This window comes from Zalophus californianus, chromosome 11 (assembly GCF_009762305.2).
Source record: "Zalophus californianus isolate mZalCal1 chromosome 11, mZalCal1.pri.v2, whole genome shotgun sequence".
Lineage (NCBI taxonomy): Eukaryota > Metazoa > Chordata > Mammalia > Carnivora > Otariidae > Zalophus > Zalophus californianus.
In genome coordinates this window covers 73,770,364-73,842,215 of record NC_045605.1, presented here as the reverse complement: position 1 = coordinate 73,842,215, position 71,852 = coordinate 73,770,364, and the positions used below count along the sequence as shown (strand labels likewise).

The window sequence follows — 71,852 nt, the reverse complement described above, 5'->3', positions numbered from 1 at the left end:
GTTTCACGCCGCAAGTGTACATGCTGGCAGGGGCTGGGAGCCCGCTGTGTCTGCTCAGCGAGGGCTTTGCTGGTCACGGTGAGGAGTGTGTCCTTCTGCCAAGAGGCTTAACTCCCTGATCGCTGTGTGGAACGGGTTAGAAGAGGGTGAGAGTAGAAGCAGAGAGACCAGCTAAGAGGTCACTGCAATACTCCAGACAAACGATGATGGTCACCTGGACTAGCCTTGTGGCAGGAGAGGTGGCCCAAGCAGGGTGGATTTGAGATTCATTTGTAGGTAGAAGCGAGGGGCTTGCTGATGGGTTGAATGTTGCAAGGAAGGGGACTGGAGAAAGCTGTCATCAGTCCACTTTACAAAGTCAAACCACCTGCACTCAGACATCCCAGGGCTGGGACAGACCTTTGAGATCCCTTGTCACCCAGACTTTAAATGGACCCCTGGCCCACCAGGAGGTCATCAGCACCTGCTTGTTTGGGATGGTGAGCGGACAAGCTACAGGGCCCATCTACCCATGGCCTGATAGACAGCAGTGATCCCAGGAGAGCTGTCCTTTGGGTGTGCTGAACCCGTCAGTGCCACAATGTCCCTCCACAGGGGCAACACCTGGGTGTGGGTCTTGGACTTCAACACAACCAGGTTTAGAGAATCCCCAAAGGACCAAAAGCCAATATGTCCTCTTTCTTGAGCCCTATATTTGTATCCCGTAGCTCACAACCCAGCCACTTGGCTCAGAAAACGGGGCTGGCTAAAGCCTCTCTCTGTTCTCTTAGGCCTAGGGGATGGGGTAACAGCATCTAAAACTGTGTTTCCCAAAGTAGGCCCTGAAATAATGGTCCCATAAGGTACTGCATAACAAGAGATCTTCAAGCGAGTAAGTCTGGGCAATGCTGTGTATTATAAAGTACAGTATTACATATATGTTATTTGTATTTATATATAGACGCACACACTACAGATACTTCGATAATACGTGTGTGTGTATTATAACACTATACTACAGTCTTCTCTTGGAGTTTCACAATGCACGTGCACAGGCTCTGACAAGTCCTGCAGTAAAGATACCCACTCAACTTTGTTGACCAGTACATTACCTAAACTTATTGACCAAAGCAACCTTTCTTCCCAGAACACCTACTATTAATAGCTCCGCTTCAGGAAATACCATTCCAGATGACCGAGTTATGAGATGGAATTTGTTAAATGGGTAACTTCAGCTCCAAGACCCACTTTGCTCTGAACCATTTAGATTTTTTAAAGCCCAAATGGTGGTTTTTAATTCAATACCTGCTTGGTGGGTTCTGTCTTTTTTGTCAGCACTTCTAAACCTGGCTCCATTTACATATACACACTGATTTTGATGAACAAGCAGGAGGCCTTTAGTTACCTTTCCTCCTTCCTCTCATCCCTGCTGAATTCAGATAAGTCATCCCATGGCTGACAAGCAGGTCTTAGATGGAATTGAATGTCTACACTCTGTTGCCCGTTCCTAGGAGGGATCCCATGGTTGGGCCCTTCCTCCACGTTTCCCCACTTCCTACTCCGCCGTCCTGAGCACACACAAGGCTGGTTGGTCAGGGCTGGGTCCCCTGGTTCCACTGGACAGGTAGAGATGGGCAGCAGTGGGGGAACACGGTGCCCAGCTCTGCAGCCGGACCTCACTCTGCCATGGGCTGCCCATGAGAGACCCAGAAAATCTCTTTCCTCTGGGCCTCCATGTCCTCCTCTGAGAAGGAAGTAGGAGACCATGAAGGCCTCTATCAGCAATGGGTTTCTTTCTGCTACATTGACATCAGTGGGCCTCTGGTGCTCAGTTTCCCAGAGAAGCAACCTAAAAATACAGCAATGGAAAGTGTCCTCCCCAAGCACAACCTTATTAAAAACCGGAAAACCTCTTGAAATAAATACTTCCTTTGTGGATAAAATATCTAGAAATATTTTGCCATTTTACATAGGATGCCAGTCCTAAAGTACAATTATCAGAGGAGTAAAAATAGTCATGGTGATGGCGGTGGAAGGGCTCCAGGGGCCTCTGCTGTGCGGACTGTGCTCTCCCTGTGGGGCTGCTCACAGACGGTCTGTTCCATACACGCTGCTGGAGGCCAAACCCTCTCCAAAGCAATGCATCTACTTCATCCTCTCCTTCATGCAAGAGAACCGACATAGAGATGTGTCAGGGGTCCTCAAGCAAAAGCCACGTTGTTTGCACAAATGTTTTAGGCATGGTGAGCCAACTTCCCTTTTCAAGAAATAGCGGGAGCCCTCCAGAAATCCACCAGACAAGGACCAACTTTGTAAGGATGGCAGTCTCAGCCTGCTAATGTTAGGTCTTTTCTGCGCAAGGGCCAGTACTCTCTCTCTATTTCCAGATGGGTAGGTTAAGGCTCAAGAGATGCAATCAATCACCTGTGTACATTCAGGTATATTGATAACTATGCTGGGCCTTTGTGTCCTCATGGGTAAAGTGTCCTTGCGGGATAATAATAGAAACCACCTTATGTTGTTGTCAGGACACATGTATAGTGTATGTAAGTCTGCATACAAGGCATTTGAAACAATGCCTGGTACGTAGCAAGGACTCAGTAAGTGTTAGATAATAGTAGGATTAGTGTCGTTGGTCCAAACCACATGGTTAGTAACTGGCAAAGAGAGGCTTCAAAGCCTGGTCTGTCTCACTCCACCACATCTATCTTACTCTACCACATTATTGCTTCCAGAAAGTTCTGCTTTCTCAAGCCCAAGGCTTGTTTTTTTGGTTTATGTGGTAGAAAGCATGGCTATTGAAGGTCCCTGTGTTTTACTCATTACTGTTCAGACACTGAGAGAGAAACTGCTCTCCTTCCTTCAGTCCCAGTACCAAACTTCTCAGGGAAGGAAACAATTGGCTCCACCTTTGTCAAGTGCTCACCCTGAGATCACTCATGTGGGCCCAAGGTGGGGGGGTGATCCCACAGAAACTGGGTAGCTCCTGCTGAAACTGTACAAATTTACAGAAGGGGCTCCTGGAAAAGGGGGCTTAAAGCACACAATCCTATAAGTGTCCCTTACAAGTGGGTAACAATATGTATCCCCAGGATTACTGTGAGGACTTCATAAAATAACATATATAGAATGTTCAGTAAATAATAGCTATGCTTATTTCATCAGAAATCTGTAACTGAAATAAAAGCCAATTTGCTAGTCTAGCCTATGAAGTCTCCTGGAAATGAAGACAACAAAACCCCCACTAGTTACAAAGGAACCCCGATCACCTTACATGTGTCAGCACTGGCAGGCTGGGCTGGGAAAGGGAACAGTGTCAGGGGTCATGAGCGCAGAGGTAAGCTGGGACTAATGCAGAGACTGAAGGCAGATGCAAGGCCAGTAGCCAGGGAACACAGAGGCTAGAAGTCATGGCCCTTCATGTAGCCAGGAGACCAAACCCCAACTCCTAGCTGGACAGAAACAAGGAGGCTTGGAAGTCCTTTCCCCTGCCACCTCAAAGAAGCCTTATCTGGGAACGGATGAGCTGTGCTGGGACTATATTTGGCCCATTTGAGTATTTTCAACTTCCCGTGCCGAAGCTCCCTTTTCTCAAGAGGAAATTCATTGTCACATTTCACAGGGTATGGGTCTATACCACATGGATCTGGACCGACCAGGTCTCGTATCTTAATCTGGAAGGTGTGGGACAAGCTGAAATTCCAGCATCCTTCATAATAAGTGAAAGGCTCAAAGACTTCAAGAAAATAACTGCTTGCAGGGACTTGGATCTCTTCTTTTTCCCAGCATGAAGCAAACAGGTAGCCTCCTGGGCTCAAGAATTGTGGGCAACAGGGCCCCTTCTTGGTGATGTGCCCCTGAGATATAGGGGGCCTTCTGGAGAACAGAGAGCCATGGATCCAGAGCCCCTCTCCAAGGGCAAGCAAATCTCCATCTTCCCACTGATCCTCAGGGGCAAGTCCTTGCTTCTCTTGAGGGAGACAAAGGTATTGAGAAACTGGCCTGGAGAACAGAGCCTGACCCAGATAGAAAGACACAGATGTTCAGAAAACAACACAAACATGTTTGATTCCTTCAAAAGCTAGCATATGTGTTGTCCACATCTATTGACCACATCCCTAATAGATGAGATCCAGGCTGGTGGAAACAGCACTCAAACAAGCTGTTCTGTATTGACTATAATTTCATGAGCATGAGGTTCAATGAGCCATTGAACTAGATATGGACCCGAAAGCCATTTGAAGCTTTACAGTGATGCAGATGCCAATCGATGACCCAGACTACCTCTTAGGATGCCTTCTGATCCCCAGGCTTCCTGCCAACACCCACCTGCCTGCTATTCCTAAGGTAAGACGGCCTGGATCACCAGACTACCTTTCTCACCAGTTCCACCGCCCCCAGTCTCTCTCCTCCACACTGCAGCTGGAGTAATTAGTCTAAAAAGCAAATCTGATCATGTCACTCCCCTGCTTAAACATTTCTGATGACTCTGCACTAGGCTCAGGATTAAATCCGGACCCCTTAGCTTGGCTTATCTCACCTGCACGCTCTGGTCTTGCCTCCCGGTACAACCATATCTCTTGCCCCTTCATTGCATAACTTGTTCCAACTTTCCCCAACTCTTGGAAATTTTTCACACAGGTTGATGGAGATACTACTCTGTACTCACTAAAAGGCAACTTCATCTTCCTCCTGGGGTCATGGCTAGCAGTGATGGGTTCTGAGGCTCTAAAGGATGGCAGAGTCATAAAGAGAAGGTGCCTGGGTCCCTGAATCATTGTATGGAAGACAATATCTAGAACCACCCAGCCGGGAACACCAGTGCTGGACCTTTCGCAATAGCAAGAAACAAAGTTCTATTGTGTGACACCACTGACACTTGGGGATGTTTGTTATGGTATTTGGCAATTTCTAACTAATACATGTGCATGTTCTCTTAGCCCATAGGCCTGTGTGTATGTGCGCTCTCTCCCTACAACATCTTTCTCTTTATTTTCTGCCTAGAAAATACCTAATTATCCCTTAATGCCCGGGCCTCACCTCTTCTGGGAAGCCCTTGGTTCTCCAGGGTGAGTTAGGAGCCTCGTCTCTGAAGTAGCCCATAATTCTATACTTTTCTTCTACCAATGTCCCTCACCCATGGACTCTTATCTCTTCACTTGTGCATCTACTCCAGTAACTAGATTCTGGGCAGGGACTGTGTCTTGTTCATGTCTGTATTCCTGGGGTCCCTTCCCACGGTAGAAGTGAGCAAATGTTTGATGAATGAATGGATAGATGGATGGAGTAGGTTAATACATAGATTTGTGAGTGGGCTGTTTCTTGGTAAGAACCTATGCATTCACACAATGCCACCTCCCTCACTTGTGTGTGTTGAGGACAATGTGGGCACAATGAGGTGCAGTAGCCCAGACGGCGGGGAAGCCTACATAGCAAACTTGCTGGACCATGGTTGGTGTAGAAGCCCGAGCTCTGTGCTCTCTGCATGTTGTGGACACAGGTGAGAGGCAAGAGAAAGTCAGGAAGCATTGGCATGGTGGGCAAAGAGAAAGGAGTGTACCTTTATTAAGCATCTACTATGTGCCAAGCAATTTAAACGTATCATTTCAGTGTCTGTCCTCACAACAACCCTGTAAGTCTGCTGTTATTATCCCCATCTGGCAAGTAAAGAAGCAGGCTCAGAGAAGTTACATGACTTGCCCAAGGCCACACAGCTGGTAAGTGTCAGAGCTGGAATCCAAGCCAGGCCTGCTGTCTTCTGAGCAGGAGCACCTCCCAATGCATCTCAGCGGACAAAGGCAGAAGCCAGACATGCCTAGTTTCTCCGGGACACCCAGGGCCTGGGCCCCGCACAGATATGAGGCCAGCACATCAGTCCTGGTCTGAGCAAAACACTCAGAAGTCTTCCCTGGTCCCAGGCTGTTGAACATGGGCCGAAGGAGAGAGTAAAGAAACAGGGTGCTTTTCCCCAGGCGCAGGCTCTGTCAGGCAGGCCTGGTTTGTATGGCTGTTCCAGACATTGCAGAAACAAACACTGGGCTGTTGGGTCAGGTTCCCCTGTTTCTCAGATGAAGGAGCCAGACTGGAGCCAGCACATTTCTCAACCCCCAGGCAACCGCTGACCAGGCCCTCCTGGGCTCGCTCTGTCTCCACTGGCCGCTGTGAGTGGCGCAGACTCTTGGCGGGCTAAGCAGCCCCGGCCCTGCTGGCAGGTAAGGGCCCAGCATCCTGCATGCCAGGGACCTCCCCCTCTGTCTGGGAGGATAGATCCAGGAGCTCGGCCAGGAGCCCCGGGCCCCAGTCAAGCCTTCGCTTGCCTCAACAGCCTGGCAGCTGAGCAGAGGCCCCTGAATTGCTTGCTGGCAGGCAGATCGGGAAGGCAGAAGTCCTTCTGGGATGTGACTAGGAGGGGAGGAGAGTGGGGAGAGACTGGGAGGAGTCTGGGCCCCAGAATGAACTATCTCAGTGGTCAGCATCTGCCAGGCACTCTGATGAGAAGACAGGGCTCCTGCCCAGAGGAGCTCAGAGTCTGGAGGGGGAGATGGACACAGGGCAGACCATCTCAGTGCCGTGCCAAAGGGAAGCAGCAAACTCAGACTGCACCACTTACCAGCTACGTGGCCTCAGTTTTCTTGTATGTGAAGTGGGACTAATAATATCCACTTAAAAGATTCAGATGAGAAGCATAGGAGGGTAAGTGCTTTGCCCGTAAAGGACTTTGCTCATGAAAATGGTGCTTGCTACAGGATCTCTGCCCTCCCAATTAGAGGGATTCTGTGGAAGTCAGGGACCTCCGCTTATATTTCTTTTATAGCACCCATAGAGGTTGAATGTGTATCCCACTGGGAGAGAAACAATTGCCATTAATAATAACCTCAGGATGTGCGTCTCTCCCTCCTGAGCTTGCTCCAAGGAATCTGCCTCTTTGAACTGCCCAAGATGAAAACCACAAGACAGGCAACAGCAGGTGGGAAGGGCTTGGCCAGTCTAATAATCTCATAATAATGAGTCTGGGTAACCTAAACTTGATAAAACCTCCTTGAATAATCGAGGACAGACGGCAATTGTGAGAATAACTCCTATTGAGACAGCACTCTCGGTTTGCAAAGCTCTACCGTGAACATCCTTTCATCCGGGGGAACCCAGTGAGTATGTGTTGAAGGACAGAGCTTTGCAACAATCTCTTGATGCAAGGTACTAGGATCCTGGTTTAACCGAGAAGGAAGCGGAGGCTCCGAGAGGTGAAGGAAATTGCTAGACAAAGATGGGTCCGGTTTGATGCCGAGGCCAGTGTCCTTCACACACCACACCTTCCCTGCAAATAGACTGGTAAATGGGGGTATGCAGTCGCTGGCCCTCCCCTGAGCCAGACAGGAAATCCAACCAGCACAGCTGCTGTCAGTGTGCTGGTCTTGGAGATGGGTCTTTGAAGCCCCATGTCAGAGTTATTCCCTGCCTGCCAGCAAGCAAGTTCCCTGGTGGGTGGGAACGGTGGAAAGATGAGAAGGGGGCCATTGGCACAGCTGGAATGCAAACAAACAATGAGGCTGGTGAAAGATTGGCCCGGGTCTCTTTTGCTGATGGAGGGTGTATAAAATATGGAAATAAAAATTACACAACTGAGCTGTCTCCTGGGAAGACGATGGCTAATTAGATGTCTCACGGCACACTGGCTCCTAATCACGCAGCAATCTTTACCTTCGGGTTGCAACCCCTAGCCACGAGCCAGGCATGATGCCCAGAGAGGCCCCTGGGACTCCAGGGGTCACCGAAGCCACCACTCAAAGCACACTTTCCATGCTCTGTCCTGGGGAGGATTTGCCTTCGTCACTCACTGAATACCAGTCTCCTTAGAAACCCTAAGAGTGAAGTGCTCAAGCGTCCTCATTTGCTACATGAGCAAGTCGAGGCAAGGGGAGGTTATAGGAACACCCTAGTCTTGGTGGGGAGGTGAAAGGTGGTCACTGACTCCAGAAACAAAAAGAAAGATAGCCCTAAATCCATAAGGAAAGAATTGCTTTTGCTTTCTCGTTACATGGGCATTTTATGGGGTGACAGAGATGACAAATCCTGGCTTATCTGAGCCGGAAAGGCCCTTCTCACAGCGTCGAGGCCAGCATTTTGCAAAGTTTTCTTTTTCCTTTTTTAGCAATGGGACCCTGGGTCAGACTGTAATCTTGTGTGGAACTGCAGTAGATAAAACAGAGCAAGGAGGAGCCACCCTGGCAGCCCACAGGCCTGATCCAGCGACCATCGCCTCCTCCCTTCTGGCCTTGCTCTCTCCATCGCCTATCTTTCTGGAACCTTAGGGTTCCTTAGAATCCAGTCTGAAAACCGCTGTCGTTGTTCAACTCCTGTCTCCCCTTGTTCCGCATGAGAAAATAGAGATCTGGAGAAGTTAAATGGTCTGTCCGGTGTCAAAAAGCCAGTAAGTGGTAGAGGCAGAACCAGAAATCGGGCTTCCTGTTGTTCAGGTCAAGGACTTTCGGCTGGACCAGGCAGCTTTATTGCTGTAAACTACTATGCGGAGGGGTATGTATAGATGATATAGAGAGATGACCGAGATATTTATCATATACAGACCCAGAGAAATGAAGATAAAGATATGTCATTTTTTGAGTGTTCTTTGTGCCAGGCTATGTGGCTCTACTAGGGGCTTGAAGTTGGGGGAACATGGGCCCTATTCCTCAGGAGCTCACAACAGAGTTGGGGAGACAGACAGGGGCTCCCACACCAGCCCCACAAACCAGAAGGTGGAGGAAATCTTATCCAAAGTGCCCATGACAGCCCATGAGGAGTACAGAGTGGGAGACAGTCCTTGTGGACTGACAGGGGTGAGAGCTTTTGAAAAGGCAGTACTTGGACCAGCAGAGCTGGGAGCGCTGATGGGCCCATAACAGGGGAGGCACTGAGAGCAGAGGCCGAGAGGCAGGGAAGTGCGAGGTGTGATGGCAAATACCCTGGAACCATCCAAAACAGATCAGCTTAGCCTCTGCCCTGTCCCCTTTGCTACCAAGATTTGTCCTTCCCACCCGAGCCCACCTTGCCTTGCTGGGATCTATTTGGAGGTTCAGCCTCTTCCTTTCTGAGAGAGAGAAGAGGGCGAGAACAGGAAAAAGAAAATTAGTTCTCCAAGCCTGCTGTGTGTGAGTGCGTGAGTGCACGTGAGCATGTGTGAGTGCATGAGTGTGCGTGTGTGTGTGTGTGAGTGTGCGTGAGTGTGTGTGTGTGTGTGTGTGTGTACACATAAGGAAAAAATACCACTGATACCAAACACTACCTGCAGCTACTTCTCCCTACTTTTAGAGAAAGGCACAATTAACCTCGGGGGAGTTGCTCTAACAGAGCTTTATCATTAACATTACTATTCTTATCATTATCATTCTAGGAAAATGCCTTGATGGCCTCTCTAGTCCCTGGCCTGGCAGGGGAAGGAGAAACATGAGAAAAGGGTACATTGCCCTGCCTAAAATGCATTTGAGCTTTACTCCCTGGAAGGCCCAGAGGCCGGAAGGATGAAGACTGGGCAGTGGCATTGGGAGTGAGGGCTCAGAAACGGTGGGAGAGAGGAGGCTGACAAGGGAAAGGAAGACAGAGCCCGGACACCAGGCAGGAGGCACCCATGGACAGGGAGACAGGGAATGGCCACCTGGTTTCTGAGAAGATGGAGCTGATTTTGCCTACTGCTGTACTTCCAGCAGAAGTCTGGGGCCACGAGAACTTCATGTGGGTGGCCCTGTGGAATGAGGATGGGTGATGGGGCGGGAGAGGGCGCGCTGAGAGCAATGTCAGGAGATCGATGCACCGGGATGGAGCAGGTGCACACCTGGGAGTGCTGGGGAAAGGCTGCTTCTCAGCGTAGTGGGGACAGGGCATGAGCTGTTTTATTTAGAGAGTATAGTGACAGAAGCTGCCAGAAGCCTAGAAGGCCAGGGAGTTTGGTGTGCCTGGTTATGTGTGTGCATGTTTATGTTACACACATTTATGTAAGTGTGCTCCGGAGTGCCAATCCCTGTGTGATTGGGTGGGTGAAGGCATGTGTGTTTGTGGGTACGGGTAAGCATTTGGGAGTGAAGAAATGCACGTGTGCGCATGTGTGTATGGGGCCCGGACTTCAGGACCTGTGAGCTCTGTGTGTACTCATGAATGCAGATGCGCATGTGGCTGTGTGGGTGTGGATGTGTGTCACCGGGTGGGTGCAGGACCGTGGGGCTATCTGTAAATGCGTGTGTGTGTGTGTGTGCACAGATGTGCCAGGGGCCTGAGGCAGGCCTGGCCGCCTCTGTGACGCGCCTCCCTCCCCACGGGGCCCAGCACAGCCAGCAGGGCTCAGGGCAGCAGGGGAGAGGGGGGTGGATGTTCCCGGGCGAGCTTGCCCCAGAGCCCTGCTGCTCGCCCAGGAACATTCCCACTTTCCCATTCCTGGGAAGGAACATAATGTCCACTGGCTCCTCTCCTGCCTGGTGAGTCCAACTCCCTTGTCTTGGGCTGCAAGGCACTTCCTGACCAGGACAGGGAGCATGCAGGGAGCCAAACCCCGGGGGCAGAGTGGGAGCGAGACACACCGGCTCCAAGAGTGTCAGCAACAGGAGGTCTTCCCGGGATGATTAAAGGAGCCATCATTTATTGGGTGTTTGCCATGCGCCAGCCCCGTGCAGAACATTTCACAGGAATAAACTCCTTTAGGCCTCCCTAATGCCATGGTTGCTAGGGATTACCATGGTCTCGTTTGGGCAGATGATGGAAACTGAGGCCCGGGTTAAAGAACTTGTACAAAAAGGCACAGGCAGAGCTGGGATTGGACCCGGGGTTCCCCGACTCTGGAGCCCCAGTGCTTGATCCTGTAGGCAGGACAAAGACCTCCCATCCAGCCCTGCCCCTCAGGGCACAGATAGGGAGACTGAAGCCCAGGAGGGGACCTGCTCTCCTACCAGACTTCCTTCTATGCTGGGCTGTCCACTAGGAAGTCTGGGAGATGGGTGGGCTGGAACTTGGCAAGGGACCTTAGAGATAATGGTGATAACCTCTCTGCTTGGGAAAAGGCCACATGTAAAAGGCCAGGGCACACTGGCCTCTGCACAAACTGCTCCCCTTTGCTGGGACTGCCCAGGTCGGAAGCTCAGCTCCTGTGGCTTGTGGCCAGGGGACCGCACCACAGAAAGCCTTCCACTCCCATGGCCAGCGCAGCCTCCGGGCCCAAGAAGCCCTAGCCCAGCACAGTAGGCAGGTGAGTCTCTTGGCCCCCAACTGATCCTATACATCTCAGCCAGCCTCGCCTTTTTCAAATATGCTTTTAGCACCTGAGTGCCTACTATGCACCAGGCCCTACTATGTGCTGAGCCCTTTCATATCATAAATGACAGCTATTACACTTTCCATTTATTATCTCATCTCATCTCCATAACTATATTATAAGGTTGATGTGATTCCCATTTACAATGAAAAAAAAAAACTGAGAAACAGAGAGGTTAAGTCACTTTCCCAAGGACACACAGCTTGTAAAAGTTGGAAACAGCATTTGAACTTGAGCCTGATTCCAAAGCCTGTTTTTATAATTAGATTATCACATTTTAGCCTTACGATACTCTCATGAAGTAGGGAATATTTAGCCCAGGATCAGAAACAGGGCACAGAACTGTTAGGTAACTTGCTCAAGGATACATATTGAGTAAGGAGCAGAGACAGGATATGAACTCAGGTCTATGGGAACATCAATATGCTTCTACAGCCAGACATCTGAGACTGCATTTTAAGAATGTGTGGTCAGGCATGTTTGTGTGTGTGTGTGTGTGTGTGTGTGTGTGTGCGCGCACGCGCGCGCCTGTACGTGTGGGTGGTGGATCTTTCCATCTTCTTCTTGCCATCCAACTCCTCGGCTCTAGTCAAGACGGATCTCTCTCCTCTGGGTCCCAGGGAGGCCGCCCTCCTCCTCACTCTGCTTGTTTCTGTCCCTCTCCCACCCTAACCCCCTTCTCAGGTTTCTCATGGTCCTCGGACCATGTAACTCCCCTCAGAGCCCTGTTCTCTTCAGCCTGACTCGAGGTTTTTCAGCTGATTTTCCTTTGTCCAGTCCAACTCCATGTCAGATCTGGGGCTCCCCATTGCCACAGCTTAGCACAGGGATAGGCCCACGGTAGAGACTCAGACAGTACTCACTGCTTCTTCTGATGATAAAGGTGAGCCTTGAGTCACCAGAGACCCATCCATCCATCCATCCAACAAATACTTATTAAGTAACTACTATATCCCAGGCACAGTTCTAGGTACTTGTTTACATCAAAGAATAAAACCCAACAAAATACCTGCCCTTATGAGTCTTATTATCTAGGAGGGAGAGAAAGACAATAAATGATAAATAAGTTAATTAATGTTGGAAGATGATGCCTAAGAGAAAAAAAATAGCACAGTGTAAGGGAGAATCCAGAGCCCAGGGAGAAGGTGATCTTTAAGCAAGACTTGAAAGATGGAGTGAATTAGCCAGGTGGCTATCCATGAGAATATGCTCTGGGTAGAATAGACAGCAAGTACAAAGGCCCTGAGGTAGATGTGTGCCAGGATGGCTGGAGTGGAATGACCTGGGGGAGAGGAATAGAGAAGCAAGTCAGACTGTGCAGGGACTTGACAGACACTGTAAGGACTTGGACTTGGACTTTGAAGAAGAGGAGGGCTTTAGAAGCTCCTCTTCCTCCCCACCTCCACCCCAGGCCTTTGTTTTGCTGCCTTTAATCATTCAGGTCTGAACCAAAGCTATCTCCTCAGGACTTTTCCGAGGACCACTTCATCTAAGTGGCACCCTGCATCTCACCATTAACACTTTATCACAACCACCATATTTAATCTTTTTCATTGCACTTGCTGCTCTGGAAACTAGCTGATATGGGTTTTCTTGGTTCCTGTGTTTCTTTTGTGTTTTCGTCCACCAGGGTGGAAGTGGTTGGAGGGCAGGGCTTGTTTAGTGTAGAATGCCCACTGCCTAGAACAGTGCCTCACCGCACCAGAGCATTGTACAGCGATGCAGCAGGTAGCCTGTCGCCCCGACCACCAGCCCAGGAACAGCCTGCTGATCGCCCGTGGGCTGGTTACCAGCTCATAAACCTTGCTCCTGTTGTGAAGGCAGGTGCGTGTCTTCTGCAGAAATTCCTGCCCCTCCTCCAGCTGCCACCATCCTCCTAAAATGCCCTCCTAACACCCACTAAAATTGAATATCAGGGCTTAAACTCAAGTTACAACAAATCAAAAGAAGCCACTGGCCAAGCTGAGCCTTCTTTTCTGTCCCTTAACTAGGTCACCAGAAATAAATAGCTCTTTTACTAGAAATTCATGGCATTGCCCTGCTGGTCCAGTCATAAAGCTGTTACCCGGAGAATTCCACAAAGCAAAGGGGGACAAGAAGTAATAGAGAACCTACTAAGTGCTTGACGTAGATCTCATCACGTACGCTCCTGAACAAGCCTGCAACATAATGTTTTTACACCTATTTTACCAACAAGGAAACCGAGGCTCAGAAGTTTAGTAACCGTCCGCATCTCAATATGATGTGATTGGTTTATGACAAAGCCAACGCTGTCTTAGTTCTTAGTTCTCAGTCTTAGTTCTGCCAGACCCCAGACTTCATGCCCTTGGTCCATGCCGATGCTAACCCAGCTTCAATCCAGCACAAAAATCTATTCTTCGGAGGACTGAAAAGAATCAAGGAAAGGAAAATAAGAAAAGTAAGGAACCTGTCTCAATGGGACTGGGGTTGGCTAAGAGCCGGCTTGGTACTCATGCTGGAGGAGCTGCTGTGAGCCCAGCACTGCCCAAGCAGGAGCGTCCTGTACCTCAGAGAGCCCTGTCTTCCTCACCATCTGGGGCACTTGGAGCAGCCCTGGGGCCCGGCTCGCCCGCCTGGGTACTCCACAGGGAGTCTCTGGCGGCCTGCCTGCCTGCCAGACTAAACATTCCCTCTCCCAGCTCTCCCTGCTCCGCCGGCCAAAGTGTCCTAGGAGAGTCTCAGCAACAGAGAGGGATAGTTTACACGTGTCTGTGGACACCCTTGGGAGAGAGGTGGGCATGGACCCAGGCTTCCAAACACACACACACACACACACACACACACACACACACACACACACAGGGATGCGTGAGCCTATGGACACTGCCTGGGGAGGCAGCAGCCTACAGATCCACAGTGACCACACACACACACACACACACACACACACACACACACACACACACATATAAATACACAGACGCCACATGCCCTGGGCTTCTGGACTCCGACAGGGATACATAGGACTAAATGTGGACACATCCACAGTGGGCAGGGCTATATTTTGGAAAATAGGGAAAAAGATCCCGCCAATGTTTCCACTGTGTGCTGCTTATAAAAATTTTGCAGCCGGGAGAGATGCCCCTGAGCTGTGTAGCTATGTGTGGGCTGTCAGATAAAGTGGGGATCATGAAAACAAACAGCTCAGAGCACATGTGGGGTGGGGGGAGGCCCGCACTTTGCTGACAGGGTCGGGGAAGGGCTGTATCGACAGCAGGATCCCCCAGTGGCTGATACAGAGGCAGCTGGAGCCTCCAGCTGATAGGCTTATGGCTTCAATTTCCTGAAAGGAAAAAAACAAAAACATAAAAAACCCCACAAGCCTACCCTAATGGTTGCTTTGGGAAGATTCACTGAAATCACATTTGAAGCACCGTGCCCAGCACATTATCAGCTCTCAATACATGAAGGCTGTTAGTGTGATTAAGCTCACAACACCACAGGTAATAATGACACAAAGCATTCCATTGTCACCTTTGATGCTGTCCCTTTTCGAGCTGATTCCTTTTTCTTTTTTTTTATTATGTTCAGTTAGCCAATGTATAGTACATCATTAGTTTTTGATGTAGTGTTCAATGATTCATTAGTTCATTCGTTGGGTATAACACCCAGTGCCCATCACAACACGTCGGGCTGATTCCTTATAGCATTGTATGTCTCAGAAATATTTGATATAATATAATATATGTGTGTGTGTGAAATGCATTTGTAATAGCAATAAGAACAAAAACAACAACCAATATTTATTGAATATTCACTCAGTGCCAGGCACTGTCCTGAGCACTTCACATGTATTATCTTGTTTGACCTTCACAACAACCATATGAGGAGGTACTATGTTATACCCATTTTACACAGGAGGAAAATTTCCCAAGTGGAGTTTGAATATGACTGTAAATCCATTTAAGTGCTGAAAAACTCTGTGTGTGTGTGTGTGTGTGTGTGTGTGTGTGTGTGTGTGTGTGTGTGTGTGTGTGTGTAGTATATATTTATTGTCAAGGAAGTCAGCCAGAACAGTCAAGTGGGCACTACCAATCCCAGCCTCTCAGGCAATGAATTCTGAGTCTTCCTCAGCTTGGGGCATGCAGCCATCTGGTGACTCTATTATGGTTCTCTTTTGGACGTTATTTTGAGCATGAAGAGATGGTCCAGAAGGTAGTCCAGAAGTCACGAAGGAGAGGACCATGTTGGATGTTAAAAATGAGAACTTTATGGTGGCCGGAGGGTCTTCAAGGAAAAGTTTCAAAAAACAGAGGGCACATAGGGATTGGGGGAAGTTCTGATCATAATCCTCACCGTGGCCCGGAGGGCTTGGCCATCCATTGTATAAAAGGAGCCTAGGGAAATTCCAGACAGAGGCTCTAAGGAGAACAGGAAAGCCACAGGCCCCTCCACTCAGCGTGAGCTCTGCCACCTGGCCCATGGAGCTGGGTGCCTGCGGCCCCCAGGATTCAGACATATACCCAACAGGCCAATGGAATGTATATTTAAAAGACAATGGGGTACCGAGAGTGAACCCTAATGGAAACTCTGCATTTTGGGTGACAATGTACCACTCTGGTGCAGAAAGTTGATAGCAGGGAAGGCGGCCTATATGTGGGGACACGGGGGGTTACGGGGGCATATGGACTCTCTGTACTTCCTCTCATTTGAAAATAAAACTGCTCTAAAAATAAGCTTTATTAATTAAGGTGGGGGAGAGAGAGAGAGAGAGAGAGAGAGAGAGAGAGAGGTGTGGAGCCCAAAGACAGACATAAGCCACTCCAGGTCCAAGGGTTTCAACCGTGTTCTAAGTCACCAAGGGGTTTCTGGGCCACCAGGGCTGGGGATGGAGCGGAGAGCCACAGAGCCTGCAGCAAGGCAGTTCCACCCCCCCACCCCTGGCCTGCTCCCTGCCGCCCCCCTCCCCCACTCCCCCAGCCAGAGCTACCCGGGTTTTGTTTGTTTTATCAACTGGGGTTCTGCATAAACTCCAATTGAAGAAGGATTGCGTTGCTGGGTCATGTTTTGAAGACCTCTGCTTCAGAGGCTCAAATGGGGTGAGACCACACCCCTCCCACTGATGTGTACAGCCTGACATCTGCAGAGCCCTTTTACAAAAGGGCCCTAAAGGCAGGCAGCTCACCTTTAGGCCCTAGGGCCAGGTGAGGCAGGTAGAAAGTGCTCAGTAATTATTTATTGCATGAATAAATGGCTCATTTGAATTTTACAGCAAATTTAAGAGGTGGGCAAGGCAATTGGGGGCAATTTTTACTCACCTTATGTCACATTTACTGAGTTGCTTACAATGGACCAGGCACTGCGTTAATCGCTCCACATGAATTAATTCATTTAATCCTCATTCTTCACCTTTGAGGTAAGTAATATAATTATTGACAAAACAAGGGCACAGCAAAGGTCACTAACTTGCAAAGGTCACACAGCTCGTAAATAGCAGAGATTCCAATGCTGGCAGCTTGGCTCTTAACTAACGAAAAGTTGTTTCAACCCAGCAAAACCCAGGCTGGGAGAGTTGTAGCGAGCCCCCAAGTCCAAGGGAAGGTTACTGGTGGGGCCCAGGCTTGGATCTCAAGAACGGTTCAGAGGCCCTCCCACCGCATCATGACATCATGACAACAGCCTGGGCAGGGCATGGGATGGCCAGCTCCCCACCACCTAGTAAACAACAGGACACGCCCACCCTGGGAGACCAAGGGCAGCACTTTCCAGGAGATCCTCCCATACCCAAGGCCTGTCTGATGCAGAAACAGGCTGGGAAAAGAAACAGGAAGACATATTCAGAACAATAATAAAAAAGAAAAATGAAAAACACATCTCTTTTCCTAAAGTCTCCCATTCCATTCACAGCCTCAGCTCAGACACTGGGTGGACCTCAGTCCCTTGTGGACCTTGGCCAGCGAGGTCCCTCTGATCTGGGAAGGGGCTGGATCTGAGCCCAGAGGGAGAGGGGCTGGTACTTAATGTCCAGGCACGCAGGCAGGGAGACTCAGGCTCTTACCACTGCATCCATCCATCCGTCCATCCATCCAGCCATCCAACTGATGGAACTACAAAGAATAAATGCCAACATCTGTTCTTAAGCTGGTTGATCTCTGGGCTTCCTCTCTAAGACCGAAGGCCGCCATTTAACAACTGCATGTAGGCAGGCTATGACAAAGCTCTCCAAGCGACGAGGCATTTAGCGACGAGACATTTTACCTGTGAGAGGCTGGGTTATGTACATATTATAAAGCAATAAGAGATTCCTGGGACTTTGAAGAGAGTCTATTTTATAGAAAGCTCAGAGCCACAATTACAGCCCACATCCAGGCAGCATGTTTGAGCCTATGGCACGCATTGCCTCAGAAACAATTTCCTCATTTCCCCCCTCTTTATTTTCCTCCTTTCCTCTGACTCTCTTGATTGATATAGGTTATTACCTTGCATTAGCTTATATATTTTAAGCTTCCTCACATCCCTTTTGGAATAAAGTTGAATCATGAAGGAAAAAATGATGGAATTAAACTCATGTGGATGGAATAAAGAAGGGATTTATTTCAGGAACTGAGATGAGCTCCCTGGCTAAAGCCCCACATGGAGAGCTCAACATTCCTTGTTACCCTCAGCCATGTCCCTGAGGACGTCACTGCTCTCACATGAAGGATTGCCTCTTGCTGGCCAAGAGACGGCAGCCCATCCAGAAGCAACTGTCAGACCTGATTTGGGCCATCTGAAGAGGAGGCCCCCGCCTCAGTGGTCTCATTGTGAAATGGGGATTATATTAGTTCCCAGCCTGCAGGACTGCTGGGAAGGTGAGCGGTAAAAGCTCTCTAAGAGCTAGCTGTTATTGCTGGTGGGTTTGAGTTGGCCATGACTAAAGCCAAGTTTAAATCTTTGCACCAGAGCCCATGTGGACAGCCTGAGCAGTGCCTTCTCCCTTCCACTCAGGCTTTGAAAGTAGAGCAGGAGTAGAATCTTTGAGAGTACAGAGGCTCACATGGCCAAGAATCAACTGTTCAATTAATCCTAGATATTGAATGGTAACAGCCTCCCTAGTTAAGGCTGGAGAAGGCTTGCAGGGGTCAGCTTGTTTGCTAAGTTCTCAGGGGTGTACACAAGTGAAGACATGGTCCCTGCCCTCAAAGAGCTCAGTATCTACCAAGGGAGACCAACCTGCAAACCACCAGCACCAGCACCAGGAGGATTGAGCTGTTCAGGGCTCCATCTTGCCTTTAGGCCTTTGCCCATGCGGTCCCCTCCACTTGGAACACCATTCCGTCCCTCCACCCTCTCTTCAAATCTCTCTCTCTCCCCTCCACAAGTCTTTTTCAACTTGTGTTTCTACACACTTGTTCTTAATGTATTTTGCAATGCCCTTTTCCCCCTCCTCGCTTTTCCCTTTTGTCAACTTCAATCTTTTTCCCAATTTTATATTCAAAATTGGTTACTGTCCTTTTGGTAGTAATGCAAATGACTAAAATATGCCTGAATTTTATTAATTCATTCATCAATTTCATGTGGTATCTGCTTTTACAAAGGCCTATGCTGGTGTGTGAGGCAGAATAATGGCCCTCTAGAAATCTCCATGACCTACTTCCCTGACCCCGGGAAGATGTTACTCTACCTGACAAAATAAATTTTGCAGGTGTGATTAAGTTAAGGATCTTAAAATAGGGAGATGATCCTGGATTATCCAGGTGGACCCAAAGTAATCACAAGGGCCCTTAAAGATGGAAGAGAGAGGTGGGAGAGCCAGAGAGGGGAAGGAGCCCTGAAAACACAGGTCCCCATGATGGGATGGGTTGCGGGCCAGCCCCCTCCCCCGCCCCCCAGAAGGGGTGTGGGAAGCCTCAGGACACTGGAAAAGGCAAAGAAAAAGTCTCCCCTACTGCCTCCAAAAGCCCTGTTGACATCTTGATTTTAGATTCTGACATCCAAAAGATAATATATTTGTGTTGCTTCAAGCCACAAAGTTAGTGGTAATTTGTTACAGTAGTAGTAGGAAACCAACACGGCTGGCTTCAGAAGAGAGAGATGAAACTGTTTCTCACAGAGTTTTTGTTTTTTTTTTTAAAGATTTTATTTATTTGAGAGAGAGAGAATGAGAGAGAGACAGCACATGAGAGGGGGGAGGGTCAGAGGGAGAAGCAGACTCCCCGCTGAGCAGGGAGCCCGATGGGGGACTCGATCCCGGGACTCCAGGATCATGACCTGAGCCAAAGGCAGTCGCTTAACCAACTGAGCCACCCAGGCGCCCTCTCACAGAGTTTTTATTTCCTAGTGTCAGTACAACCAGACTTTGTGTGTGTGTGCACGTGCGTGTGCGTGTGTGTGTGATGGGACTTGCCCATATGGCATATGGACATCTTTTCTCCCCCAGATCATGGCTGACACAGGACAGGTTTCCTCAAAATAAATGGATGCTCTCCTCTCAATTGAACCTTTGTGTGGAAAGGGGCTCACATGCCGAAGTGGATTTGGCCTGCACACCCCTTCCTCTGAAAAACATCAAGGGCATCATTGTGTTCACGCACTAACAAGCACCGCCAGGCGGTTGGCTTTGCTCTGCTTGTGCTTTCTTTCCGCAGTGACATCTGTGGGTCTTCAGCTGGCATCCGGGTACTGTGAGGGACAGGGCATGAGGGGGCACGGGGTGGGGGCCCAGGGAGAGGCAGCAGGCCCGAGGGCATTTTACCATTTGTAAACGTACCTCTGTTTTTACAGTTAAAACATGCATCCTACGAGAAGGACCCCAGATCTTTTAGTTGATAAACGGAGCTCTGAAAAGTCCTAAAAGAGTCCATTTGCTCTGTTGGGAGGTAGAACATAGTAGAACACGGTGATGAGGAAAGGTGCCAAAAGCTGGATTTGAATACTGGCTCCTACTGGCTGTGGTCCCTGGGTTCGTTACTGTTCTTTTCCTCATCTGTGAAATGGGAGAATAGGGTGATTCTGGGTACACAGGAGATACTGCATTTCTGTGGATAGCACAGCCCCCCAAGAGAAACGGCTCTCACTACCATGGTAGCTCTTGCACTTAGCCCCCAGTCTAGTGTCAAAATGAAGGGTGGTAAAGAAATAAAGACGAAGGTTCTATGGGCAGTTCTCCTGGTGGAGGAATCTCTGCTGAAAGGCTTCCAAGAGGCATGAAATATTTTTTTCTTTGGTTCCCTCTAGGCATGAAGCCTCTCTTCCATGCTGTGATGAGAAGTCTGTAATCTGAGCTTCCCGTCTTGCATCCTGCTCAATGGACCTGTTTACGTTCTCATCCCCCACCAGGGTTCTCAGGCCGGCCTACCCATTCACCAGAGGCTCCGAGGCTTGTAAGGGAAAGAGCTGAAGCTGTGAGTGGAGAAGTCAGCCTTTGAGGCCAAGTAGCCACTTACTCTTGCCTTTGGAGCAAGAAGTACAATCCGCTGATTGGGCAGGAAGCCTTCAGGATGGGGTCAAGTAGCAGCGGATACACTTAGTGCAGAACCCATCATCCTTGGGCTGCAGCCTCAAATGACAGTTGGCCCAGCTCTGCCTAAAAAGGCAATGCGTCTCTGTTCACCAGGTGCAGCTGCCATGCAGAACTGGTCCCTGGGCCTTGCAGAGGCAGCAGGAAAGCTAAGAAGGAATCATCCTGTTTCTGCTCTGGGCCAGGAGGGCGCCCAGTTCCAGGGGCAGACAAGAGGGAGATCTGGGAAAGAAGTCAGGATTGGGCATCACGCTCACCGCCCAGGGGCCCATCTGAGCAAAAGCTGGAGGGCTGTGAAGCTGGGGTCACTTCCCCGCTGTGGCCTCAGTAGGCCCCAAGGGACACAAAACAAGAGGGGGCCTCTCACCAGCGAGGAGGGGAATAGAGCCCAGCTGTGGGCAGACTTCTGCTCCCTTCCCTGGCCTGGGACCTGGGACCTGGGACCTGGGCCGTGGGGATGAAGGGAGTACACTGGCTAGAGCAGCGCCCCTCCAGCTGCAGGGTGTATGCTCTGAATCACTTGGAGTCTTGCTGAGATGCAGATTCTTTTTAGTGGATCTGGAGTGGGGCCTAAGGCTCTGCACTTCTCGCAAGACCTCAGGTGGTGGTGGGAGGGCAGATAAGAGAGAGAAAGGTGGAAAGGACAGAGGTGCTACAGTGGTGGGGGGGACTTACAGAGGAGCACTGGACACAGAGCCTGGCACCCTGACCTCAGCGGCTCTGACCCCTGGGGCAGGCTGACTCTCTGAGCCTCAGTTCCCTCATCTATAAGTGAGTATTGAAGATTGAGACTTCAGCATTAGGTTGAGGATTAAATAAAGCAACAAATGAGAAAGTAGCCAGCGAATTGCCTGGCCCATGATAGTATCCAATATCCAATACATTTTGAAATAAAAAACAAAAAAGTAAATAAGCCAGTGCAGGATCTTGACAGCCAAACAAAGGAGCCTGGCTTGTGCTGCCAAGAAGGCAGTCACAAATCATTCCCAACTCTTCAATAAAGCTAGCCAGCCCCCCTCCTTCATCTCTGCTGAACTGCCTCTGAGCAATTACGAGTACTTAAGTGGAACTCAAACAGATAAAATTATAGAATTCTGAACCAGTCCTGAATGCAGACCTCTCGCTAATTCTCATTAATCTTGTGCTTTGGTCTCAATTGCTGTGATTACACAGACCCCGATTTCCTGGAATAATCGGCTGGCTCTCCCCGCTGACAGATTCCAAGATGAGCAGCAGGTTGCTGGGGACGGCACATGAACAGGGCATCCTGGGGACACAGCACCGCCTGCGCCCGGGGCCTTGAATCAAAATCTGGTTAAACTAATGAGAGAAATGACCCATTTTGCAGGGTCCTCAGTAGAAGCCCTCAGAAAAAGGCGGCCTCTAGAATGAATCCTTTCCAGTCAAACAAAACAGCAAAGGAGGTAGCATTGCCAGGAAGATTGTGTCGTCGAGGCTGGGCCCTGCGGCACCACCCCACCTCGCCCCTCCACTCTCCCAGCCTCATCCGCTCTCTCGGTTGCTTGGGCCTTCTGGGCTAGGCAGAGCCTCAGCCACTTTTCATTATTCTTTTCTTTTTTAAAAATAATATTTAGAAATGACTTTGGACCCGGAAACTTAAACATTTCCGCCAAGCCATTTCTCCCCCCTGCGGTGTATTTCTTTAAGTAGAGAGAAACAAAGCTGGCATTTCACAAACAGAACAAGAGGGAATGATGGTAAATACACTTAAAATCAGCAATAGGGGCGTGTTCCCTTACCTTCCTTGTGAGAGAATCTTAGATGGGGCTGGGCTGGAGGGCCAGCAGTTTCTCCTGCAGGCCCAAAGATCCAGATGAGAATGGGGGAGCCGCGGGGAGCCTGGGTGGAGGCCTGTCAGCATCTCCTCTGGGTGTGTTTCTTCCAAAATATCCCTTGCTCTGCCTCCTCCCCTCGACCTCTCAAGAAGCCCGTGGAAGTCCTGTGTAGTGGTCAGGAACCTATCTGGGCTCACTCACTGGGAGACCCTGGGGGAAGGTAATTAACTTCTCTGAGCCTTAGTGTGATCACCAGTAAGTGGGGCTAATATTACCATATGAACCTCATGCGGCTGCTGTGAGTTTCCAAGGAGTTAATACCTGCGAGGTATTTGGAACATTGCTGGGCACAAAGCAAAGTTCAATAACTTAATATGTCCCAAACCACCAGTAACTAGCATGCCCCCAACCTCTTGATCCCACCCGGCACACCCCAGTCCTTCCTTGGCTCCCCATCTCGGTAAACAACAACTCCATCCTGCCAGTTGCTCAAGGCCCCACGCCTTGGAGTCATGTTTTTACTCCCCTTTTTCTCTCATACTCTACCGGCAATGCATCTGCAAATTTTATCAATTCCACGTTTAATGTACATTCAGAATCTGGCTGGTTCGGCCCACCACCCACACCCTGCTCCAAGCTAGAGTCATCTTTCGTCCCCACAATTCTAGTAACCTACACAGCTCTCCCTGCCTGACCCCCTATCTCTCCTCCACACAGCCTCCAGAGTAGTCTTTTTAAAACACTTAAGTCAGATTATGTTTCTCTGCTTAAAACCCTTTTTACTCAGAATAAAAGCCAAGTTTTCACTATGGCCCAGGAGGTCCTATGGGACCTGGCCCTACCTCCTCTCTGAAGCTATCACCTCCCTCTATTCCCCTTGCTCACTGCTCCCAGCCACACTCTCTTCCTTGCTATTCCTTGAGCCTGCCAAGAATGCTCCTGCCTTGGGGCATTTGCACTTTCTGTTCCCTTTGCCTAGAACACTGTTCCCTGAGAAACCTTATGGCTTCCTCCTTCACTTCTTTCAGGCTCTGCTGACATGTCACCTCATCAGAGAGGTCCTCCTTGAACCTCCTGTATAAAAACCTTTCATTAAGCACTATAACCATTTCTCTGCTTCATTTTCTTTTTTAGCTCTTATTATGGGTTAATATTATAAATCTGGGGGATAGGTTTCTTTTTTCCCTCCTCCTTCCTCTATTTTAAGCCCTAATATAGCAGCAGCTCAATTCCTCTTCTCCGTTGCTTTATTCTAAGTCTCCAGAAACATGCGCGGCACGTAGTAAGTGCTCTGCAACTATTTCTTGAAAAACTATCTCCCTCATTCCTGTCCCCCTCTAAGACAGTCCCACGCTGTGCGCGGGATGACCTGCCTACAGCACCGATCATATGATGCTCCTTCATGGCTCAGGAACTACCAGTGGCCCCTTGCTGTCCACAGGGCAAAGCTACTATTACATACAGAAGGCCTCTCGTGGTCAGGTCCCACCCGGCCTCAGGCCCCACTGTTGCCATCAGCAAGTCCCCGGCTCCTGGAGCAGCAGAGTACCATTGTCCTCTGGGTGGTGATCCTTCACTCATGCTGTTCCTTCAGCTTGATCCATGCGTCAGACTATCACCAGAGCGGGTTGAATGGTGGCCCCCCTGAAATGATATGTCCGTCCAGAACCTGTGAGGGTGACCTTTGTGACCCCAGGCCAGGACCCCAGGCCACAGCCACCAAGAGCTGGAAGGGGCATGGGACACACATCTCCCCAGAACTGTCGGAGGGGCAGGACTCTGCCAACACTTTGACTTTGGACTTCTGGCCTCCACCCCGTGAGAAAATGAATTTCTGTTGTTTTAAGGCACCAGGTTTGTGGTCATCTGGTATGACAGCCCCAGGAAATTAATACACTCCCTTTCAAAACTACTGTAGAGATGCAGGCCTTGCCTCCCAGTCCTGCTGGGTCTGAGGTGACCCTTCTATACTTAGATGTCCCTGCTTCCCTGGCCAAAGCTCACTGGACCGAGGATGGACAGGTGGCCCAGGCTGAGCTGGTCAGTGTCACAAGCATTGGGAAGCGTCGGTGAGGCCACAGGGCACGGGTGGGAAAAGTCGTACAGGCTCAGAGCTGGGCTGCGTGAGGTTGTGCAGGAAAAGGAGGCTGAGAGAGAGGAGCGGGACGGACGCTGACAACAAAGGAGACCAGAGGTCCTGACGACTCTCTGGCTCCCACGGAGAAAGTCCTGCTCTCTGCTTCCAAGGGTTCCCTTGTATTTCTCCCATATCCCTCCTCCTGCCGCTCTACTTTTCTTCGGCCTGGCTTTTCCTTGAGAAGGCTGCTTTTCCCTGCCGCCAAATCAAGCCTGATCTAACAGTTGAGCTCCAGTGTCACCTCTGGGAAGTCTTCCCTGACTCCACCATGTGGAGAAAGAGGACCAGACCCATGGTTCCTTCAGCTCTGTGTCCCCGTCAAGATTCATTGTCATCACTCATGATGTTTGCATGCCGTCCTCCCTGGAGACTGGGCTCATCTAGCCATGGAATGATCTTTTCGTGTGCGTCCCAATTTCCCAGTCAATTACCCAGGGGGGCACAGTGGCTGGTACCACAACGGACAAAGAGATGAACCAAGGAATGAATGCTACTCAGCTCTGCCCTCGAACTTGGAGTCAGGTGGGGAGCGAGTCGCTCACTGGGGGCATGTGATGGGGCAGCATGGGAGTGGGGGTGGGAGCAAGAAGAGGGGTGGCCAGGGAGAGGGGAGGTCAGTGCTGGGGGATGCAAGGGGACGGAGAAAGTGTGGAAGCGGTGGCATGGGTGATGACGACTGCTGGAACAGGCAGAAGGCAGTGCGGAGCAGGGAGGGCTTCCGACTGGGGGGGTGGGGAGTGGAGGGATCTGGGAGGAGGGAGAGGAAACACCTGCCCCTGGAGCAGGGCAGAGAGGGCCTGACTTGAACAGAAGTTCCAAGATGGGAGCTGTGATGGGGGCGTCAGTGAGGCGGGTCCCGGGGCCTCCGGCAACTCATCCACTTAGCTGACATCCAGCCCGCCTCTGTGCCCAGTGCCCGCTCCACAGCAATGACAGATAGCAGAATTCAAACACCAGACTGGAGCTCTTAAGAGAACAAGACTGTATCTGCCGTTACAAGGACCAAGACACAGTCAGCACATACCCAAAGCATGTGTGGAGCACTTTATAGTTTATAAAGTGCCTTCTCACATACGCATGATTACCAAGTCATGTGGCAGAGCAGAAAAGCGGTGACTGTTGCTGTGGGAGCTGACTTAAGGTCTTGCGTCCACCATTTGGTGGCTGTACAATCTTGAGCGCATGACGACCGACTTGAGCTTCAATTTCCTAGTCTGTAGAATGCTACCAATGGCTAGTGTTTATTGAACACCTAATGTATGCCGGCTGCTGTTGTAAGTGCTTTTATGTGTATCTGATATCTGGACCATCAAAATGACCCGATAAAATAGGTACTATCCTCACCCCATTTTGCGGGTGTGGACACCGAGGTTCTAAGAGGCTAAGTAGCTTGCCTGAGTCACACAACTGCTCAGCTGAAAAGAGGAGATTTGAACCCCTGTATTCTGCTCCCAGAATCCATGTTCTCAGCTCACTGTAAAGACCACAGCCCTACCTCCAGGGCTTTGGGGGAATCAGATTAATATACACACAAGTGGTTAGAGGTTAGAGGTAAATCCTGGCCATGGCTCTTCTTTCGTCCCATGCTTGTGGTGGCGTCAGACATGTTGGGTGCTTTAGCAGATACTGCAGAACCCTGGCATCACTGATGGCCCAGCCCAGCGGTCACTCACAGCAGGGATAGTGCCCCTCTGCCGGGAGCACTCTCGCTCTGAGAGGGATGCTGGACCATCAGAGAGGGCAGGCCAGAAGTGCTGGGCTGCTCGCACGCCAGGAGCACCCCTCAAGCGACAAGGCATGTGAGCTGGAGGATAAGCACCCTGTGGTGTCGCTTCCCAAGTCAACGACTGGCACGGCGGTCCCTCCCTTGGGGTCTGTTTGGAAGCTAAGAAGTGGATCAGTTTGGAGAAAGAGGAAAAGAAGAGATATTACCTGTTGAGGCTTCAGGTTTTTCTGGATGCTGTCAGGAGAAGAGCTAGAGAGAAGAGAGGCACAGAGGAGCCCTCAGACAGAAGGGGAAACTCCCCGGAATGGGACGGAGGCACCGGCACCCCCGCATGCGGTTCCTCAAGCAGATCAGCCCCTCAGCCCACATTTCACTTAACCCTCCAGGAAGACTGGCCATCAAGGGATTCTGGCAAGAGCCCCCTTGCCTCTGGCGGAGACTGCAGGGGCATTCCTTGAAACTCTGGGACATGAGCATAGAATGGGATAGAATGCGCACAAATAAGCTCCCATTGTCGAAGTAAACTGAGGCCCAGTTTCATGAGGCTGTTTTCTTTTCTCCCCACTGCCCACATGCCTCCGCTCAAAGACTACACTTGTTTGCTTACTTATTTAATCCCAAACCCTCTGCACCTTCAAAGGGCCCCTTTGTGTCCAGGATGAAGTGGAGCATTTCTGCCTTCTGGACACGGTTTTCCAAATGAGCTTCCAAACACAGAAGAGCCCCGATTCCTGACAGTAAGATAGCACTGGGATTCGGGCTGGCAGAGTCAGTGAACAGGAGGGAAGAAGAAAAACAAGAGACAGGATGCATTTTCAGCAGGTTCCTCCAGACGAACAGTTTGCAGTTTCATTGGAAAGGATGCTCAGGAGGAAAGAGACCAAAGAACATGGTGGGGAAAAAGCAAATTCCTGGCTCAGCAGTGTGACTTCTTCCCTTGACAAGATAGGCACAAGGGAACAGGGACAGGACACATTGAAAAGGGCTGAGACCAGGCCAGCGTGATGGGGAAGGGGACTGTCGCCTCCCAGCGAGGGCGGCCTGAGTCACAGCCCCTGGGCTGGGTCCAAAAGGTTCCCTGCCCATTTTATTCATCACTGAAGCCACAGAAACACTGGGAACAGAGGGTGTCTGGCTGAAACTGCCCGGCAAGTTCCACAGGGGGAGAAGCTTTCAGAGAACATGGGTGAAGTGAAAAATCAGCACAAGAGTTTAAAAAAAAAAAACCAAAAAAACAAAAAACCTGGCCATTAAAGAATATATTATTCGGAACTGACCCAAGAAAACTCAGAGGGGATATTTGCACTGAGATGCACCCTGTTCCCCAGTGGTTCAGGTTCTTCTAATAAGAGGCAGGATTACCTAGTGGGCAAGAGCTTGGCCGAGGAGCCAAATCGCCTGGGAAGAAATCCCCCAGCTATGCCACCGACGTGCTGGGTGACTTTGGGCAAATGCTTGACCTTTCTGTGTCCTTTGGTTTCCTGATCTGCAAATCGGGGCTGATGCTAATAAATGTACTTACGTCAGAGAGCTGTCTGTGAGGATTAAATGAGTAAATATGTCTAAAGCACCTCGAGAAGGATCTGGCATATAATAAGTTACCAACACGTGTTAACTATAATGACCACACAGTTTCAACAGAAAATAGCTCCTTCGCGCTACAATGTTCTCACAGGTGCAACAGAATAAAAGTTAAAAAGGCAAAGCAGCATGAAAGCAGGTCAGACCGAAGAAGGATTCCGGAAGCTAGGAGACCGTCCTGCCTGGAACAAAGCTGCGGATGGCCTTACCTGCGCACAACTCCCAAGGAGCACAGACGGCTGATCACTGTGCCGGCCACAGATGCAATGAGAGCTCTGAGGTCCCCCTGGCATTTCCAAGTTCTCGGGGTGGCAGGACGGCCCAGTTAGACTGCAGATCGGAAGTGTGGCTGAGACTGGGGCTCTGTCGCCGCAGAGGAAACAGCACAGCCCCTCCTTGCACTGAAAAGCAGCTCTGCCCTCTGGCTGTGCCCGTAGCTGCCGTGGTTGGTGACCAGGGCCCGGCCCCCCGGGGCAGCAGAGGGGCAGAACGCAGGCACGGTCCACAACTGGAGGCCAGCAGCACCGTGGTCCCTCTGTGCGGCAGTGACATGTCTCGAACCCACTTGCCCTTCATAGCAGAACCCCTTCACATCCTTCGCTCAAGATAAAGGCCCCAGACTTTTCCATGCAGAGGTATCTTCAGGGGCGATGAATGGCCATTTCAGACAGACACATGCACCCCAGCTAAACCCACAGCTCTGTGCAAACATTCCTCACGCACCCCCGGCACCCCAATTTTTTTCAGTTAGACTGCTGCAGCTTGAGAATGAAGCTGCAATTAAAACAAAGACAAAGGGCCACTATCAGTCATTATTTCTGAAATAACAAGCAACTAATTGGGACTTACTGTTATTAAAACCTAAAGTGCAGGCAGTAATTGAACTGCGGCTAACGAGGATTTCGGCACCAGGCTCTGTGGCCACCACTCCATTCCCCTGTTTCCGGGCGCAGGGGTCTGTTGTTAGAGGAAATGAATGGCCTCTTCATAGTCCTCCAAGAGATCTTAGTCATTTCAGAGATTTCTGCTGGGGAAGACGGTATGGCCGGGCAGTGGGGTGAGACAAGGCACAAGTGTCAGAAGCCTAGGAACACATGGAGGTTTCTAGATGGGCTGCCATCCCTCTCAGGATGATGACATCATGCCTTTGGGAAATGGCTGCAGGGTACTGTCAAGTCAGTGGGAAAAGAGCGGAATTGGCTCCTTTATAAATAGATGTAGTGAGCCCCTGTAACCTATCAGGAGCTCCAAGAGATGCATTTATACACATCAACTCGTTTACTCCTCCTAACTGCCTTAGGAAGGAGGTGCCATCAGGAACTGCTTTATAGAGGAGCGCACTTGGCTCAGAGAGGTGATGTCACCCGTGGGAACTCACCTGACCACCACACAGAGGGGAGCCAAGGTCGGAACCCAGAAGGAAGGGGAACATTCTTGCAAGCAACATGGTGATGTGAGCAGGTGTAGAGTCAGTGGGGACAGCTGGGTGTGACCATCTTCTAGCTGCCTGGTGAGCTTGTCAGGTTACCCAAACATTCCATGCCTTAGTTTCTTCGTCTGGGAAGTGGGGATAATCATGGCTCTCTAGTGGGTTTGCAGTATAGACTACACAACATGCTGCATAGAAAGCATTCAGCACAGTGCTTAGTGCGTGATGAATGTTCAATAAATGCCAGCTATTATTATAGGTGCTGTTCCAGTGCTCTCGGGAGCAGCACTGAGTGTTGAATGAAACTCATCATCTGAGCATAGCAGGGCTTTTGCAATAGTGGAAGCCATGGAGGTCTTCGTAGAGTGTCTGTCTGCCTCCGTCTCTTGGGAAGGGGGCAAACAAACCCAGAGGGCTGGCTCTGCTCTGAGGCCACTGCCCTGGCGTTCGGGGCAGCGGGAAGCTGGCCAAGCTCCCAGACAGCCTGTCTCGGGCTGGGAGCACAGAGCCGTTGCCTCACCAGCTTGTAATGAGCTGCGTCTCCATCCTGATTAGGGGAACAATCTTCACTCAGAAAGATTCAGGGGAAGGAAGTGACAGCGTCGTGGGGACAGGGCATAACCTCGCCTCCTAAGGAGGGGCTGGCTTCTGGGGAGCTGATGACTTGAAGGTCACAGCCCAAGATGGTGCCCATCTCCAGGGAGGAGGCCGTGCAGACCCCACCGGGGCAAGTCTGGGTCAGAGTAGGAGACATACCAGGGCCAGCCCAAGCCTCTGTCTGCAAGCTGGGGAGGCAACTGCTCGCAGGCTCTGGTTTGCCAGGAAGGCAAGCAAGGAAACTAATATTCTCTGGGCACCTTCTGGGCACCAGGCCCGATGCCAGCCTTATGACATCATTACTGCCATCCACACCGTCCTATAAAATAGAATGTTAGGGCACCGTCATTTCCAAAAGTGTGGATTGCAGCCCATTACTGGGTTACAGAAACAGTTTAGTGGGTGACAAATAGCATTTTAAAAATAACATGATTAAAAAAAAAACGGAAAAAAAACCCAGAAAATTTCAGAGTGCACTGCACAGAGTACGGATTAGTATTGTCTTGTGGGAGTTGTGGAAGCTGCATTTCTTTAGTGGGAGTGTGTTTGGGAACTGTGTTGTCCGGGGGAATAGAAATCATGCCCATTTCATAGAACTGTTGTAGGGATGGAGTGAGTCAATCCTGTAAGTGGTTAAGGCAGTGGAGCCCGGTTTGCCAGCACCGCCCATGTCCCCTTGCAGACAGTCCAGTTTCCCCGTACACGCCAACAACATCCTGAGTCTCTCTCCTGAGGGTGCTCTCTGGCTGTGGGAATACATTTAGCCCAAGCACAGGGCAGGTAAACCGTGGCCGAGTGAATACCCCAGGAGCAACTCTCAGCCTCTGAGGACCGGGGAGCTGGTGGATTAACACCTCCTCCATGTAATGATTCTGAGAATCTCCCTCCCAGTCTCTCAGAGGGTGCCCAGTAGGGCTGAGCCTCAGTGGCCCACAGAAGCACTCCCTTCCTCATCTCCCTGCCCCTCTCTCACTCTGCTTCCTGGGGCCCCCTCCCAAATCAACTTCCTACATCTATATCCTTGTCTGGTGTCTAATCTTATTTTGGATGAACCCAACTTAAGACGAGCAGATCTGGCACAAAGTAAGTGCTCAATAAATGTTAGTTTGTAGGAATCATGTTCTTCTTGAGATAGGATCTGCATAAATACTTGATATGCACCATCTCATTTAATCTTCCCCCGAACCCTCTAAGGTAGGAACTGTAATTGTCCCCATTTTCCAGATAAGGAAACCAAGGCTTAGGAAACTTCAGCTCCTTGATCAAGGTTACATAGAAACCTTACATAGAAACCTACAGAAAGGGGAGAGCTCCATTCCAGACCCATGTGTGTTACCAAAGCCCTTGTTCTCAACCTCTGCCCTCCATTAATCTGCACAACCAGGCTGCCTGTCAATGCCTATTGCTTCCCCCATCTGACAGATGTGCAGATGGAAAGTTCAGGGAAGTTAAGCACTCGGTTCTCACACTGGCACCGCGAGGCTGGGACCAGCACCGGGCATTCGGACTCCTGGGCCTGTGCTTCCCAGAACCCTGGGAAGGGCAGGCATGGGAGAAATCCCCTTCCTTGTAAACAAGACCCCGAGGTGGAAGCTGGCCAGCTGGCCATTAAACTTGCAGTACAGGAGAGAGGTAGGATGCACACGAAAAGAAGGAACAGTCTTAGCAGGTTTACCGGGACTTCAGACAGAGAGAAGTCTGTTCTCGTGCTTGTAGCTCAACTTTTCAGCCTTTTGTTAAATGGGGCTGATGGTCACATATTAAGTGCCCCACTCACTGCTGGCTTCAACTTGCATCTTCTCATCCTTACCTCCAGCAGCCCCACCACTTCCACCAAAGTACCAGGAGTTGTATGTGCCTTCAGTCTGAGCTCCATCTGCATACAGCTCCCTGTGATTATTCACTAAACACCTGCTATGTGCTGGGTATCGTGCTAACCTCTTGGTTCTTCAACTGCCTCTTCTAGTAAATTGAAATAATCTTAGTATCCTCTTCACGGGAATGCTATGAGGATTACATGAGCAAATTGTGCAAACCACATATCTAACAAAGGACCCATATCTAGCATATATGAGGACTCCCAATACTCTGCATTAAAAAACCAAACAATTCAATTAGAAAGTGAGCAAATGACATGAAAAGCCATTTTATCAAAGAGGATGTATAGATGGAAAACAAGCACGTGAAAAGGTAGGCAACATCACTAGCTCTTAGGGAAATGCAAAATAAGACCATGATGAGATGCCACCATACACCTATTAGAAGAGCTAAAATAAAAAAAATAGCGATAACAACAAATGCTGGTGAAGATGTGAAGAAACTGAATCACTCACACATTGCTGGTGGAAATGTAAAATGGTACAGCCGTTCTGGGAAACAGTTGACTCTTTCTCAAAAAACCCAAGAACTGTACTCCTGGGCATTTATCCCTGAGAAATGAAGACTTATGTTCAAATAACACCTATACATGAATGTTTATAGCAGCTTTATTTGTAATAGCCCCAAACTGGAAACAACCCAGATGTCTTTCAATGGTTGAACTATGGTACATCCCTACCATGGCATATTACTCAGTGACAACAAAGGAATGAACTATTGATACACACAACAACTTGGCTAGGTTATGCTGAGTGAAAAAAATCCAATCTTACAAGGTCATATACTGTGTCATCCCATTCAGATAACACTGTTGAAATGAAAAAATTCTGCAGATGGAGAATCTACTAATGGTTGCCGGGAGTTAAGGGTGGTAGAAGGGAGAAGGCTGGTATTTCTATAAAGGGGGAGCATAAAGGAGGTTTTTGTTGAGATAGAATAGATCTGTATCTTTTTTTAAAGATTTTATTTATTTTACAAAGAGAGAGAGAACAAGTAGGGGGAGCAACAGAGGGAGAGGGAGAAGCAGGCTCCCTGCTGAGCAGGAAACCTGATGCAGGGCTCCATACCAGGAACCTGGGGTCATGACCTGAGCCGAAGGCAGCCGCTTAACCCGACTGAGCCACCCAGGCGCCCCAATAAATATGTATCTTGATTGTGGTAGTGGTGACACAAATCCACACAAGTGATGAAACAACACATACCTATAAACACATCATCATAACAATGTCAATTTCCTAATTTTGATATTGTGCTACAATTATAAGATGTAAGGAGAAAACTGGGTGAAGGGTATGAGGGATGCCTCTATGTTTTTTTTAAAGATTTTATTTATTTATTGAGAGAGAGAAAGAGAGCATGAGCGGGGGCGGGGTGGGAAGTGGCAGAGGGAGAAACAGACTCATCGCAGAGCAGGGAGCCAGATGTGGGACTCCATCCCAGGACCCCAAGATCATGACCCGAGCCAAAGGCAGATGCCCAACTGACTGAGCCACCCATGTGCCCTGCAGATCTATGTTTTAGAGGAGTGGTAAAGAGTTTCGATCATTGCCTGAGTAAGTACTTAATCAATATTAGCTTTCATTGTTATTACATAATTTTCCTTATTACTGTATACAAGGCATTTCATTTAATGCTCACAATAAGTTTATGAGGAAGATTGTTTTTACCCCCATTTTACGGACTGGAATACTAAGACTTAGGCACATTAGATAACTTGTCTAAGTTTACATACCCAGAAAGACCTAGAAATTGAAGCCAAAATCCATAGACCTCCCATATACATGTGGGTACAAAGGCCAGTAAGATCAAAATCTCTGCTCTAGTCAAGCTTATAACATAGTGACTGAAGTAAGAGATATAACTCAAACCCAAGCAGAATGTCATACATGCTGTGTAAGTTCTGTGGCGGGACAGGAGCTGGAGGAAAAAAAGAATTCCAACTGAAGAGATCTAGGAAGGCTGCCTGGAGGAGGTGGCATTTGGGATTGTTTTGAAAATAAGTAGGAGCTCAGTGGGCATGGAAGGGAGTAGTGGTGCAGGAAAAGGCATGTCAGGCAGAAAGAACCTGATTGTTAAGGGGTGGGAGTGTTTGGAGGAGAGCAACAAGCCCAAGGCATGTGACCAGAGGCAGATGCAGATTAAGGAAATGCAGAGAGCAGTCAGCGAAGATGGACTTGGAATGACAGGCTAGGGATTGGGTTTGTTCTCCCAGCTTTGGTTCATTGTAACCTCCAAAGTCTGCTGTGGACATTAAAAGAGGCAACGTCGACAGTACATGCGCAATGAAAACAATGTACACAACAAGGGGCCGTGTTGAAACAGTCAGGCAGGGCTGCACAGGGGGTTCTGGGCTCCCAGGAAGTGAAGAGGTCCTGGAGGTCTATATAAGGACCTCCAGATAAAGTTTTCCAGGGTCCTTCCAAGGCCAAGCCCCAGCAGATCCTGAAGGCAACCTCTGCCTCTCGGGTGTCCTAGGGCCCCACAACAGTTATCCTGGGCTTTGGAGTTTTCTTTCTTTTTTTTTTTTAAGATTTTATTTGCTTATTTGACAGAGAGAGAGAGAGACGGCACAAGTCGGCAGAGTGGCAGGCAGAGGGAGAGAGAGAAGCAGGCTCTTCACTGAGTGGGGAGAGCCCGATGCGGGGCTCGATCCCAGGACCCCGGGATCATGACCTGAGCCGAAGGCAGCCGCTTAACCGACTGAGCCACCCAGGCGCCCCTGGAGTTTTATTTCTTAACGGTAAATTAGGAACCCTATAGTTAGTAAGTTAGGAACCATATAGTTAGTAAGTTAGGAATACTTGTACTTATTTATCTTCCTTCTCTTTGCTAACTTCTGTGTGCTCAGGATCCAAGACTGTCTGGGTCATCGTTGAACCTGGCTCAGAGTCGACCGCATAGAGGTGTCCAGATTCAATTCCATTCCATCGATCCAGTGTTGATTTATCAGGCACCTGCTAAGCACAGACCCTGTGCTTGGGATTGGAAGTGAAAGAACAAGATGCAGTCCCTTAGCGGAGAAGAGACAACCATGGTGCAACACACACCGAGCAGTGGCTGAGCCAACGGTCTAGAGGCAAAGCGACAGGAAACTACCCAAACTGACCGGTGGAGACAGTAACATCTGCGTAACTTATCTTTAAAAATGTGGAGGTGAAGCCTCATTCTCCAGGAGAACGGGCCCTGCTGGTTGTTGTGTCCAGAAATTCTTAATGTGGATAAACTGAAACACAGACCATGCCTCCATCTCAGTAAATGTATTGCAATGGTGACGATGAGACCTGTAATTTTTTTTTTGCTAAGGTCATGAGTGAATATTGGAAGTAAATGACCTCCATATTAAAAACGTATTAAGAAATAATACATTTTAGATCGCTAGCCAAAATAGCAATGTACTTTCTGCAGTCCGACTTCCAGAGCTCTAAGGTGAATCATTAGAAGAAACTAGAGTCCAAAGACACTAGGTGGGAAACTGATGAAGTATGTCATCACTATGTCCATATTCCAGTGAAAAGAAAAGAAGCTCAGGAAGAGAACTGTGACAAGGCTGACTGACAGACAATGGGGGATGAGGGGGTGTTGACATGAGATCTTTCAAAAAGGCCTATCTTGAAGATAAGCCGACTCAGACTTTTTAGGAACTAGCTGACTTTGATGGGTAGTGGAATGAATCATAACATGTAAAACTACTTAAGTAAAAATTTATTGACTAAAAAAATTTTTATGGACTTAAAAAATTGTAGAACTGGTATCTGGTTGTCTGTGGGTGTTTGCAGTTAGGATTGTTGCTCGAATGTTCACTTTGCTTTGCCTCTACTGGACTATTCCTGGGGCCCGGTTTAGCTGATGCTTTGGGAAAATGATTTTGAGCTGTACAGATAGCTTTTTTCAGATGTACACTTAAGCTACAGAAGGAAGAATTAGATAAAAGGAGCAGCTGAGAGGGACCTCAAAGATCCCCTGGGACACCTGCTTTCAACCTTGGTTTTCTGGAGCCTCAGGGTTCCAGGTGGGCAGGGAGACAGCTCTGGGGTAGGGAATGCTGAGGGCCGGGGCTCAGGGTCTCCTGCCTCCACCAAAAGAGCTCGGTGGAACCTTTCTTGCACATTGACATTCCAAATAAGTTGGAAGAAAGCTTCCATGGTTTAAAGGTTCAAAACCCACTAAGCTCGTCCTACACAGCCATCACCATCTTCATCACCATCATCATCATCACCACCACCACCACCATCACCACCACCACCACCATCATCACCACCACCATCAGCACCATCATCACCAACACCACCTTCATCATCATCACCATCATCACCATCACCACCACCACCTTCATCATCATCACCATCACCATCATCACCACCACCACCTTCTTCATCAACATCACCATCATCACCACCACCACCATCATCACCATCATCATCATCATCAACACCACCACCATTTCTCACAATAGCTGATTTGGAGTGTTTCGCATGTGCCCGATGCTGTTAAAAGTGCTTTGCATGCATTATCTTGTAATCCTTACAGCAACTCTAAGAGGTAGGTACCATTATTATCCCATTTTACATAGGAGAAGACTTAGACCCATGGGTTATATAATTTGGCCAAAGGACACAAATTATAAACAATGGAGCCCGGCTTTGAGCCTATGGGACTGGCTTCTGCACCCACATGGTTTTCCACTACCTGGTGCTGAGGAAGGTTGGGCCCAGAGAGAGGCAGGGACTTGTCCCAAATCCCACAGTGTGCTCAGCAGGGACAGAGCCATTCCCCTGCAGAGCTCTTCCTTCTGACCTGCTCCTTCCTTCTCTCCCTCTTCATCCTCAGTGTGCCTTCTAGAATTAACTCACAAGTGGTTTTAAATAGACCGTCTCTTGGTTGCCAGGCATCTGTGCTCCCATCCTGGGAGCAGCTGATGGAGAGGAGCTGCAATGGCTGGTCTGCTTCAGGCACCCCTGTTCTGAATGGGGCTGGGGCTCTCTCGGTCTACTGGCTTTGTTTCTCACCCTCTGCTCTAGATCAAGTGGGCTTTGGGCAAGGCATTCCAGACACTTCACAGGCTGCTCTGTCTGTCCACCCAACTCTGTTTGCTCCTCTACACACACCGTAGCCATTGCAGATAAGTATATGCCCTGCCCCTTTGCCGGGGCTGTTCCCTCTGCTGACAACACCCTTCCTGACTTGTTGGCCTGGCGTACTGCTCCTCAGATGTCCCCTCTCTAGGGTCCTGACCTCCTGCCAAGGCAGAAACAATCACAACGTCTCCAATACCCTCCCTGTAACAGCACCTGTCACCTGGTACTCTAACCATTGACTGACTCCACTTCCTTGATTCAAAGACATGCAGGTGGTCCCATTTTTACTGTACTAAAATCAGGATGGTTCTGACAATCTATGCTCCTCACTAATTTGGGAGTATTTCTTGCCTCCTGAAACACTGTTGCTGAATCGATGAAGTATTTTGTAATCAGTGTCATCTTAGGATCCAGGAAACACAGGACTTCTCTTTCTCCCTCCAGACTGAGCTCACCTGGGTTGGGGTGAGCCTTGTGTCTCTGGGCCCCCAGCAGGTAGCACAGGGAGGGACAGAGGAGGGACCACTTGGTGGTGAGTTGTGGTGCTCATGAGCTGGATGGTGCCCTTTGTGTCCAGGTCGCCACGGGTTACCTTCAGGGCTTTAAACTCCAGTCATTTGCCCACTGCCCATCATGTTCGTGCAATGGCCTTAGCAAGAGCAGCAGACTTCATTTCCCCCCTGTGTTAGTTTGCTACGGCTGCCATAACGAAGTACCACAGACTTGGTGGCTTGAGGAACAGAAGCTTATTTTCTCCCAATTCTGGAGGCTAGAAATCTAAGACCAAGGTGTCAGAGTTAGTTTCTTCTGAGGTGTCCTTCCATGGCTTATAGATGGCCGTCTACTCCCCATGTCTTCACATGGTCTCACCACTGTCCATGTGTCTTGTTCTCCTAATCTCCTCTTCTTATAAGGACACCAGTCATATTAGACTAGACTCCACTCCAGTGACCTCATTTTAACTTAATCACCTCTTCAAAGACCCTATCTTGGAATACAGTCACGTTCTAAGGTACTGGATGGTAGAACTTCAACATATGAATTTTGGGGGATACAATTTGGACCATAACACCCCCCTAAGGTTGAACAAGCTCAGTAGGAAGCATGCCAGTTGCAAAGTCTAAACTGTACTTCACCCTGTGCTCTGCCTCCACTTCCCTCTCTTAGAAGTAGCCACAACAGCCCAGCCCCTCGCGCTTGGCTTCCCCGAATTTCCAAGAGAACTTTTCAGCATACCTTCTTCTGATCTCTGTTATCATCTATTTAGTTCCTGGCTCCTCATCCAGGCCTTCCAACAGAAATTTCCAAAGGCAGCTGCCCACCACTTCTCCTCTCTGAGCTTCACCCCTATATATAAATTATGGGGATCTTACACTTGATAGGATTTTTCAAAAACTTAGCTTACTGTTGTCCTACACCTTGCCTATGGTATACATCACTAGTCAAACACAGCACATTTTCTTGCAGAATCTAATGCCAGGCAGCCAGGCCAAGTGTGTTAGCTTGTGAGTTGGGTCATACTTGCAGTTATGGATCTTGATGTCCTTGAAGGGACCTTCTAATCAGAAATCCTGTGGATCCTTGGGTACAACATCCATACACTAGATTGTCTGGGAGAGTCCCAAATTTATAGGATTTTTACTCTCTTCAATAAAAGCAACTTATAAAGTATTGAATAAGTAACGATAAGTGTCTGGATTCTTTTTGGGGAAACATTTGGCCAACCCTTGGACTCTGGGCCCAACAGATACAACTTCGATGTGGCTAGGTGACCAGGAATCTGATCTTTCTGTTAGATGGCCCAAGCTAGGGAACAAAGGAATAGAACTGGTAGGATATTCATCCACTCAGTTATTCCTTTCACAGAATTTACTGAGTACCTATTATATGCTTGGCACTGCTCTAAGGGATGAGGATTCACTGTAGCTACAAAGGTAGCTATAGTCCTCATTGTTGGCCAGGTGCTAGACCCAATAGCATTCTATCTGTATTTAATCTTTCATGGCCTCAATTTTGGTACATTTCCCTTTCTATAGCAAATATTGCTCATCGTCCACTAAAATTCATGTACTCCCTTCCATTGCACATAGTTATAGATGTGAAGGGGTCTCCCTCTCCCAGCAAGCAACTACAGTCCCCAGCCCCCTTGGCATCTAGGTTTAGCCACATCCTTCACTGACAGAATATAAGACGTGACAAGAGTCACTTCTGGGCTGAGGCGTATATGAAGCAGGTGAGCCTTCCCTGCGTTCATTTTCATTTCCATTGGCTAGATGCAGGTTACTTTAAGGCTCTAGAGAGGATGGTGAGGTCACAAGGTAGAAGGAGTCAGGGTTCCTAAATCACTGGGTGGATGAAAGCCACCCACTGTCGCCAGATAGATCAGCCTTGGACTACGGTGTAAATTTTCTATTGCATTTGAGCCTTTATACATTTTGGAATGTTTTTGTTACAGAAACTTACATTACCCTAACCAACACAACTTTTAAGTGGAGTCAGTCTCATTGCTACACCAATCAAGACATATCTTTGTAGCTCCATTGCCTACCTTCAAGAGACCTCTTGGGTGTGGGCACGCAAAGGAAATGTCCCTCAGCCAGCAATCGGCCCTTCCTCTAACACCAGTGCCTTTAACGCAAACTATGAGGGTTTTCCATGCAAGGGGCTTAAACAGCCTGGTAAAAACAAGCTTTCAACATTTAAGAGAGAACTAACTGTAAAGCTTCCCTGAGAAATTCCCAAGCACCGTATTCCTTTGCCTGGGAAATCAATCTGGGTCCAGGACAATTTTCTAAGCAGCCAGAAATCCTTTTCTGGGTCTCCAGCCCCACTGGCTGAGGCCCCATTGCTCACTGAGTGAGCAGGCAGAGTAAGGACCACCTGACAAATAGAAATTAGTGAGTCATGGAAGCCCCAGCCCCACAACTGAATCAATAGCATGAGTCAGAGTGCTACAGAAATAAAGAAATCCCATTCATAAATTTCCTCTCACCCCAGCTTACGAGCTTTCGAAGTCATAAAGTCTATGTGCAGCCAGAAGACCTACAGTTGTCCAATTAGAGGTTTTATCCAGGAAAACACACATTTTCAAAGTTACTGTTTGGTCCCCATATGCCGGGAGAGTAGCAGGCTGGTTTGGTGTGTGGTGCCTCTGGGCTTTACAGAACTTTCCACTTCAGTGAGATAAAACAGAGGACTTCTCAGAGCCTCTCACCCCCGAGGTGCAGCGCACAAGGGGCCTAGAGACACCCATAGCCACCATTCCTGGGAGAACTCGGGAAAAGCTGGAATTGACCTGAACCAGATCATCTGGGAGGGGAAGAACAGCTTAGTGTTTACTACTTAACTATTCTTGAGTGCCAGGTCCTGTTCTGAATACACAGCATATATTATTGCATTTAATCTGTATCACTACCCTGCAAGGGAGGGTCTATTTTTTCCTCCACCTTTCAGATAAAGAAAGTGAGGCTCAGAGAGGTCAACTGACATGCTCAAGGTCACATGGCTCAGTGAGTGACAAGGACCAGATCTGAACTAGGGATTCTAAAGTACTTGAACCTCTACTTCCTGTTGCCACTCATGATCCCAGGATCTTGCTCTCTCTGTCTAGCCACGTCAGCTGTGCAGGATGGACATTCAGATTCAGGCCAGAGTGCAGCATGTCATTACCAGTGGGAGCTCAGTTGAAAAGTGTGACTAATGTGGGGAGCCAGGACTGGAGAGAGCCCCTAATATTTGCCAGGCACTGTCCTAACATTTTACTTAGATTATCCTGCTAAACCCTCATCATCGTTCTGCAAAAGAAGTATTATCAGACCCATTTTACAAGGAAGGCTCAGAAGAGTGAAGAACTTTCTTGAAGCCACATGGATAGGATGTGGTAGAGGGCCTACCTGCACAGAGACCTTGCTTGCTCAGGAACGTTATGCTAGACACTGAGTTTACCCACCTATGCATCAAATGGCTTCTATTCTTGGGAGAGATTTCTTTTTTTTAGCAAATGCCACCTCTACTTGGGCACATTCAACTGAGACCCTCCCTGATGGTCTGGGATATTGAGGCTTGCACATTCGTATTTACTTTTAGGCCCCTTCCTGGCTGAGTAATCTTGAGAGTGTCCCTAAACCTTTCATGGGATTCACCACGACCCTAGACCGGAACTAGACCAGAGGTTGGCCAATTTTCCCTTGAAAGAGCCAAAGAGTCAGTATTTTAGGTTTTAGGGTCCAACCATCCTCTGTGTGGCCACTGCTCAGCTCTGCCACTGTATTGTGAAAGCAGCCATAGACCGTACAGACGTAAGTGCGCGTATGGCCAGAGTTGGCCCACAGGCCTAGAAAGTATGCAGCCCCACGATCTAAGTGGTCAAAGGATCCCACAAGTAAGTGAATTCCCACTGTGTAAGTGCTCCAAAGGAGAGGGAGCGCCATGCTCTGAGAGTGTATTCCCCAGCAACTGGGCTCAGGGTGGGTGGTGGCTTGGACAAGGTCACTCTGTGAGTCAGCCCAGGGCTGAGACTGGGGTCCAGGTCTCCTGCTCTCCCCTTGGGATCCTCCTGGCACGCATGGGCTTCCTGGCCATCTGGGAGTCTCCTGCAGAAGTGGGGCTGGTCCTGCAAGCCCAGTTAGGGGCAGGGGGACTACAGGCTGCCCCAGGGAACAGCGTGGGGTTTCTGCAAAGGATGGCGGAAGTGGGGACTGGGGCCGCGGGGCTTCCACCGGCCAACCGCTGGCTCCTGTCTCCCCAGCAGGGCCGGGCGCTCACAGCGCCTTCTGGAGAGTGTCCTGGCTGCCGCCGCAGCACACACATGCACCGGTGCTAATTTATGAAAATCCCTGCCCGCGGAGGCCAGGGCTTGCTGCACCGGAGCCCGCCTGAGCTGCTCTTCTCCTCTCTTGTAGCCACAAAAGGAAATGTTGGCGAGGTCCTCAGAGGAGGGGCGGTTGGTGGGGAGGGGACGCTACTGGATTTAATAGCAGGAATACGAGTCATTTGTCTTATTGTAGAAAAGATGTGTGTTTGGACGCAGAAAATGCTCTGGATCCTTTCTTTCCTCCCCTTGCAGGCATGAAAAGCCTGGAGCAAAACAAAACGCTGCTGATTCCGAGGCTATTTTGGGCGCCTCTCACTGATTGTCTGCTTCCGAGGCCCTCGGCACACGCCGCCTTCTCAAAGAACGGTTTGAACAGATTGGAATGGGGAATGAATGAGCATCTTGCCGTCCCTGCCGCCGCCGCCTCGGCCACTGCCACTGCCATCGGAGCAGAACATAGCCCCCCAAGGCCCGGCCTGGCCCGGGTCGCTCAGTTCTTCCCTGTCCCAGATGCCCACGGGCCCCGTGCTTCCTGCCCGCGCCGTGCTTGCTGGCGCCTGAGCTGGGCTGCCTGCCCCGTGCCAGGGAGCTCGTTACCGAAGGAAATAACTCCGATAAAGGGCTAAAAATAGCCTGCAACGATGGAAAACATTTTGTTGAGAGATCTGTTGACAAGAGGGGAAACAGAGCTGTGAAAAAGATAGGGGGCGAAGGACACAGAGGAAGAAGCGGGGCTGACAGTGACAGTCTGGGGAAGGCAGGTGGAGCAGGGTCGGAGCCCAGGGGCCAACACAGCCCCACGGATGGCCAGGCCCCAGCGGCCGGTCTTTGTTCTCCCCCACTGGTCCCCAGCCTCAAGGCAGGGAAACAGGGTGAGCGGGCAGTTCCCTTCCTCTAAGACGGATCCTGGAGGATGGCGGTCTGAAATGCAGCCCCGTTGGGGAAGCAGGTGCAGTACAGGGGAGAGGCTAACCAAGAACTTGGAGTTCCGTCACTTACTAATGCAGTGACCATGGACGAACCACTGAACTCTGAGCCTCGGTCTCTTCGTGTGATGAATAAACACAGCGTTAGACCCGGTCATAGGGCTGTGCTGGTCATACCTGCATTCTCATTAGCGGAGTGGAGCACTGTGATCACTTGGCCTTTTACAAACATGGACTGAGGACATTTGATGAGGAAGATACAGTCCTGCTGTAAGATATTTCAGTTTCTTAGGGGACACAGCACAGAAGGGAGAGCCCTCCCTTTGGAATATAGAACCAGCACTGCTTGCCCTGAAACAGCAGAAATGAAGAGCCCCAGAACACCTTTTTGGGGCCACAGAGACATTCCTTCCAACTCTATGTACCTAGTATGCATTCTGTTCTGGAGAAAGAATAATAGAAAGTCTCAGTCTGCCCTTTTGAAACAGCAGGTAAATAGATATATATCATATTGTGCCCAGAAAGGACCATAAGAAAATTAGGTCTAAGAGAGAACCATGAATACTGCCCTGGGAGCAGCAGGGAAGGTCTCCTAGAGGAGGAGACATGGGCCAAGTCTTGAAGAACGTGCAGGATCTGGCCAGGCAGAAAGGAGAAAAACGCATTCCCATGAGAAGGAACAAACAACATAGTGTTTCTGAGAACAATGTCTGTAGCTGGAAATGGCTGGTGTTTAAGACACAAGGACTGGTGATAGTCAAGGCATTTACTAATTGCCATGGCAAGGGACCAACCAGTCAACAGATGCTGGCCACAGGGCTGGAGAAGAGGGTCCTAGAGCCCCTCTGTGTGCCTGGATCTGCCCCTGGATCTGCTGCTGGACTGTTGAGACATCTCGGGGACTGTGGCAAGGGCTGGATGGTTGAGGGCTGTTGAGCAGGGAGACACATAGAGGGCTCAGGGCAGAAGATATCACCAACTAGTTGAGATGTGGTTACACCAATGTGTGCCAGCTAAATGTCTGCCCCTAAATGGAGGAAGAAGTGGAGGGAGAGGAACCCTAAGGATGGGTACAGGGTCTCTAGAACCCATTGGGAGATAATGAGGCACCCCAATGGGCAGAGATTTGGGATCTCTACCATGACTTTTGCCAAAACAAAATATAAATCTCAATATGTAACCTGTTTATATGTGGATCTCCCACTCAAGATTTCACCTAGAGGAAACATTTTGATATTAGAAAGATGATTCATGCAACGCAACATAGTTTCTGTTCTTTGATGAGCAGATTGGACATCTGAATGGCCTCCCTTAGCCTTTGCCACCATACTGTGGAAGGATGTGTCTTAAAAGGTTCTGAGAGTCGGGGCGCCTGGGTGGCTCAGCCGGTTAAGCAGCTGCCTTCGGCTCGGGTCATGATCCCGGGGTCCTGGGATCGAGTCCCGCATCGGGCTCCTGGGTCAGCGGGGAACCTGCTTCTCCCTCTCCCTCTGCCTGCCTCTCTGCCTACTTGTTCTCTCTCTCTGTCAAATAAATAAATAAAATCTTTGAGGAAAAAAAAAAGGTTCTGAAAGTCATTCTTTCTTCTTCATTCCCACGGCAACCTCCCCAGTTTAGGGCTTATCATCTCTTCTCTGGACTAACACAATTGTCTCTTCACCATGAGCCACCCCCTCCCTGTCCTGACTCCTTCAACCCACGCTCCAAGCAACGGGCAAAGTGACCTTCTAAAAATATGCATCTGATCATGCCACTGCCCCCCAAGGGATCCCCCTGGTTTTCAGAAGAAAATACAACTTCCTTAGTCTGCCATCCAAGGCCCTTCATGACCAGGTATCTCTTTCAAGTTTATCCCATGTCAACTATCACTGCCCTGTAGAGGCAGGATAGACTTCATTAAGGCAAGACTTGTGTCTGGGTCAGTTACATTAGGCAGACTCCGTCCATCCAAAGAGGGGCTAGGGGTTGTTACAGGCTGAATTATGTCTCCTAGAAACTCACCAATCTGAAACATGTCCTTATAAGACGAGGAAATTAGGACACACAGGGAGACATCAGGGGCACCATGTGAGGAACGAGTGAGAGGTCAGCTATCCATGAGCCAAGGAGAGGTGACTCTGGGGAAACCAAGTGTACCAGCACCTTCATCTTAGACTTCCAGCCTCCAGAACAGAGACAAAACAAATTTTTGTTGTTTAAACCATTCAATCTCTGGTATTTTGTTATGGCAGCCCTTGAAAATTAATACTTAATACTTAAGCCTAAAGTAAAAGTAGTCAGCTTATCACCTTGTCAGACTACCTCAGCCTGATGCCATTAAGAATTTCAATTTTAGGCGCCTGGGTGGCTCAGTCAATTAAGCGTCTGCCTTTGGCTCAGGTCATGATCCCAGGGTCCTGGGATCAAGCCCCACGTCAGGCTCCCTGCTCAGCAGGGAGCCTGCTTCTCCTGCTCCCTCTGCTGTTTCCCCCACTTGTGCTCTCTGGCTCTCTCTTGCTCTCTGTCAAATAAATAAATAAAATCTTAAAAAAAAAAAAAAGGATTTCGATTTTATAATTCCTATGGTCTGATTCCATGCCCAGCCAGCAGGCTTCTGAATATATTTAGCTTCCCACATTACTGTTCTATGCGGTGTGAATTCATGATGAAACCAACAGGAGCTTTCCAGACTCTGCAACGGTTAGGTTTCTCCCTGTGTGACAGACACAAAGAGGCATGGCTCAAATCTTCCTGCAAAAAAAGGACCTGAGAGCCAGTGGCAGGGAGTGTGGTGTGCCTTCAGGCATGCCTTGCTCTGGGCAGCCCCGACCGGTGACCCAGCAAGGCAGTGAAACAAGGGCCCAGCTACTGTTGTCCAATGCGGGACCCCTCCGGTGGCCATCTCTGCTTGGGCACTTGGTCGGTCCTGGGCTGGCAGAGGCTCTGTCCCATCTGTAGCACAATCCAGGCTCCCCCTGCACAAGCACGCTTTCTGCCCTGTCCTTCTCCAGATGTTGCACCCTGGGACACCATTTACACTTCTTATCCCATCTATACCTGCAGAATCCAGCCTGCAACGCCCTGCAGATCAATGCCTTCACGTCTGGACTATCGACTGGTCTGTGGGAGGTGGTGGGGAGGAGTCGCTTCAGAGTCCTACAAGCTGAGGGTCAGGCCAAGGCTGCTGTAATCATGACAAGAGATCTATTTTGGGAGGCCTTCCGGCCGGCAGCCAGCACACATATCTCCTGGGGACTCCACAACCTCAGACCCTATTTCTTTCTTTCAAATGCAGTGACTGTCATGATCCTCTGCAGCCCTTTCCTTCCTCGGAAGGCTGAACTTTCACAGAGACAAGAGGAGCATCCAGAATACAGGGATAAGCCTACTCCTTGTGAGTACCCCAGAGGCTGGCCCAGGGTTTGGTCCATCTGAGGGCTTGATAAAGAAATGATGGTAGCACCCAGTGGACGGCCATTAGTCATCTCTGCTTGGCCATCTCTCAGGGCAACATGCGTGTTCTCTCTGAGGCTTCTGATTAAGGCCATGGAGACTGCATGAGAGGGAGAAAGAACATGCACTTTCAAAAAAGGACAGACCAGGAGTTCAATCCCAGGCCCACTGCATCTTAGCTCTGTGCTCTCGGTTATGGGGCTTACTGGTCTTGCCTTGTTGATTTTATTTATTTTTCTTTTTTTAATCTGTAAAATGGAAATAAGAACAATCGTCATCTGATGGGGCCCCATCCGGATAAGTGAGAGAACATCTGTTCTATCACAGAGGCTTGGGTCTGGCCTTACCCACACGAAGAGTGTCAGTTATAGCGGGGTATGCAGGAGCTATGCAATAAGAGCTACTTCTTTCCCTCTTTCTTTCTTTGAGCTTTCCAGGCACTAGAGTGTGCAAATCTTTATAACAAGCTAAATATATACAAGTTAATCATATTCATGTATTTTCATAAATTAATAAGCAGTAATTATACATTGTAGCAACTTCTAAATAAAAGCCCAAAGTAACTATTTCAATACACCAAAACGTTAACAATGGTTATTTCTGGGTAGTGAAATTATGGGTGATTTGTATTTTCTCCCCAAATTTTCTACAATTAGTATGCATTGTTTTGAAACGGGAAAAAAAAAGAGAGAAAGAACCGTGAGGAGGAAGAAAGCCGTCCCACGGTCCCCCCATGGTGGGAACTCTATTCACCGGCCTCGGATTCTGCTGACAGTCTCTATGCCTCCAAGGACCTGGTGAGTCATCAAAAGTTTGAAGTAGCTTAGAAATAGAAGATTTTACAGCGGAATGTGGCAAGGCTGCCCAAGCTTTGGGCAAGTGGGTCTGATACTTTTCCTTTTTACTCTGTGGCGCAGGATCAGAAAGGAGGGTGCTAACTGGGGGGTGTAGAGAAGGAGGGGAACCCACTCTGGCATGGATGTAGGCCCCAGTTTGGGGGTTCGCTCTGCCATGTGCTAGATGGGGGACCTGGGGCCAGCTACCCTGCCACCTTACCCTCACGGCCCTCAGTCTCCGTGTCTTAATTATCATTTTCTCTGAGAAGCCTTCCTGGGCACCCCTGGTGAAAGCATGCACCCTGATCTGCTCAACCCTCCACGTTACGATGGTCTCTTCATGGCCTGTCCCCTCTATAAAGCTAGGAGCAACTGAAGAGCAAGGAGCAGGTTTTACCCACAGCTGTGTCTGCTTTGCCTCTCTTGGCGCCTGGTATGGAGTAGACCCTCAATAAGCATTTGCCGAATGAATGCCTGAATGACTGACCCGTGAGCCTGGGCAGGGCCCTGGAATGGCAGAGATGACCACCTACAGTCCCTGTCCTCAAGGCGCTCATGCTGTGGGTGGAACTCAGTCTCCCCAACTCAACTGACACTATGGCCAATGCCTTAAAGGGCATAAGGGAAATTAGGAGAAGAAGATTCTCCGGGGGTGGAGGGGGTGGGGTGGTGTCTGTAAAGTCCTTATACAGGAGGCAGAATTTGAGCAGAGCCTGGAAAAATGAGTAGAACTTCCCCTGCAGGGACAGAAGGCAAGGTGGGCAAAGGCACAGAGCCAGGCAGGAGGGTGTGTGCAGAGAGGAAGAAGCAGGAGCAAGGTGGAGGCCAAGAATGGAGCGCCTCGGGTGGGTGACCAGCAGGCCTGGTTGGCATTCTGGTGGCAGCAGGGAGCCAGACAGGTTTAGGAGTGGGGGGTTGATGGGGTCTGATTGCTTCTCACTGGACTGGCAGGATCAGGCATCTCCCACCTGTGCTCGATGATGCCAGCTTCGGCCAGCATTCTTTCGCCTGCCCATTAGGAAGGCTCAGAAAGAAGACCCATTTGGAATCTGGTCTTGAGCAAACAATCCCTCTAATTTAAACCAGCATCTGTGAGAAGGGCCGGCCTTGGCACAGGCCCTGAGGAACATGAACACGATTAACCTCTGCCAGTTGCAACAAATTAACTGCAGAAAGGACATCCTGGGAGCAGGATCTTAAGGGCGGCCAACACTTAGAGATGAGGCCTGCCTGCCTGCCTTGCCTGAGCTGGAAGAGCAGAGCAGTGGCTTCATTCGCGGGCCCACTGTTCCCACTAAAGAGTGCATCCTTCCCCAGGGCCTTTGCATGTGCTGCTCCTGCAGCCTGAAACCCATCCTCCCAATGTTGAGCGTGGTTGGCCTACCTGATCTTTCAAGTCTTGGTTCAAATATTGCTTCCTTAGTCATGCCTCTCCTGGCTCCCCACTAAAAGTAGCTTTACTACCCCCTGCCATCAGCTCCTAGTAGGATCCTATTTTCTGCTTTCATAATGCTTATGTTATTTTCTTGTACATTTGTTGATTTTCTCCTCCCTTGCTGGATTCCAAGTAGACTGAAGCTCCATGATAGCAGGGGTCATGTCTTGCTCCCAGCTGTATTCAGTGCCTAGCACAGTGCCTGACACTTAGTAGGCACTGAGTAAAAATGAATTGAGAAGAAGGAAGAAAGAAGAGAGAGAGAGGGAAGAAAGGGGGGAGAGGGAAAAGAAGGAAGAAGGGAGGGGGCTTCTAAAACAATAGTTCCCAAATGACCATCCCAGCCCCCAGCCCCACTGCCCTAAGGAGGTGATGAGCCCACAGAAAACCTCCAGGGCAGGGCCAGGGGTGTCTCATCCCCAGGGACAATACAGGTCTGGAAGTTGGTGCTGGATGGGAAGGGGAAGATGAAGGGGACTGACATTTATTCAGCGCCTACTGTGCACCGGGCCTGTTCTGCTGAAGGAAACGTTTCATTTTGCATTTTACAGGTGAGGAGGCTGTAGCTTACAATGAGTAAACACAAAATAGCTACGATTTATTTTGCATGGGGGTAAATAAGCATGCTACATAGATTGTCTCGTGGATCATACCCACAAGTTTGGGAGGTATGCATGGATTACCACTGAGATTGTATGAGCGGGGGGACACAGGGATATTCAGCAAACCTAGTCAATTTGCACAACTAGTCAGTGGCAAAGTCAAGATCAGAGCCCAGGTCTTTCTAACTCTTGCCTAGTGCTTTCCTTTGGCAGGAAACACCCTTCACACTCTCACGCTTACCTGTCCTGGCCCGGCCCTGCACCCCGCTCTCCCAGGGAAGGAGGTGGAGGGGAGTGCTTTTCCAGGCCATGGTTCTCAGCAGACTTTTCAGACAATCCCCAGCGCATCCGCCGGCTGCTCCTGGAGCTGATAATTAGCCTGCCACCTCCAACTGCTGAAAGCTGCTTGGGCCACCTGACTCCGTGCACATGCCAAAAGTGCCTACGCACACAGACAGGTGAGGAGGGATGGGCCTTCTGGCCCTGCAGAGCAGCCAGCTCAGAAACCACCCAGGGAGGCCTCCCCGGCAGGCTGGGGTGCAGGGGAGGGCCAAGGCATCGCTTTCTGTCCAGGATAGAAGGGTACAGTCCCTAGGCTCTGTTGCCCAGTGACAGACAAATTTCTTAATCTCTCCAACCCCCACCTTTCTCCTCTGTAAGGCTATTGTGAAGATGGAATGAAATGACATATGCCAAGCACTGCCCAAGGTTGGCCCAGAGGGACAGCTCAGCAGAGATTGGTTTTCTCTACTAAGCACAGACCTGTACCAGGTGAGTTCTAAATTCAGAACTTGCCAGCAAATCCTCCTTCCTAGCTGTATGCTCAAACCTGCAACAAACATGCATGGAACCCAGGCTCCGTGCCTGGCGTGTTCTGGGCGCCAGAGACAAGACAATGAGCAAAATGGTCAAAATCCCTGACTTCAAAGCCCTTACCATCTAGTTAGGGGCCTGGGGAAGGAGAGGGGACAATCCGCGAGATAAAGAAATAGATAATATGGTATGTCAGATAATGTGCCTCGAAGGAAAAGGTACAGCTGAGGGGGTAGAGAGGAAGTAGAGCAGAGGTAGCTGGAATTTCAGAGAGGGTAGCCGGGACAGCTCGCTGAGAAGGTGACTTCTGAGAAGTACAGGCAGTGATGAAGGCGGCCCTTGGGCTTCGCGGGAGGGAGAGGTACTTTCCGGACGGTGGAGGCAGCAGGTGCACACCTGAAAGAAAGGGGACTGACTGCCCTCTGAGCTCAAGCGCCAAGGCAGAGTCCTCACTAGGTTTCAGAGACGAAGCATTTCCCAAACAAAAAGTCAAGGGGAAAATCAGATTTTGTACAATGCCATTTGTGGCCAGCTTTTCAAAAGGAACGATGTTGTGCCCTGTTGGTTTGGTGGTTTGCTGTTTCTGGGAGGGAAACTGTCCTTGGCAAGCTTCAGCACGCTAATACAGGTTTCCCTAGGTGAGGATACTAACTAATATCATGATAAGACTTATAGCAAAATCACCATCATTTATTAAGCCCTTACCACGTGCCAGGCACAGTGCTGGAAGCTTTGATGTACACCATTACTATTTCCATTTTAGCGATGAGGAAACCAAGGCACAGAGAGATGAGCCCTTTAACCAGACTCACACAGACTGTAGGTGGGAAGCATGGAGGAGGGTGTGCCAGGCCAAGGGAACTATGGGGGCAAATGAGTACAGGGACTTCTTCTCGCATTTGCCCACTCCCACGTTCATCCACTCAACGTTGACTGAGCACCTACTATGAATGAGGCAGGCCCTGCATCAGCTGCTGGGGTTGCAGCTGTGAAGAAGGCTCTGCCCTCAGAGAGCTCACCAGTCTGGGGGGGTCAGAAAACGCAGTAAGAACTCACACTAAGTGTGATCAGCGTTAGGATGGGGGTGTGTGTGCAGGGAGCCCTTAACCAGGGATGAGGCAGAGGGCAGGGTATGTGTACGTGGGTGAGCAGGTGGATCAGTGATAGAAGACCCCTCAGAAGAGGGGACCTTTAAGGCGAGCAGGACTGTAAGAAGTTTCCATGAGGACCTTTTTTTTTTTTTTTTTTTTTAAGAAAGGATAACACGAAAAAGAGAGTCCCAGGCAGCAGGAGGAGCCCGTGCGCAGGGTCGAGGAAGAAAGTATACGTTGGAGGGACTGATACCCAGCATGGCCAGAGGAGAGAGGGCCGTAGTGAGATGCCCGTGGATGAGCCTGGGGATGCAGGCAGGCCCAGCTCATGAAGGGCCTTCCGATTACAGAGCAGTGGGCAAGGCCACTCCTGGGGAGGCAGAAAGCCAGAACTTACTAGTTGTGTGGCCTTGGGCAAGTTATTGAACTCTCTGGGAGGGGCTGATGAGACAGGAGAGAAGGAAACGGATGTGAGAACATTAGAGGTTAAGTAAGTCTGCAAGATGACTGCAGAGATCCATATACCTTGGCCCAAAACTGCATGGAAAGCCCCAGCTTGGCTCTCTGGTAGCTGAGTCTTCCCTTGGGATTACCACGCGGGACCCCCCCCCCCAGATGCCTCCCCTCCACAGCCCCGGCCCCCCCAGTCCCTGTCCCAGTTGGGTCTTTCTCTCGCCTTTCTTCCTTCAGCTGTGAGAAGTCCACAGTCGAAAGTGAAAAGAACCAGTTGTGCCTGGCTAGGCTGTTGCCAGCAATGGCTAAATGCTCAAGAGAAGAGAAAAAGAAGTATCTAGGAAGCTGTCAACTGGGAAATTCTGGACTGATGGAGACAGAAATATTTACTTTGCAGGGATAAATATTTCAGAAACAACCTTCCGTCGTCCAGTCTCTGGTCTGACGTTGATTTTCCCTCGCCAGGACGGCGTTCCCACTGCCTGCAGAAATGACAGCAACAGAGAGCATGGGCCCCTCTCCATAAAACACATGAAGATACCTCCATGATACTTGGGAAATTCTATCTCACAGGCAATAGTGAAAATGCCTGGATTTGAGTTAGACCTACCTCAATTTGCTCCCAGAACCTTCCTGTGCTACTCGGGTGACCATAGACTAGTAACCATGCCTCTGCCGGCCCCAGTTTCCCTGGATCCGATACCTAGATGGAGCTTAGAGCTTACAAATATCTTCGTGACGTGACTATAAGGATGGGGCACCCACAGTAATGTCTGGGTGCTCAATAAAGTAAATCCTCTTCTGCTGCTCTTCTTCCTCTCTACCCCATGAACTTCCTAGGTGACCAACAACTCAGAAATGCTTATATCCTCAGGCAGTACCAAGACTAAGCCATTGGCCACCAGCTGCCTGGGCTCCCCATCCCTCTGGTACAGGGGAGGTTGTCACAATGAGAATGAATCTCACAACTGAGCCAAATGGTGCTCATAGAACTCAAGTTCACAGATAAACTTGAGGCTTGCGGTGGTATTCAGCCCCCGTCCCCTTTGGATTCAGATAGGCCATTCATTACGGACCAGAGTCCGTTTTCCTGCCGACTAACAGTTGCAAATCAAAATGACCGCCTTGGTTAGCCCTTCAACAGGGATGCAGGGTGCTGTCCTGCAGTCTCTCTTGAAGTAGCATCCGTGGACCGACATCAGAGTTCTCCAGCACGAACAGGAGCAAGCCCAGCGCTCCAGGAGGAGGAACATGAAACTACGGGTTCTTTTCTTCCAGCTGCCACAGCTGGCATTACCTGTGGATGGAGAGAAGCGGGGAGGAAAAAGGAGACGGCCTGGGGCCGCTTCACCACAGCACCTTTGAAAAGCACATCTCACCGGGCGCTCACAAAGGCAAACATGTTTGCACACAGTTGCAGGGCATTTTAGTGGTGTGCTCAAGGCAGCGAGCGGACTGAGGCCGTCACTTCCCTGGCATTCACTCCTGTGAAAAAAAGGAGGGCTGTCAACGTATCATAGTCAGATCCACCCAGAACCCGTGCCAGATAGCCACGAAAGGGGTGCACAAGGCTGTGGGTTTCTCCGGCGATGAAGTAGCCCCTAATCAAGATGCTCTGACTTGTGGGCTTCTAGGAGCAGAGCTGAGCAAGGAATTGGTGCTTTCAAGACTAGGAATTTTGGGCAAATAAAAAATTGGGACTATGATGGAGCCACTCTTGCCACTCTCACCAAAGCACCCTTGAATAAGAGGGAAGAGGGGACTTTTAATTGTGGGACAGATTGGAACTTTAGTAATTCGAAAGACTGGGGAAATAGGAGAGTAGCCGGTGGAAGGGTTTGGGGGCCATGTGGAGTCGAGGGCAGAAGAGAGGCTTTAGGGTTTATAGACACCGGGGTTTACAAATTTGGCTGTTGGAGGATTGAGCGTATGTGATGTGACTGCCGTCCGGCCCACCAATCTGCGAGGCTCTCAGTTGGTGGTACATAGCATTTTATCTTTGCTTACTAGCTGTGTGGTGCTGGGCAAGTCACCAGACCTCTCTGAGCCTCAGGTTCCACCTTGGTAGAATGCTCATGAGGTACAGAAGAGAACACAGTCGGTGCTCAAACCATGGTGATTGGCTTCCTCGTGCCTTGTTCCATAGGGAATGGCAGCAACGGAGTTGACTTAGCTCGGGATCAGACGGCAGGACTTAGCTCACGCCCCCACCCCACTCTTCACCCCCACTCTGAGGTGAAGGGAGTTGGCTAAGTATGGTGAGCCACCCCACACCGTTGTGCTCCTTCAGATGGAAAAAAAGAACACGAGGCCCAGATAACAGCTCTGCCAAGAGACTCCTTAGAAAGATGCCGCAGCCAGCACCCTGCAGAGGACCTGCCAGGACCAGCCTGGGTGGTGAAAATGAAATCAACAGCTAAAAACAAGGTGCTTTCTGAGGCCTCGGGGGAGAGACCCAGCATCAAGCCAGCTCAAGGTCTTGCTTTTTGAGCAGCAAGAGGAAAAGCTGCACCTTGTCTTGTGAAGATCCCCAGATATCCCTCTCCACAGTGGAAGGAAGATTCAAGAAAGCATGATGATCCCTGCCTCAACCCATTTCCCATTGAGAGCCCTCTTCCTGGGGGATTCCCACAGGCTGTGCGCTGAAATGTGTGTGTATGGCTCCCCCTGCAGGTGGCTATTGTCATTGCACCCACCAAGACCCCTGCCGCAGAGTTGGCCGACTTCCACTAGCACATGCCCCCTGAGAGAGGGGTGGGGTGGCATAGAGTGAGGGACTGGCTCCTGGGACCACCAGGACCTCCATGTGGCTTCCATGTGCACAGCTGAAAACAGGAACCATCTCTAAAGAATAATGCCATTAGTAACAGCTAGTATTTATTAAGCACTTTCTAGATGCCAACCAAGCACTTTACCCGGTTTACCTCCCTAAACTCTCGCAATCACGCTATGAGGTCATCATCATTACTATCTGCACATATTACAGAGCTCAGGGGGTGTTGAAGGCCATACATTTGGTAACTGGCAGAGTTAGGGTTAGGACCCAGGGCAGCCTGACTCCAGGGCTTGTGTTCCGTCGTAGTGGTGGGTCTCCCACTTCAGGGTGCATGCAAATCCCCTAGCGTGCATGTCAAAATGCCAGTTCTAGGGCTTCCTTTCCCTAGATCTGGATTCAGAGTCTTGAGAAAAGCCCAGGAGTCTGCATTTTAATAAGCACATTGGTGACTTCTGGGTCGCTGATTCACGGATCCCACTTCAAGATCTACTGAGAGGGCAGGGGGCTGCCTCAACATCCAAGGGCTCAATAGCAAACAAGGTGGTCATTTTAATTTATGGTTGTTACAGGCAGAGAAATGGACTGTGGTCTATAAAGGTTCCTCTGTGTCAAAAGGGGACGATGAGTAAATTCTACCCTCAGCCTCCAAATTTATCTATAAAATCTACCCAGACTGTGCTGGGACTCTGATGGTAGAATCCTGCCCCCCCCCCAACTTGGTGATCCACCAGGAGGGCAGCCCGTGAGAGGAGAGGCTGTGAAAGTAGTAGAGAGCTGGGTGGGGCCCTGTCCCAACAACTGGGCAGTTTGGAAAAGTCACTTCTCCTCCTGGTCTTGGTTTATCCATTTAAGCAATGAGAGGACTTGAGATCTCTAAGTTTTGAAAATTCTATGTGCCCATACTCCCAGCCTTTGTATTTCTTTTGGCTTCCTGCCAGTGCTTGGAGCAATCAAACTTAGCTGCCCAGTGTCTCAGTTTCTGCTTTCTGATGGGTCCAGATGTTAAGTTAATTAGGGCGTTGCTGTTAATAACTTTCCCAGGTAGGTAAGGCATCTTAGCAGGGCCTACTCCAAGTTTTAAGGGTGTTGTTATTTCAGGACCCAGGGCAAACTCATTGGATTAGATTAGTGGCCAGGGAGTGGAGGGATGGCCAGTGATTCCTTGACATGCCACCAATCACACCACCAAGGCATATGGTTGGCTCTGAGTGGAAAGTTGATTATGAAGCAGCCTTGTCCTGCTGGCTCTGAGTGCAGCAGATCAGTATACCAGGACACAGCCTGGTCTCCAGCCCTAGAACTATTGCTACAATGCTGAGTGAATCCCTACCAAATCCGGACTTCCTTTCTCTCCTTTGTAAATGAGGCATTGGACTTTGTTTTCCATGGTCCCTTCCTTCCTTCCTGAGTTCTGAGATTTATTATATTGGCCAGCTCTACGAAGACCTAATCCCTACTCAGACATCTTAGAATTTTATCCTGTTGCTGATTTAGTGCCCAAGCCCCATTCAAGCTCCAGGGCCACCAAAACCTGAAATTGAAAAAAGGGGAGGGGGGAACCCCCAAACCAACTGTGGTCAAAGAGGTTAAGTGAAGACTTAGCCCATGTCTCAGAAAGAGGGTGGTTATTGTAAAGGTTTTGTGTTTCCCTAAAGGACACCTGGTGCCACCGAGATGTCCCAAAAGCTTGTGCGGAACCCCCTGGGGTTACTCCGATTGTCCACAAGCCTTGCCACCATCCAGGAAGAGATCTGGCCCCAAAGTGTTGGGAGTTGGGGGTAACTTGGTCACGGGCATTCTAAATCTGCTCATTAGGAGGTGCTGTATTTCCTATAAAGGGACGTGAGGATAAATGAGACAATATAGGTAACACTTGATACACAGAGCTCCATAAATGTCAGCTATTGTGGTATTTTGTTATTTTTACTAGTTAGCCTGTATAAGGATATCTGTACAATGGGTATAATACAGGTATCCCCCCGCTTTTTGAAAGTTTGCATTACACCGCTTTGCTTTTACAAAAGACTTCCATTAGTACCTCTTCTGGCTAACCGAAAGGAATCTGAGGTGGACTGTTGCTTTTATGAAAAAAGACAAAAGGCGAAAACAGCGTTCAGTGTATCCTTTGGAGGCAGCCCTTACAGAAGCCTTGCTGGCTGTCAACAGCATGAGTGGCGCCACCATGCGCCTTCCCGGGGAACTACACTCAGCATCTCATCATCAAGCCCCACAGCTCTGACCTATCTTGGAGCATCTGTGCTCTCTCTCGATTTTGTGCAGCCGTCACCAAGATGTGTCCTAAGGTATCAGAAAAGCTGAAGAGAGGTTATTTGTGGGAGGGGGGTCTGGGAATGCTGAGACATTTTTCCATATAATTTAGTGGTAATTGTTTCTTTGTTTTACCCCATTTTGGCTTCAGAAAGGTCTCCCAGAAACGCTTTACTTTGGGATAGCAGGGGAAACCTATATTACCACTGTCAGGGAAATGGTTGGAAGGTTACATGAAACAAAGTATAAAGGAAGAGGCTATCCCCTTTGGAGGCTGGATGCCTGCATCTCTGGATGGGGTGGCACCCAGGCCCAGGGTGAGGGCAGGAAGGAAGGGAAGATTGGAGTGAAGACCTGTTAGAGACCTCAGCTCACATTTCCAAGAGCCCCCCCCACCCCATTCCTCCTCCCCCAGGGATGGCGACCAGGGGCAGTGGAGAAGGCTCTCTGGTTAGGCACGGCTAGTTGCCAAACCTGACTCAGCCAGCCTTACAGGCTGTGGGATCTTGGCCAAGTCCGAGACCCTAGGAGGTTAAAAGAAGCAGAAATCTTAGGAAGGGCTTTAGCTACATGTAGGCTATGGAATTTGGGGTTCACAGCAATTAAACTCAGATCCCAGGGACTCCCCACCATATATCTGAATTAGACAAGCTGATGAAAATGATTAAGTAACTTCTGGATGCCTGGTAAGAGTGGGTTCTCATACGTTGTTCATTGATTTACTTTTCCTCTTTCACTAAAGGGGAAATATTCAGTCAAAGTATTAGTGCAATAAAAGCAAAAGCCAGCCTCAAATGGCCTTCAGTACAGGCCTTGGATCTCTGAACATCACCGCTGTTATGCCAAGGTTGAGCCCAGCACATACTAAGTCCAGATGATTCCTGGTTTTCCCTAAATAACAGATGGGCCCCAGCACAGTGCCCCTTCCCTGGCCTCCCACCCGACTGTCTCTGATGCAAGGTAGGTTAGGATCATCTCCACCCAGACCTCCGTTTCACCAATAGCTGACCACACCAACCTATACTGTATTGTAATTTTGGTGAAAACCAACAATAAAAGGAAAAAACCCACACTTCCTGTCTTTTATCATCTATGAGAAACTCCTCTTCCTGACCATACAGACCCAAACAAAACTGAGGGCTGGCCGAATGTCAGAATTGGAAGGGATGGTTGAGATCAGGCAAGAAACCTGCCAGGTGCACTCGGTAGAATACTAGTCTCAGTGGGAAAAAGGGGTCTGTGGTCAGAGAAGTTTGGAAAACGCTACACACATGTGCTCTCCTTCCTCTATGCACTGTGCAGGTGGGCACTTGCAAGGTTCAAAGGAGTCCTGTGTAAACCTGTTCAATTTTGTTTAACTCAGAGTTTCCCAAACTTATTTAACTTTGGAACTTTTTCTCCCATGCACTTTTTTTAGAGTAATACCGATCGACACACCATTTCTCCTATTGGCTCCACTTAACTCATTTCCAGTATACCCCTGCCTGTCAGAGGCAACTGAGTCCAGATATCCGGAAAGCTAAAGTGAGCTACCCAAGGCCACACAGCTAATTATTCTTAATAGTAATAAAAGTGAGGATTTGCGTAATGCTTTTGAGTTTCCTATACCCTCATATTATTCTTTCATGGTATTTCATTTTATCCTCAGAACATAATAAGAGTTGTCAGTGTTGTTGAGGGTGTTGAGGGTGTTCCAGGGCAGGAACTTTCTAGACAGGACCACAGTTGAGCTACACAGGGGCCCAGAGACACTGAGACACTGAGGCCCAGAGAACCTGATTCATGTGCCTAAGATCACACAGCTGGGAGATAGCAGAGCCAAGGTTTGAACCCAGAAAGTTTGTAAAGCCCAATTCCCAGTGCCCCCAGCCCAAGGAGCGGTTGTTTTCCTGCATGCAGGAAGCAGATGTCTGCCCTGCTGATAGCCTGGGAATATCAGGGGTTTTCTGAAGCTGTGATTAGTGATCAGATGTCTCAGGAAGCACATCCTCACTCTTTTATTCTTTTTAAGTGGCTGACATAATCAAAGGAGGCCAAACCACCAGGAAAATGGGGGCTATTTTACCACTGATTCTGAGTGAAGCAATGAAAAATAGCTTCAGCAAAGAGCTAATTAGGAAGTCATGACTTGGAAAACCACCAAATGCAATTTTGATGAGGATGAAATTGAATAAAAGCACAGCTTCTGGTCCCCGCAGCTCCAGCAGAGCAGGCACATGAGGGGAGTGGCTAACAGAGAGGCCATTCAAGAAGCAGAGACTCCAGGTGGGACAGACCGGGGTGGAGGGTCATCTGCCTGCCCACCCTCCAAAGAGCAGAAGGGCCCAGGGCACAGAGCGGTCTACTGAGAAGGGGGCTGTGGAGACTCACCAGAGGAGACAATACAAGAACCAGAGGCCAGAGGCTTCACAAGAAGAGGCGAGAGGCTTCCCAAGAAAGCAACTTCCTGTCTCCAGACTCATCTCTCATATAAAGAGTTTCTTGGGAACAGATAAGAGTGGCTTATAATTAACAGTCGTGTCAACAGCTGCTTCCCAAAGGCTTGGAAATGCCTATTGCTCGTGCCTTAAGCAGCATATACCCACTACTGTTGTCCACGCTTAGTCACCCTAGTTTCAGTGCTAGTGTCAAAGAAGGTAAACATGAATCCAGATCCTACCAGCAAGAGACAAATTCCAATGAATGAGGTTCAAAGTAATACTCAAAATAATGCATGCTCCCACAATGCTTCATAGCTTATAAGATGCTTTCTTGGGCATTTCCTTCTTTAGTCTACATGATAATTGTATGAGGTAGTTGTCTATCTGACATCACATGAGAAAAAAAGGCTCAGAGAGGTTAAATGACTTGGGCAAAGGCACATACCTTATATGGATGATGTAGTAAAAGTGAATGAGCTTTGGATTCAGAAAGATCTGGGTTTAAATTCCAGTTCTACCCTTCCCAGTTGTGTGATCTTGGGAAAATCTCTGTAGTGTCTCTCAGCCTTGGTCTGCTCAGCGACCATACTGGCCACCATTTATGGAGAGTTTCCCCTGTGCCAGGCACTGTTCTAAGTGTCTGTGCTGGATTGTTTGCAGAGATGGCCACCACGATTTCCTCCCATCCCTGAAGTACAAGTCACTACTCCCAGCAAGAAATGGAGCTTATTTCTCTTCTCCTTGAATCTGGGCTGGCCTTGTAACTTGCTTTGACTTATAGAATGTGGTGCAACTTACTCTGTTCTAGTTCCTTGTCTGGGCCTGAAGAGGGTGGCCGCTTTTGTATGCATTCTGTTGGAGTCCTGAGGCACCATATACAAACATTCTGACTGAGCTGCTAGAAAGAGAGGCCCAGCAAGCCCCTAGCTGAGGTGCCAGACATTTGAGGAAGACCTCTTGGATCATCCAGCCCAAATGGAGCTGTCCCAGCCAACACTGAATGGAGGAGAGGGTTGTGCCGCCACGGAGCTCTGCCCTAATGGCAAGAATTGTGAGTGAATAAATAGTTACTGTTTCGGGTGATTTGTTTTTGCAAAAGTAGACAAATAAAACAGTTCCTAATTTGTATTAATTCATTTTGTCTTCATATCTATCCCATGGAGAAACTGAGGCGCAAAGAGTTTAAGTAACCTGCCCAAAGTTACACACCCAATAAAAGGCAGAACTGTATTTAAACCCAGGCAGGCTAACTCCATCGTCCATGTTTGTAAGCACCATGTTATACCTCCTCTTTGTAAAAGGACATACCTCTCAGAGTCATTAAAGAGACTGTCCGTCCAGAGTGTGGTCCCACAGGGGCATCCCCTCTTCCAAGAAGAAGCTCCACATGGGCTCACCTATGAACCGGACCAAGAGCCCCTCTGTAATCCTGACTAAATGCTGCCCTCCAGTGGCCACTGGCTGTTATAACCTCCTTTTGGCCTATGACATACCCCCAAGCTAAAGAAGGCAGTTTGAGAATCTGTCATTCCTTCAGGAACCCTCCTGACCCCAACCCATCCTTCCCAAATGGAGTTGTAGTTTGGGATCTTGCTTTAGCCAGGGCTTGTCATGTTCACTGCGTCCCACCTGAAGCTCAAACTGAGGTACCTCGAGACTCCTACAGGAGAACTGATAGAGCATTTGAGGAAAGAGAAAGCCCCTACTCAAACCATCATCAGAAAACCCTTAGTTTTCTTTTTCCAATCCCAGCATACCAACAATTGTCCAAGAACTGCAGAGACAGCATTCAATCAAAGGGAAATGTTCACACTGAAATTGCTTTACAGCAGCTGTGATAAATCAAACACACAAACACAACATTCAACTTGCTCATCATTACCCATGGACAGTAAGGATGAGTAGAGTCTAACAGGTAAAAGTCTGGGCTCTTGGAAAGACAGACCAGGGTTCCAGTTCTGGTTCCATCGTTTACTGGTTTTATCACCTTGGACAAGTCCCTCAACCTCTCTTGGCTTCAAAGTCTTCATCTACCAAATGACTATATGGATAGCATCTCTCACAGAGTTAACCTGGGAGTAGATGAGATGACACCCGAGAACACAAGTGATTGCGAAGTCTGAATCATATTTTCTTTGGTCATTTGCTTATTTAGTTTTAATTTTCCCTGATGAGTTTACATTATAGAAGTAATGCATGTTTATTACATAAAATTTGGAAATTGAAAGAGAAGGAAGGAAGGAGAAAGAAAGAAAGAAGAAAGAAAGAAAGAAAGAAAGAAAGAAAGAAAGAAAGAAAGAAAGAAAGAAAGAAAGAAAGAAAGAAAGAGAAAGAAAGAAAGAAAGAAAGAAAGAGAAAGAAAGAAAGAAAGAAAGAAAGAAAGAAAGAAAGAAAGAAAGAAAGAAAGAAAGAAAGAAAGAAAGAAAGAAAGAAAGAAAAAGAAAGAAAGAAAGAAGAAAAAAGATTCTGATGCATGGGTTTTAAAATCAAGGTCCATTCAGAGGAACGTGAACTTGGATGGGAAAAGTGACCTACTTATTTCATCAGGCTCTAACTCAAATGCAGCATTTCCACCCATTATGAATACAAGCATCAAATCACAGTGAGCTGAACCAGCACTGACAGAAATCTCAGGCATTTTTATGCCACATTTTCCTCTTTGCAGGTATTCTGAAATCCTATTTGCCTTCCTGGCTCCTTCATATCATATATATAGTAGCTATTTGACTTCCTGCTAGATAATCCTTATTATTGGAGGTAGCAAAAAGAAGCACACACATTACTAAATTGCAAATTTGTTTTAATATTTTGATACTCGTCTTTCAATATCATTGGTGTTCTTTGAAATTCTATGTTTTATATTGCATGCATTTAAAAACATGCTGAGAGGGACCCACAGGCTCACCAAGCAGCCAAAAGGAGTTTTTGTTGCACATAAAGAGTTAAGACCCACCTGCTCTGGTGTCTCCACCCAAGCACCCCTCCCCGCAACAGTTCAGCTTCTCATCCCAGTCTCTAACTGGTTACGTATTTCATATGGTTGTGCTGGAGTTGCATAATATAATTCTGTTGCCTGCATTGTTAACCATAAACATGTTTTCATGATATTTCTTGCCATGTAATTTTTAGCGGTGACATAATAGTCCATTTTTTTGATGCACCATAATACACCATTCCCCTATAGTTTGCTGTCATTAGGATGGTTTGAATCTGTCACTTTTATAAATGACATGAGGATGAGCATCTTCCTGCATAAAGGATCCTTCCACATTTTAGATTGTTTCCTTGGGCAAGATTCCCAGTAGTGGAAAAGTGAACATTTTCAAAGCTTGGACATCCTCCCTGGCTCCCAGGAAGCAGAATGCACTGATAATCAGGAGGGAGGGTAAAGAGAGCAGGCTTTGAAAGGGGGAGGAAAGGGAGGCTATGGAGCCAGAAAGACAAATGGGAGGACAGGGCCGCCATGGACAGGTGTGTAGGCTGTGCCCTGATCAAGGGTGTCCAACCCCGGTGATAAGCATGCTCTGAGCTCTACTCAGTTTCCACTACAAGCCATGCGCTGGGGCTGGGACTGGCAGCCCAGAGGAAGGCATGTTCTCCCAACGGTACCATGGCAACAGAAGCAGGCCTCCTGGAGGAATCCACTATTGGTCTCTGGTGGCGGCATCTCCTTGGGATTTCTGGGATATAAAAACCATACCCTCATAGAATCCTAGAAAGGAGGAACCACATTTTCAACCTGGGGTCCGTGGGCCTATCGTATCTGGGAAAGCAAAAATGTGGGCTCATAGCATGTTTTACTTCCAAAGCATCTAATAAAAACACTGACCCTCAATTAGGCCTTACATGTACATCTTCTCTAGGTTGAAGGTCATGCTGTCTCTTGCTGCTTAGGAACACACAGTTATAATGGATCTTGTGCTGTGCTGCCCAGATCCCAATTCAGGACAGAGGCCTTCATGTCCCCAGCTCTGGGAGTGTCAGCTGCTGTTGACGGCTCAGTCCCTCCCCAGGAACTGCACGGGCCTGAGGGAGCCGCCTTACCCAAGCTTGCAGCCCTTGCCTGATGGATGTCAGGTCCCCAGGCCTGGTCCCCTCTCCCAGTGGAGACAGCTCTGCAGCCCCTCCACTCAGCGCTGCCTGGGGATGGGCTGAGGCCTTTGTTTCACATCCAACCAACCTCTCTTCTCCCCACTCCTACTACCTCTGACTCCCTTACAGATGGATGGCTTGCCAAAGCAAGCCCCAACTTCCTGCATTCTCTGGGAACCCTATCTAAGACAGTTACATATCTCTATTTAATCAAAATGAGAGAAGGAATAAATTATTACAACACACATTGGTAGATAAGATTTCAAAACATGGTGTTCATGAGGTAGAAAATCATTTTTTTTTTTCTTGAGAGAGAGAGAGAGAAAGTGGGGGGTTGAGGGGCAGAGGGAGAGGGAGAGCAAGAATCTCAAGCAGACTGAGTGCTGAGCATGGAGCCCAACGTAGGGCTCAATCCCACGACCCTGAGATCAAGACCTAAGCCGAAATCAAGAGTCAGACGCTTGACCAACTGAGCCACCCAGACGCCCCGAGGTAGAAAATCATTTTTAGAAAGATCCTTGCTGCTGGGGTACCTGGGTGGCTCAGTTGGTTAAGTGTCTGCCTTCGGCTCAGGTCATGATCCCAGGGTCCTGGGATTGAGCCCCTCATTGGGCTCCCTGCTCTGTGGGAAGTCTGCTTCTCCCTCTCCCATTCCCCCTGCTTGTGTTCCCTCTCTCGCTGTCTCTCTCTCTGTCAATTAAATAAATAAATTAAAGAAAGAAAGAAAGAAAGAAAGAAAGAAAGAAAGAAAGAAAGAAAGAAAGAAAGAAAGAAAGAAAGAAAGAAAGAAAGAAAGAAAGAAAGAAAGAAAAAGAAAGAACCCTTGCTGGTTAAACAAGAGTATCTAATTCCAGTCCTCATCTACCCCCTCGTTTTATAGATGAGACACAGAATCCCAGAAGACAAGTGACTTGAAATTCACATGGGCTATGAAAATCAGAGCTAGACCCCAAAGCCAGACTAGCAGTGCTTCTGTCCCACAAGGCTGCCTCTTCCTAGCTTTGTTCAAAGTGATCCATTATCTAGACAGAAGCTTATTCCATGAAGCCTGGTGTCTCCCGTGAAGGATCTGCCATCTCCCCTGCCCTCACTCCAACATCCAGAGAGAAATCCTAACCTGTAAGGTGGTCCTCGTGTGGGCATTGGCCTCAGACACCCTGACTTCGATCCTGGCTCAGCTGCTTGCTAGTTGTGTGTCTTCAGGACAGTTTGGTTACCTCACTGAGCCACACATTAAAATAAAAACCTAGATGTAGATTTTTTAGCACTTCTGGGCCCTTAGAGGGTACTACCTTAGCCTTGTTTCCTTGTTTTCCTTTAGAAAGATACTTGCTGGTTAAAACAATAGCCCCCAACTTGTATTACCTTCTAGGCACAGAGCAAAAAGAAAGAACACTCACAGCTTTTCAGGAGACAGTTAGATCAAATGCCCTGTCCCCTTCTCTCAGTGCTGGAGGACAGAAGCCAGCCTCCCTTTCTATGGGGTGCAAGGCCCTTTGAGCCGACCAGAGGGAGTGCCTTGAGAATCTGTGCTGCCTGGCTCAGACTGGCCAGCAGAGAGCAGCACCACTCTGCCTAAAGCCCAAAGGATTTGCCACCCATTCTGGGCCTCTACCATCTGATTACTTCCCAGACTCCCACAGACAGCTGGGTCTAGTCTCTGAACCTCTCTTTCCATGGAGCGCAGCAGCTGTGGCGTGTCTCCCCAAAAACAGAATGGCTAGACCTTTAGCTCTGCAGCAGCCAAGGCTGGATTCAATTTGCCATGCCAAAGCACGCTTGAATGTGCTCTTCTGTTAAATACATCCATTTGTTACAAACAATGCATCCTGGCAGTGGAGATTCAAACCAGACTGAGGCCACCAGCAACCCCAGCTCACTGTTTCCTGGGCATTTGACAACCTGGTGGCCAAAGACTTTGCTCAGCCACCCTAGGGGTGGGGGGACGGGGAGAGGGGGAGACAAAGTGTATGTGTATGTGTGTGCGTGTGTGTGGCGTGAACGCTTTGTCTTCATTTGAGTATATTGATGCTCTGGAGGCCATGAGCCTGAGTGGAGGGAACCAGGAGGGAACCTGGAGTGAAGCAGGGGTGCCCCCCCGCCCTTCCTTCCTCCTTCCAGAGGGAATTTGGACAAACTCTGGAGCAGGGCCCTCACATTCCCTCTGACAGATAAGGGCCCTGCTCAAGACAGTGCAATGAACAAGTGAGAAGCACAGACCTGGGGTGGGAGGGCATGTTGATTTCCTGTAGCTCAGATTCTAGAGATATGGGAAAGGTTTGGGGAACCTTCTAGAAAGAGGCTCTGGCTGAGGGGCCTCTTGGGCTGGGCCAGGACCATGCATCCAGAGTGCTGCCTCTCTCAAGAATCCATCTGGGCAGGACTCTTTCAAGGGACATGGACAGCCTCCCCTCACCCTAACTACATTGTCCTGTACAGTAAGTCCATGGAGAGCATCTTACATAGCCTTGCTGAGGACAGAGAAGGCTGCCGAAATTTGCCTTCTTTATCACTCCATTGATGCAGTAGACAAGAAGAATTTCTGCTTACACATTCGTTTCACCAGCTTGAATGGAACATACTCTCTCTCTCTCTCTCCCACACACACACACACACACACACACACACACACACACACACACACACACACATACACTCACAATGCAACATTAACGCTAAAGGAGTAAGCAAATTCTTCCTTGGGTAGAATTGCTGCCCAGGAGACAGCTCGGTGGAGAAAGCTACTTTAAGGCAGAAAATCCTCACAGCATGCTGGCCAATGAATGTGGTTCAGCTCTTTCAGACTACAGCGCTGAAATAATCTTTTTTTTTCCGCTTTCTCTCCAAAATGCCTCTAATATCCGCAAGACTGAATGATTTACGGTTCTGCCTGTCCTTCATGCCACAAAGTGGTTCCACTTTACTGTCGTTCCATGGCCTTGTGACAAATGGAGGCTCTTCGTGGTTCTTTGACCCAAATGGGATTCTGGCTGGGGAGATGCTGCCCTGCTCTGGGTTGGGATGGGAGGAGGCTGGGCGTGGGGTTGGTTCCTGAGTGCTGCAGCCCAGAGCCCGGTAAGGCAGGCACTGGCTTCCAGGCCCCGTAGCTGTGATGGGGCTGCTCTTGGGTTTCTAAGAATTGATTCAGAGAAGCGGAAGAGAGGCAGGGTGAGGAGGTTGAACAACCAGTGGCTGTAAATGGTGAATTCCCCGTAGACTTGTCACATACACCCCTCCCCTCTCCTGGCTCCATCTGTCCCTGGTTCCCAGTTACCCCAGTTGTCCCAGGCAGGGCAAAGAGAAAACCATGGGTGATAAGCACTTTTCCCCTGCCGAACCCCTGCCATCTGCACCCCACAGGCTCCCAAACGGACCAGTCTTACGCCCTCTCCAGGGGCCCGCACCACCCCAGGCTCAGCCCTGGGCCTCCATAGAGAGCAGCGCCTCATCAATTATTCACCAGCCTCCCCTCTGCTCCTCAGACAAAGGGAAGGGGAATATGCTGGCCTCTGAAGCCCCTGGAACCCAGGGCTGCGGAGTCAGGCGGCTAAAGTCCTCTCCAGAGGAGAGAAGAGGTGAGGAGGGCCAGGGGAGGACGGGAGGGGTGGAGGGGAGGAGGAAGGCAGGGGTGGGGAAAGGCAGGAGAATCAAGCTGACCTAGAACCACAATTCTGGAAGTTGTGCACGCGTGAAATGCACCATTCCGACAGAACTGAAAAACCTTCATTTTTCCCACTGCTATTTTGCCCCAGAAATGAGAGGAAGCAGGACATGCCTGAGTTTCACGGACTACTTCTTCACAGTTTCTTATTCTGTTTTGACAAGACATCTGCTTAAGCTACTAGTCTGAATCACGCAGTGTGGAGCCCGTCAGCCCTGCCAATTCTAATGTTCTGCAACACAGCGCTGAGGAAGCTGACTGCTCACGCACCTGTCTGCCAGGCCCAGGGCCGGGGGGGGGGGGGGGGGGGGGGGGGGGGGGGGGGGGGGGGGGGGGGGGGGGGGGAGGGCAGGGCCTGGGGGGGGCCAGAGGAACACCTGGGGGGCCAGGCCCCAGCAGCCCCCTGGGGCCTCAGCTCAGCAAGGAGGACACGCCCACCAACGGGGGCGGGCTAGGTCCTGTGACCTCGCTGAGGCTCCGCCTGGCCTCCCACCCCCTCCTCAGGGGATAACATTAAGGGGGTCCCCCTGCAGCATGTATAGTCTGGAACCTGATCCCCAGTACAAATCAGTCTGCTCCGGGCACAGTTTTGTGTAAGTTGCAGAAAGAAAGAGAGGGGTGAGCTGCTCTAAGTCCCCAGAGGCAGGCTTTGATTAAGCAAATGTTTACCGAGCATCCATTAAGTGCCAGGCCCTAAAGACAGAGCAGTGAGCACACAAACATTGTTCCCGCCCATGAGTCCTATAGATTCTAATCCTCGTTCCAGAGGCCGTGCGCACCTGCCCTCAGGCAAGTCGCCTCACTTCTGGGTCTCAGTTTCCTTATCTATGAAATAGAAATTGTGAATTGTTCATCCCAAACCCATGGATTACTGGGAGGATTTAATGATGTTTTAGGTAGCAGGGTTCTAGCAGAGCGCCTGCTTTCAGTGAGTGGTTGATGAATGTGCATCCTCTCCCCATCCTCTTTCCTACTACAAGGAAGGGTCACAGAGGGGCTCTGGAAGGAAATTTGGAGTTTCTCAGCCATTGATTTCCTTCATGTGGCCAGTTTATTAAATGAACATCAGGAAGAGCTTTCTTCTTCTCTCTCTTCCAATATTGCCCTGTCAAATTTCCCTTCCTCATCCCTAGACAATATCTCAAGCAGGTCCCAGGATTTTTCTGGTTACCTTTGGGTATTTGAACAATCTCACCTTCGGGTAATAAAAAGTCTAGTGCAATCTAAATCAAAACATGGCTCTTTCCCAACTGTGTGTATGTCCTCTGTCCCTGGCTGGGGTGTGAGCTGTGGACCCAGACAGCAGGAACAGGGCGGGCATAGGAGTTTAGTTTGCTTTCCTTGTGCTATTTCCCCTCCACCTGCCTGTTTCTGGCCCCTCCAGAACTCGGGGGCGGGGGGTGGGAGTGGAGGCGGGATGGGAGACTATGGGGAGAGGGCAGATTCCGATTCAGGAACGTGAGTAATGTCATTGTCATCTGGCTTAGAGAGCCCTGGACGGCAGGTGACCTGGTACCCACGGAGGCAGTTTGGGTCCCACATCCTGTGGGGTGGCCTCTCACCCCTCCTGGGAGCATGCCCTAGGACTCCCATGAAATTCTGCTGCTGGAGTCTTGTCTCCCTGGTAGGCAGCCCTCCCTCCACGGCAGGTCCTAAAATATGGCTCACCCTGGCTACCACTTGCTGTCCCCTTGCCACATTATTGAGGAAAGGTCACACATTCTCATGGTTCCTGCCTTCCTTGCTCTGGGGGCAGGGGCATCTCTTCTCATCAGGGGACACGTGTCCTTCAACCCCAAGAGACAGTACAAGGTGGAGAGAGAACACCATGAGTTTCCATGAGGACTAGCAGGCATCTGGCTGGGAATAAAATGCCAGTCTCCCTTCTTGAAGCAACCTCAATCTCTCTGAGTGGTTCCAGAGGATCTTCCTTATGACTCAGGCTGCCTTTATTCACCCTGGAAGTAGGAGACCCAGGGATGGTGTTAGTCACCTCTTAGCCAGTCCAGTGAGGACAGCTCAGCCTCTGTTTTACAAAGTATGGACACCTGGCCTCAGCTCAGGAGCCACAGACAAACCTCCAAGACTATAAGAAACGTCCCTCTTAGCATCCTGTCATGTTCATAAAGAGAAGAATGCCTCTGGGTCCCAAAAGCTGAGACATTCACCTGCTTGGGGGCCCAGATGACCTCGGAACCCTTCTTGCTTGGGGTATCAGTAATTTGAAAGCGGTGCGGTCTTGTCTGTCGTCTGTATCTGTCTCAGATAACAAGGAGGGTATGGAGAGAATCCGTCACCTCTACTTAACACAAATGATCACATCTTTGAGGAGCTTACACATATTTCAACACTCTCCTTTAGAATGTTTTTAAATGTTCTATTACTCATGGTTGGAAGGTAATTGGCGAAGGGCACCCTCTTTGGTTACAAAGACAAACTATAGCCCTAGACGATATGGGTCCATGAATCCTCACTCTTCCACTATCAGCGTGGCCTTGGGACAATGACTCGACATCTCTCTGCCTCCGTTAGTGCATCTGCAAGATGGAGACAAGATCGGGTGCCACCTCCTGGGACACAGGGGGCCACATCACTCAGAATTAAACCTGACACCCCGTATGTGCTGCGGGGATGTTTGCTGGTGGGAGCAAAAGGCAGTAACTGAATTTCCCCTTCATCTGCCTTCCCTTCGATTGCTCATGTTTGCTGTTTCAGGATTTCACCGTACTGTTATGCCCTTTCCTTAAGTTTCTTTCCTTTTTGTTCCTGGTGAACTGCTCCTTGGAGATACTCACTACAGCTAGCCATGAAATGGTCAAGTAACAGACGTCAGGGCTAACCTCACCCTGTGAATAGAGATGCTCAGGGAAGATCAGTGGCAGCCAGAGTGAGGCTCCCCAGATCTCAAACATTTCTTACAGACCCACCAGGTTGCAGACATTGAAATTTTACTCTCCAGGCTGCACTTTGCTTTGTTTTAATTAGCAAGGAATCGGAGCCCAGAAACATCTCAGAAAGCCAGCCCAATCCTGTCGTGAAAGTGAGTTCTCACGCCCTTTCCTATTTCTATTACCACCATCATTATCACTATTGTGACTCGTCCAGGAGCAAGGAGGGGCAAGCCTCAGACCCTGCAGGGCGGGGTCCCCCTTCTCCCCCAGCCTCTCAGCCCCCACGTTTTCCTTAGCAAAGGGCCCCCTGGGAAGGAAGAAGAAAGAAAAACCTGGGAAACCACAGAAGAGGGAGAGAAGACGGGAACGGTGGCAGGAAGCCAGCAGCCTCCTGTCCACGCCTGACTGCCTGGCGGCCTGCAGAGCTAGAACACACGACCTGCACCACCGCCAAGGGGGGACTGTGAGAGCAGTGGCAGGAGAAGGAAAAAGGCGGGGAAACCAGCTTCCACAAGGTACCCAGAGTTTGCCGTCAGAAAAAGCAGAAGGAAGCTCTTTTCCTGTCCACGTTGTGTGTTTCATGGTGAAGTACTTTTTTTTATTTGGCATTACATTTGGGGGGTGGGCGAGGGGGCTCAAGTGTTTCCAGCCTCTTTTGAGCCTTCCATCTGCCAGCCCTGCTTCTGGCCCTCCGCTGGGCTCCACAGATGGCTTCTCAGGCCTCGGCTACCTTAATTAACAACCACTCTCCAACCCGAGAGTTGGCCTCCGAAGTTACAGGAGGATCACTAACCCCCAGGGCAGCAGCACACCCCAGTGCAGGGCTGGGAGGCCCCATTCGGAAGTGGGTGCACAGGGACCCCCATGTCAATATCTGGGACCCCTATGGCAGCATGCAGGACACAGTCTCTGTGCATCCACCCCTGATTCTTTACCCACCATTCAGAAGGAAGGTACAGAGGATAAGCTAAGCTTCTAGAATCCAGATATTAGCTATGGCTTCGATTTCAACTGATTTCCTAGACCCTGATCTAAAAATGAGTCAGAAGTTGTATGGCTAGAGGGAACCCAGAGGCTCCTCATTGTACAGATGGGGAGATATTTGAACCTGGGGTTAGAAAGTGAGATGTGTTAGGACTGGAGCTTCCCATCTCAAAGACAAAAATGGAGAAAAAAAGTCTAAAATGGTTACATTTACTTTGGGGGAACTTTACAGAGAGAGAGAGAGAGAGCGCGCCCTAGTTCAAAACCTGGGAAATAAAACCTTTTCTACATTCCTGCAAGGCAATTTAAACAATAGAAAACACCTCCAAATAGCCAAGGGTGATTAACACTGGAGTTTGGACAACAGAGGGTGGTTACCATGGGAACCAGCCCCTCCTTCAGGGCATCCCCCCCTCCCCATTCTCCTCCGAGTCAGCCCACCCTGCAGGTGGCTTTGGAGAGCCTGGGATTCTGAGCAGAGGCAGTCCAGCCGGCTCCACTGCCCAGCTGCCAGGCTGTTCTCCTACCTGCCCCCAGCGGCTCAGCCTTTGCCACCCAGGCCCCATACCCAGGGCCCCCAGCGTGGGCCGCCACAGGGCTTGCATTAGTCATGGCAGCCAGACCCCCACCCGTCAGTCAGTCAGTCAGTCAGTCAGGCACGCCCTCAGTATGGCCTCAGTTATGAAACAGCCAGACTTGAAAGAGGAGGAAGTCTCCGGAGCTGGGGGCTCAGCCTCCTCTGTCATCTGCTCTTCAGAAACCCGTCGGGCCTTGTTAGAGACTCCAAATTAAGACCAAATGGGGATGAGATTTCTTTTCAGGAAAACATCTATTTGTTTCCGTGCCTGCTTGAACACAGTTTGGTGTGGTTTCCCGGAGAAGGACTTTCCTTGGTTTTAAAACAGAGCTCCCAGGGATTCTAGGTTTCCCTGGAAGCACCTGTTGGAAAACTCCTCAGTGGGGGAAGGAGCCCAACCCACTCGGAGCTGCTCTGCTTTCAGTTAAGCACAGATTTGTATACAATAACTGCAGACAGTTTTATTTGGAGGCAAACAACAGAAGAGTTCTGCTTAAGAAAGGTGGCAATTATCAGATCATTTCCCCAAATGTTTAGTACCTTCAAGGAAAAACAAAGGCACTTTGGCTTATTCATTCTAAGCTAAACTGACAGAATCTGACTCCTAGCTATTCAGTGCCGGCCCCCTCGAATGAGTGAGGCCTCCAGGCAGGAGCCCCATTGCAAAGGTAGCACTACCCGCCAGGACCTTCTTCCTTTGACCATCCACGAAGTGGTGCAGATGTCCTATAGGAAGAAGGAACTCCACCCCTGGAGGCCACACCCAACACAAATGCCAGTCTTTAAACCAAACAAGGGTCTCTGAGGGAAAGAGATTAAGAGAGCACAGAT

The 71,852-nt window shown here is 49.4% G+C and overlaps 1 non-coding gene across 1 annotated transcript; it reads left to right on the top strand.

Annotated features, from left to right (window-relative positions):
* The first annotated feature begins 35,033 nt into the window (after positions 1–35,033).
* LOC113915613 lies at positions 35,034–35,168 on the top strand. The gene has a single exon (XR_003517759.1). It is a non-coding gene; the product is annotated as a small nucleolar RNA SNORA1 (small nucleolar RNA).
* Positions 35,169–71,852: the final 36,684 nt, after the last annotated feature.